We start from the raw sequence: 72,089 nt of genomic DNA, 5'->3' as shown, positions 1-72,089 counted from the left end.
CCTAGTGATCCATGACTTTCCATATTCCTATGATCCATGGGTTTAACCTCCATGGACTATCCATGGGTAATATTATTGGTTTAGCCCACTTACATAATCATGGATCTCTTAGCCCATACTATAAATACCATTGATTTACATAATCAATCCTTCCATATTTAATTAGTCTCTTTTGACCACAAAATTAATTCCAAATTAATTCTTGGACAATACTAATTAAATAACCATATTAATATATTATACTTATAATATATTAATAAATCGTAAATAACCTTATTCTCATAAAACCACACTATCAAATTACACTGGTGAAGGCAACCCAAAAGGACCATGCTACTATCGGGTCAAGTACATATCAGTTATAGTTATGGGCTTAGACACCAAATCTAACAGTCTCCCACTTGGATAAGTCTAATAACTATAGCTGCCTATGCACTTCAGGATCCGACTTAGCAATCGTAAGCTTCGAAAAGCCGCAGTCAACTCTGACCCAGTCAGTGACGCATCCTTTAGATAAGGGATCATATACTCCTCTGTTCTCAAGATATCAGCTGGACAAATACATGGAACAGTGTCATACTTATTGTCCAGCAGTTTGTTTCCTGATTTCTGATTTGTCTGACATAGAACATAACTGAACATATCAATTTAGTTCTGATCAGGCCCGACACATAAGTGAAAACAAAATCATCGAGGGGCCCAAGATATCGCTTTTAATCCTCTTAGGATAAAAGGGAATAGATAAACTTCGACTCATATGCTTGTACTAACTATTCATTGAATTATACACAACAGCACGTTTTATAACATCGAGTTACCGATGCGTTTTCTTACTATCAATGTACAACCAATTCATAGTCAACAACTCATATATCTAGGTTTGAAGATTTATATGATATTATCGTCTCACGATCACTCGTGATAAATTCTATGAAGTGATTCAAGTGAGCGCGAGTTGAATCCAATACTCAAATCTTACTTCAGAAGTACTCATGAATGGTGTAGCAAACCTGTTGCTATGCCTAACTCCTTAGAAAATCATACAAGCCATTTCATGACAGTCTTCTTTCATACCTACTTCCAAAGTATGATCGACTGTGGATAGTTTGTATAATCTTATTATTCAGGAAGTCAAAACATGCAAAGTGAAACACAAGAATAATACTAATCCTATATGGTCCCAAAACTTGTGGGCGTAAATAAAACACCTTTTATTTAATCACCATATTGATTACTCGTTATTCATTGTATAATGTTTCGAATGATGAACTTAATACTTGAATTAAAACAATAGTTATCCCATGCTCCTAGCATGCACACTATGTTTACCTATGGTCCTTACTTTGTGAAATAAATCAATTTGATTTCCAAATAACTCATTTCACAATTCCAAATCTTTAAGTGTAAGAATACCAAATTCTTACCACTATTAGAATGTGTTAGTTCTCAATTATTATGCAAATATTCCTTTAGAGATTGTTACGAGATAATTCCATGGAGGTGAAGTCTCAAATTCAAAGTACATTCATTTGAACATCGTTCTTTGCATAAAAGTTTCTAACTTTCTCAATATCCAACTCCCAATATGGAGACTTTTCCATAACTGCCATATGATTATCTATTCTTAACAGAATCCTATCTATTCAAAATTATATCAATATGGCCCATTCATTACTATACTTCCAACCATCCATAGGCAACCAATCCTTAGCGAACTTTAGATTGTCATTGACAGTTGTTTAACCACTTTAGTCGTATCTGGTTCTAATCGTTTTTCCCTCTTAATGCCCTAGGCATTTGGAAAATTAGAAAACGTGAATATTATAGCATATGCAATCGATCCTATATCTGAAGCATATGAGACACGATTCATAATGTCTTACATAAAGACGTGATACTTGACCAGTCTTTTCTATAATATTTCTATTTGCCAAATTCTCACAATTCGAACTATGAAGAGGGATGTCGTAATCATCATCGAATTTTGAGAACGCAATTAACATTTCCATATATAGAATTTCCTTAGAAAACGTGAATATTATAGCATATAGAATATTTTTAACATAACATTCATATATATCTTTGACAAAATTTGATTTAAATCTCACAATCTAAGCTTTTAGATTTGAAATGAAGCATCAGTTCCTCTCCTTTAATTATAGCAAAACAACTTTTCAAACCCTGCAACTTTGATAATTGAAACCTTTGTTTTCTATAATTAACATTGCTAACTTGCAACACTTACCATAATTAATTATGCCTCCACTAGCATAACAATTATTTTTTTTAGCTTTTATGCTCCCACTAGCCTTGACATGTATCCAAAATCAGTTGGACTTCTAGAAATCAATACTTATTGACTTTCTTACTAATGTTCAGATTTTTGATATGAGATGCTTCGATAAACCTTTATCCAAGCTCATACACCTTTTATTAGAAAGCTCATATGTGTGTCTAAACTATTTCAGAACTTACAACAATAAGTTCCGAATGTCCAAACTTTATTTGCCATTTCTCACAATTCGAACTATGAAGAGGGATGTCTTAATCATAAATGAATTTGAGAATGCAAATATTACAATTGCAAACTCTTAAAATGTACTTAGTGAAAGCATTTTCTCACAATCATTTTCATGAGTTGGAGAGAAACCTTATGAGACTTAGATTTTATGGTAGATGTGTTCCTATCCATATGAATTTGTCATAACCATAATCACAAGACAAGGTTAGTGACAAAATCTACCTCATATGGACTGAACTTACTCAATCTTAATATCTTGCTACTTGGCAGCACAAGGGCCTACCATGTCTTCCAAGTTGTTCAGCAGATCGCTCTTACTGATCAATGGACTTTCACTGACCAAGGTGCTTTACCCTATGCAACCAATTGAGAACTCATAGAACTCACATGCATAGTCAACCTCAACTGGAACGGGCACAGAAACAAGAATATATCAAAACGATAGGTTACAAACCTCAAGTCATGTGCTAGTGATTAACAATAGGTTTATTCTTGATTAGTTCTTGAAACTTGTCAAGATCTTTAAGACTCCCACTGACCTCTTGACATATAAGTTCCTCTCTGTCAAGAAACATTCTTGACAAACAGATATTCAAGAGTTAGTGCGATTTCTTATCAAGAATAACACTTCACACAATTGGTCTTAGATGAGCTTTGTCCTTACCAAGACATCACAACTTACCTATTTAAAATGTAAGAAACATTTAATCTACATTTGATTAGTGTTATAAACCTTCTTAAGAAATGTCACTCAAATCACAATCTCTAAGATTTGATTTTGGAACGAAGTATGATTCACCTTTATTGATTTAACCAATTCAACAATTTTCCGATTCCTCTTCTTAGTCATACGACTGCACTAAGATGTCCTTAGAGGATCAATTGTGATATGATTTTCATAATCATTAAGATGATCACAAAACACGATACTCAAGTACTCTCCCATCCTTTCAGATTAGAGAAACTTTTATCTTTGTGCCTAATTTGATTCTTCTTATTCGTCATGCTATACATTGAAACTTTTCCAATGATTCAGAACTATACTTAATCTTGTAAGCATAACCATATTTACTAAGCCTTAGTAAATCATGACGAATAGTCTTATCATTCTTTGTGGTGGACCTGGGCCAGTACACAACCATGTGAACCTGATCCCATAGTCCTTCTCTTGACTCTCATATACATGTGAACAAGGAATTAGTCTTAATTGACCAAAGATGAAAGTTGTCATTCATCATGCAATACCAGTTGCCTAATTCCAAGTTTCTATCCAACTGAAACTTAGGTGGTGAGAATCTTTCCTTATTTGGTAAATTTAGACACTACCACAAACGAAAGAATCAAATCCATATTGCTAAAATAGAAACATACACTCATCAATTTTCACAAATGCCATTGCAAGGAAATATAAATAAGATAAAAGGTCAAAATTTTATTTATTTATAAAAGGTGCGGAAAACTTTTCCTTAAAATGCAATTACAAGTGAAAACTATGCTATTACATATTTCTAAGCTATCTATCACAACTCCTAAGCAGCAGCTCAAAAATCCGATCCACGACCAGACTCAGCTTGTTGTTCCTTTAAGCTTCCTTCCTTTTCTTCGATCCTACAAAACATCAAAATGTAATTTTCATTACATCATGTATTAAGGATCTCCAAATTGGAACTTAATAGAGTTAGATAGTGGATTTACCTGAAGCAGAGTCAAACTTTTTGATTTAACCTTCTCTTAGGTCTTTCAGGTAGTCTGGGCAGCTTCGCAACCAATGTCCCTTCTCTTGGCAATAAAAGTAAACAGATTCTTTTGGAATGGTACACGAAACAATCTCAGACTTAGCCTTTCTCTCAACCACTTGGTCAACCGGGTTGACAATGGTCGACCCCTTTCCATTGGGAAGAGAAGACTTTTCTGGACTTTCAATGGTTTCCATTGTCAGTTTCCATGAAAGTTTGGGGAGTAGATCTTCCAATCAAGTTTGCTTTACTATTGCACCAAATCATTGCTGATTCAACCACAATTAGCAAATAGGTATGATCGATAAGGGTCATGTCGCGATCTGTCATATAGTTATCTTTAATGAACTCATTATATGACTCAGGAAGTGACTGAAGAACCCAGTCAACAGCCAACTTCCTCGAGACAACGACACCCAATACTCTCAGCCTGTCAATATGTGACTTCATCTCCAAGACGTGAGTACACATAGACCTTCCATCCTGATGTTTCATTGCAAGTAGGGCTTGAGTGACCTTGAACTGTTGAAGTCTTGAACTTGTGGGTTAGGGATAATAATTGGAGGAGGTGGAGGAAGTGAAGTATGATATTGTGGAATATCATCTTCATATGGAAAGCTTTTTCCAACAGATTCGAGAAGACCATAGTTGTCTGAACCAGACATCTACAAGGGAGAAATTCACGTTAGTTGACTTAAGTCATTAATATAACACCCAAACCGAAATATTAAGGCTAGGACCCAACACAATATTTTACAATTACGAAGAGGGATGTTGTAATCCAATTGTAAAATATTTGAAGGTAGTTAAATGACGATTTACCAATTTCGACCATGAAAAACAAAATGGATTATTAAGTATTAATTGGTTTGAAACTCCTAGATCTTTGAGATTCATTGAACGTTTCAATGGCATGTTTAAATCTCGAGTGTGCCCTTCAAGTTTGTGACTGGGATGTCGAGGATCACAAACAAGGAGTGAATAACCATGCAAATTGGCTTGGTACACCAAATGTTACTAATCACCTAATCAATGTGCTGGTTAACCACACACGCTCCATTGATATATGATTAACATCAAGCTACCCTTTTCCACGCACTGTCTCCCATATTAGTGTGTCGGTTAACCACACACGCTCCACTAACGACTTAACAGGGTACAAAGTGCAATTTCATGGATTAGCACCATTTTCAAATTTTCCTAAAGCAACTAAGATTGGGAATTTAATAAAAGTTTAATTACTTTATATTTTTATCATTATACTTTTAATGAGGGAGAATTAATGTCCTATCTTACCCGTTCGGCTAATGACCCTCCACCAGTCAAGGAAGCGGTGGGTGAGTATACCCCCCTTATAGACCGACTTCATGAATGAGGCCTACTAACAGTAAGACTGACTTCTCTTATACATATATATAAGTATTAAACTGTAATATTATAATAGTATAAGGGTAGAATTTTAACTTTTAAAACTCTATGATTTTATTTGGAATTAAAGTATTCAAAGGTGAGACTTTACAAATTCCAAAACTTGACGGCAAGTTCTGAACTATTCAAAAAAAAAATTTGGAATCCATGACATATGAGTTTAATATAGGTTTTAATGAAAAGACTCTTGAAAATCCATAACTTGAGGACAAGTTATGGAGTTCATAAAACTATTTATGGGAAAAGGACTCTTCAAATATATAACCTATGACTTTAATGATCTTTTTAAAAGAAAACTTTTCATTTTCCATAACTTGAGGACAAGTTATGGAGTACGTTAAAGGCCATAAAGATCATCAAATAAACTAACAAGCATGTCAAATAATGTCCATGAACTAGATTAAACTCATATGAACAACATAATACATATCAAACAAATTTCATGTAATTAGCATAATCATGTAAACAAATACAAAACATGAAACTTTGACAATTATCTTCTAAATTGGATAAGCATGATCATTACCACATCAAAACAGGTTTATAAGTCCAAAAAACAGTTTAGGGTAATGATCCTAGTCCAATTCCAGCCTTAAAAGTCAAAAAACTACACTCTGGAGCACCAACTCGTCGAGTGCAAGAACAAACTCGGCGAGTTGGTTGCATTTGTGCTTGGACTCGGCGAGTCCATCAGTGGACTGGACGAGTCCACTGTCTAGACAGCCAAAAAATCAATTTTTAAAGCATAAACAACAAGTAGCATCAAGTATAATTGAAAACAACCCTAGGCTTTGATACCACTGTTGGGTTTTGAGCACTAAAACACTTGCTAAGTGCACATGTAACCCTAAATTTTTTGGATCTATGTTTTCTTTAATTATACATGCATTTTCTTTTTCCAAAGCATTCACCCTAGCTAGCATACAATTGAAGCTATATATAATCAAAACATAGATAGGATGCTTACCTCTTGAGTAGGGTAGAGTTCTTGGCCTTTGGAAACTTGAGCACCTCAAGTGTGATGCCTCTAATGGTTGACAAACACCAATATGCAAGAGGAGGTTCTAAGAGAATAAGTTATTTTTCTTTATGGTTGGTGCAACCGATTTTGGTACATGGAGGGGCTATTTATAGTTGTGGCAAGTGCTAGGGTTATACTTTGCAAACCCTAGTGATCCATGACTTTCCACATTCCTATGATCCATGGGTTTAACCTCCATGGACTATCCATGAGTTATATTATTGGTTTAGCCCACTTACATAATCATGGATCTCTTAGCCCATACTATAAATACCATTGAATTACATAATCAATCCCTCCATATTTAATTAGTCTCTTTAGACCACAAAATTAATTCCAAATTAATTCTTGGACAATACTAATTAAATAACCATATTAATATATTATACTTATAATATATTAATAAATCGTAAATAACCTTATTCTCATAAAACCATCCTATCAAATTGCACTGGTGAAGGCAACCCAAAAGGACCATGCTACTATCGGGTCAACTACATACCAATTATAGTTATGGGCTTAGACACCAAATCCAACAATATCTTCCTGGTGTATTTTCAGTATGGTGGTTACGAGGCGATTTGAGACCGGATCCGGATCAAGATCGGGAGATGGGAGCCAGGATAGGCTAGCGTTGATAGAGGATCGCGTCAGGGAGATCATCCGTGAGGAGGTGGTTGTGATTGTCCGGGGTCATATTCCGGAGATGTTCGGGTCTATCAAGACTGCGATGATGGAGTACTTTGATGACAGATACGCATCCATTGCTGAGACGGCTGCTGTTGCAGCCTCCGCAGCCGTGGCGGCTGCAGGTGCGGGGGCAGGTTGGGATTTTCAGTATTGGGACTTCGATAACACAAAGCCCCCAACTTTCGATGGAGTACAGGACCCGATCATAGCCATGAGTTGGCTATCTGACCTTGATGGATGCTTTTTCATGTGCTCATGCCCTGCTGACCATAGGGTCAGGTGCGCTCTGAACTTGCTGAGGTCCGGAGCAAAGGATTTGTGGAGACTTGTTACAAGGTCGTATTTTAATGAGAAAAGAGTTGCAGACAGGGTACGGAGTCGGTGATGGAGATCACCCGGATGTTTACTAAGAAGGAGATGTTTTGCCTTGAGTTTGCTTCTGAGTAGGCCCAAATGACTCCTTATCTGAGCATGCTCAAGACGGACATCAGACAGTTCATCTCCACCCAACGGTGTGATACTTTGCTGGAGTTACAGGAGGCTGCTAAGCGGCGTGAGCTGGAGATTGAGCTTCAAAAAAGGGAGTTGAGGCAGGCCTTGGCGCAATCACAGCCTGCTCCGAAACGGTTTAGGGCCACTGACTCCAGGTAGGGGAGTCAGAGGGGTCGCACTTGTGGGAAGTGCGGCAAGGTGCATGATGGGGTTTGTCGATCTTCTTCCGGGTGCCACAAGTGTGGCAAGCAGGGCTACATTGCTAGGGATTGTAGACAGCAAACTCCAGCTCCTGGTGTTAGACTTGGTTACCATTATGAGCTGGTGGGCCATATGAAGGCCCAGTGTCCCCTACTAGCTGACATGCCGACGCAGGCTCCAGCGCCGGCTACCTTGAGCATTACTGACATGATTCAGGGTAGAGAAGAGCCCCCGAGGGCTCGGGGACGTGCGTTCCAGCTCTTTACCGAGAAGGCTAGGACAGCCGTAGATGTGGTGGCTGGTATGTTTCTATTCCTTATCTTATTGATTATGTTTATTGTATGCACATATGTTTGTACCTATGTTAGGTACATTTTTAGTGAACTCTTTGCCTGCTCTTGTATTGTTTGACTCCGGGTCGAGTCGGTCATTTGTCTCTCGATGGTTTAGTAGGGAGTTCGGTTCGCCTTTAGGAGAGCTAGAGTATCTGTTGCGAGTCTCCATCGCCAACATACATGGGATTACTGCTTCTTTAGTCTATCGGGGTTGCGTTCTGGAGATGTTTGGGGTATCCTTCCCGATTGACTTGATCCCGATCCCCATGCGTGATGTTTGTGTGATAGTAGGTATGGACTGGCTGAGTCGTTTAGGTGCCACGATCGACTACGAGGGTCTGCGTGTGGTAGTTCGAACCCCAAGTGGGGGAGAACTGGTTATCTATGGTGAGGGCACCAGGTTGGGTTCAAGGTTTTGCTCGGCAGCCAGGGCTCGACAGTATATTCATCACGGGTGTGCGGGTTATTTGGCGTATGTGGTAGATACGCAAGACAGGGATCAGGTCTCGGTTTCTGATGTTCAAGTTTTTAGAGATTTCGCTATGTGTTTCCAGATGAGTTACCCGGAGTGCCTCCAGAGAGGAAGGTCGAGTTCAGGATCGACCTTGTGCTAGGTGCGGCCCCTATTGCTAAGGTGTCGTACCCATTGGCACTGCCATAGATGCAGGAGCTGTCATCTCAGCTGCAGGAGCTCCTAGGCAAGCAGTTCATTCGTACGAGCACTTCTTCGTCGGGAGCATTAATTCTTTTTGTCAAGAAGAAGGATGGTTCACACCGGATGTGCATTGATTACCGGGAGTTGAACAAGTTGATGGTGAAGAACCGTTATCCACTTCCGCGGATTGATGATCTTTTCGATCAGTTACAGGGAGCATCTTGGTTCTCCAAGATAGACCTGAGGTCCGGGTACCATCAGGTCAAGGTAAGGGAGGAGGACGTGGAGAATACCATGCTTCGGACTCATTACAAGCATTAAGAGTTCGTGGTGATGCCGTTTGGGTTCACCAACGCGTTGGCAATATTCATGGACCTGATGAATCGTGTATGCAGGCCGATGCTTGATCGCTCAGTTATTGTGTTCATCGATGATATCTGGGCATATTTCAAGATCAGAGAGCAGCATGAGGAGCATCTCCGAGAGCTTCTGGGAGTTCTGAGGCGAGAACGGCTTTACGCTAAGTTCTCGAAATATGAGTTTTGGTTGCGGGAGGTTCAGTTCCTTGGACACCTTGTTAACCAGGAGGGGATTTTGGTCGATCCGGCCAAGATCGAGGCGGTGATGCAGTGGGAGGTTCCGAAATCTCCCTCGGATATCAGGGGTTTTCTAGGATTGGCAGGGTACTATCGAAGATTTATACATGATTTCTCCAAGATTGCAGTACCCCTCACTCGTCTGCGAGGAAGGGGTGGATTTCCGATGGGGCCCTGAGCAGCAGACAACATTGGAGACCCTCCGACAGCGACTTTGCTAGGCTCCAGTTTTGACACTCACTGAGGGAGTTGAGGATTTTGTAGTTTTCTGTGATGCGTCCGTCACTGGGTTGGGAGCAGTCCTCATGCAGAGAGGACGAGTGATAGCTTACGCTTTGCGGCAGCTGAAGCCGCATGAGATGAGATATCCCACTCATGATCTTGAGTTCGGAACGGTAGTATTCGCCCTCAAGATCTGGAGACATTACCTATATGGGGTCCGATGTATCATCTACATGGACCACAAGAGGTTGATACATATCATGGATCAGCCAATCCTGAACATGAGGCAGCACAGGTGGCTGAACGTAGTCAAGGATTACAAGTGCGAGATCATTTACCATTTTGGTATAGCGGACGTTGTGGCAGACGTCGTGGTATCATTGGACGACATTCAAGTCGATGATCGCCTGAACTATGTCGAGAGGCCGGTAGCTGTTTTGGAAAGAAAGATAAAGGTTCTGTGTAACAAGGAGATACCTTTGGTAAAGGTATAGTGGCATCATCGGAGAGGATCTGAATGGACCTGGGATCCGGAGGCGGAGATGAGAGAGCATTATCAAGATTTGTTCACTGCAGCAGGCTTCGAGGACGAAGGCTAGTTCAAGTGGGGGAGAGTTGTAACATCCCGATTCCCAGGTATGAAATTTTAAGGATTTTATGCATTTCTGTTTTAGAACTCGACGAGTTGGGAGGCTCCAACTCATCGTGTAGAGATCAAAATGGCAGCGCAATTTCATGGACCTACTCGATGAGTTGAGGAGCCTCAACTCATCGAGTTGGCGGCTAAATGAGAAACCCTAAATTTTAGAGTTTGCACCCTTTTTAAAGGCCTTAAGTCTCATTGTTGGCCTCCCTCATTGTCCCCTCAGTCCAGAGAAAACCCTAATCGTGCCTCTTTCCCCATATTGAGTATGTGTGAGCTTAAAAAGTATTCTTTGGTGCTTTTCTTGAAGGAGCTTGAAGTTGGTGGTGCAGAGTTGAAGGGAGAAGCTTTAGATCCGGGATTTTCAGTGTTGTTACAGCCACTTGGAGGTATAAAGTCGTTATCTTGATCATCTTTTTTTCTAGATCTCTTCTTTTGAAAGTTATGGCCATTATTACTTTATTTTGGGACCAATCTTGGATTTTAGCATGTTATGGAGCCATGGTTTCAGATCTGGACATCTTTTGGCCTTCATAGACTTAAAGTTGCCAACTTTATCAAGTCTTGGCCCTCCTTCACGCCCTAGGTCCCTTGATAAGCCTTATTTGAGTATTTTTGCCCTCTTAATGCCATGCATGGACGTAAAGCTACCAAATTTACATGGTATTTCAGTCCTAAGGGACCAGATCTATAGTTTGGGGCTTTGGTTTCGCTTAGAAGTGTGTGAATACATTAAGGCTAGGAAAACTCAACGAGTTGCTTTGCCAACTCGAAGAGTTGGTTCAGGTTTTCCCACTTTCTGGATGCTTAAGAACTCGACGAGTTGCTCTGGTAACTCGGCGAGTTGCCTTGAGCTTTTCACGATCTTCTAAGACATGAAGGAACTCGACGAGTCGGAAGATGAACTCGACGAGTTGGGTCAATGTGGGCTGTTGACCTTGATTGTTGACTTTGACTTTGACCATGGTTGACCAAATTTTACTTAAAGTGTATTTTTGGTAATTTGGGATCTTAATGAAATTAGTCACATGGTGGTTGTAGGCGGTTGAGTTCGGAGCTGTGATTCAAGAGTTGGATCTTGTTAGTCAGTGCTACTTGTGAGGTGAGTTTTCTTCACTATACTTGCGGGTCCAAGGCACCAATGCCGGCCCAGTGGATTGATATTCTGTCATGCATATGTTGTTATGATCTGTTAGATCGGTATCCTGGTAGACAGGATGTTGCTATGTTGTAGTGGTATGTTAGATCGGTGTCCTGGTAGATATGATAATGTTATGCTTAGTGATCTACTAGATCTGTTTGACTGTTTGTAGACTGCTATGTGATTATCTGATATATGTGCACATGTCCGAACAGTGGTTGAGTTATTCCATCCCGAGGATGATTGGACCCATAGTATGTTGGCATTCCAATTCGATGGTTGAGGGCCTAGGGTATTCCATCCCGAGGATGATTGGACCCATAGTATGTTGTCATTCCAAGCCGATGGTTGAGGGCCTGAGGTATTGTGACAACCCGAAACTTTTTCTGTTATTCCTTACCCAATTTTCGTTTATAAAATTTGGGTTTTTATTTATTTCCGTTCATGTTAACACTATTTTGGTCTAACGGAATATTCTAAGCTTAGTACAATCCAAGTTTGGGTCCAAAAATGAGTTTTTCCAAGTCAACGCATAGCATCCGGGCCAAACGACCCTTCGAGAGGGGTTCACGGCTGCAAACATAGCTTACGGCCGTAAACTCTGTTTACGACCTTAAACCCTATTTACGGCCGTAAACCCTCCACCCTACCCCTTGGTCGTAAACTCACCCCTATATAAGGGATGAATGGCCTTCATTTCTCACTTTTCACACTCCAGAAGCTTTCTCTCTCTACTCTCTCTCTCTCTCTTTCTCTCTCTACAAACTTCGAAATTGCTCTAAATCTTTAAGAAGTAAGTGTTTTTCCACCTTAAATGTTATTTCAAATCCATTTCTAGTGGTAAATCCATGTTCCTAGCTCATAAATCTCATCTTTTTCTAGATTTTCTCTCTCACCAAGAACACACACTAGTGTTTTTGGACTCTAACCACCCTTTCAAGCTTCCATTACGTAAGTACTCTACCCTTAGCTTGTTGGATACAAGAATCTCTTGCTGAACATCTAGAAATCGTGACGAAAAGAGTGATTACGGTGAAAGGCAATCTCCCTTGACCGTAAACTCTATTTATAGGGTGCAAAGTTGCCACAACACCCTCCTAAGCTTAGAAACGAGGCTTAGAACACTTCCAGAAGGCTAGAAAGGACCTTGAAACATCGAAAATCGCACTTTTCGCCAAGTGTTTACGGCCGTAAACACCTGGACCGTAAACCCAGGGACCGTAAACACCTGGACCGTAAACCCAGGGACCGTAAACACCTGGACCGTAAACTCCTGATTACGGCCGCAAACTCCCCTCTTCAAACAAATGTGATCCTAACACTTAGTTTTAAGTGTTTCCAAGTCCCTAAGGTGGTTTCCTTCCATAACAAATAGTGTTATGCCCTCACCTAATGTATATATGTACTTTTACATGCTAAATAGGATCCATTTGTGTCCGAGGCTTTATTTGACACTCAGCAATTCCTAGCTACTTACACTCGAATCCCACGTCAAAACAGTGAGTTCATACCCCTACGCTTTTCCGAGTTTTCATGTTTTCAGGGGGGGGGGAATACAAGCAAAAGTACAAGGAAACTTGTGCTCAAGTATATTATTTTGTTTAAAATAATTATATGTTCAGTATGCTTTTCAACACAAAAAACCGTTTTACCAAACGATTAAGAAATCAACTCGTAGAAACAGTTTTCAAAACTAAAGCAAGGAACTTGTAAATCTTGTCATAAAATGTGGTATTTTATAAAGGATTTATACAAAACCTAAACAGGATTTTCAGTATTATTACTTGTAAATTTGTTAGGCTAAGTTTTGAGACACGTCCTTGGTAACACTCCACTGGATACGAGAGTGTAGGACTAACCCTTGTAACCAGAATCTCTTGGAGGGAGAGCGTGACTATTGTGTATAGATTTATATGGGACTAACTATCCCGCACCTTCGCTGCCAGCTACAGCGGGACCATTAGGTTCAGGGGTGACAAAGTCATAAAAAGATATTGGCCCCGTTATGTGCCTTATCCAGTCTAAGTACGGTTATGACACTCACAACTTAGGTAGCGAAAATTTACTTTTGTAATAATGAAACAAGTGAACTAACCTCAAAGTAATAACCGATTTGATTACTAGAGGGCATTAGTAATACCCTTAGGATCTAGTTCACTACTTATTTATTAGTTTTATTTATGTAATAAGACTGATAGATCTCACTGAGAGTAAACAGGGTTTTTCAAGGAAACTACATCTAACGATACAAGTATGGTAGATACTTGTACACCTCATTCTAGATCAGATAACCAACTATCAAATCATAAGAAAATATAGGATTTTCTTGGGAAACACTTTTCAAAGGATCAAATAAATATTTCTTTCACCAGAACTAAACGCTTATGAACCCACCAGCTTTATGCTGATATTTTAAAACTGCTTGTATTCTCAGGGCAATAATAGACAGGTACTCTTGCCAACTTTTGGAAAACACGGAGCATTTTGGAGTCACGTCTTTTACTTTTGTTATATATTGTTATGTATAAAGCATGTTTTTGAACAATGTAAATATTTTTATTTTAATGTAATGGTTGTGTTTTACTTCGCTTACTATGATACAACTGTTGTGATACTACACATGACGTCCTCCGCCCCAGAACGTTTCCGCCATCCGTTTCGGGGTGTGACAGGTATTCCATCCTGAGGATGATTGGACCCATATGTGACAACAATCAAATTTTGGTCAAAAATAAATTGATCAATAATCATAATTAGGATGAACCAAGTGCTAGAGTTTGTAACAAGGTTTCCAAAAACATAAAGAACACTGAAATCCGAGTTATAACGAAGAAGTTATGACCAATCGAAAATCCGCATCAAAACCGGTAAAACACTGTTCAGTGTAAAAAGTGAATTTTCGATAAAAGGCTTTTTAGCCTTAACAATATAAATGAAACTTGTAGAATATGTTAAACCGAGAACGTTCATAAAAAGAACGTGAAAATCCGACTTCGTATGAGGAAGTTATGATTTTTCGAAGTTTCGGTTTATCAGTAGACAGCTAAAAATCGAAATATAAATCAATCGATATTTAACCGACATAACTTAAACGAGAATTGAAGGTCTCATTAAAAGTAGCACAACGGTAAAAAGACAGACGAAAACGGACGTCGGATGAAGAAGTTATGAATTTTTAACGGATTCCCGTCCTGGTCTGTTTAAAATAATAATATTAAAAATAAATTCAAAATCAGCCGACGAAGTCTAAACAAAAGTCGTAGAGTGTGATTTTACCTACGTGTGCATATAAAGAACGCCAAAAACGGAGCTCGTATGCGAAAGTTATGATTTTCGCAAGTTTTGGCACAAAAATAAAGAAAAATAAGAAAAATCGGGCAAATTCGCATGAGTCAGCTTCGGACACGTCACCTCGCATGCGAGGCCTCCTCTTGTTCGCTTCTCATTGGACCGTAGCCTCGCGTATCATCTCCTGATTGGTCCGAAGTCGTCACCTTCTTTCCCCATTGGACCGAACTTCGGTCCACTAAGAAGACGCCACCTGTCCGAAGTCACGTGTCTCGCACCGGGTCAGAAGCTCCACAGCCTTAAGCCTTCGTACGTGGCCTTCGCAGGAGCTGCCACATAGCTGCTGACTCACCTCCTTGCCTCGCCAGGTGTCCGAGCCCTCGCTAGCTGTCCCCCTTCGGCCGAACCCTCGCACCCCTATATAAAGGGTGCGAGCCTTCTCGGATGGAAGGGTTTTTCACCCCATTTTCACCCATTTTGCACCATTTCACCCCCTCGACTTTCTCACGACCCCCGAAGGCCCCGGTATCACTTCTAAAGCCCGAAGCAAGCCCCGGAGCCCCGGAATTCTCGAGAATTCATCCTCTCTCCTGTCGAAACTCTGCCCGGTTTGAGCCGGTTTTTCATCAAACAAACTCTTTTCCGGGAAACGAAACGCTGCCCGAATCACCGCTTATCAAAGTGAGTTCATACCCCTATAATTTACCTTTTCAATGGTTTTTAAATGCTTTTAGGGGGGGGGGGGGAATACAAGTTTAACACAATAATAAATTATGTTAATAACTGTGTGTGATAATAATCATACAGAGAGTTTCTGTATGCTTTTAAGAATTATCAAATACTTTCAAAATAACATGAAGTCAGGTTAAATCTTTAAAGTCATGTAAAACCTCTGTTAAAATTCTTTGAAAAATGTTTTATAAGCTATTTCAAAGTATAAATGCCAAAATCATGTTTATATATGTATAAATATATAAATAAGATTTGAAGGGCTTAGGACTAATGAATTATCCTATATCCTTTTCCTCGTTTGGATGTGGAATTAGGGTTGTGTTATTTGTCTGAAGGTCGTTTCCTTCTTAATTATATATATATTATACATATATGAGTCTAAAAGGCTACTCCTTTTAGTATCATTACCTTTGTATCAAGTTGAGCAAAGGTGATATTCCATAAGAATTCATGTTAATCAGATAGAACATATAAATTATAATAGGTATAATTTATGATTCAAAACTAAATATACAAGTATGATTCACGATTGTATACTTCCCAAGGAAATTACCAAAATTCATTCAACTATACCAAGATATGCATAATACCTTTAACATACGAACAACATATTAAAGAAGTAAAGATACATCATACCTAGTTTGCATTAACAAAGGTACTATACAGAGTACCAGAGTTAGCAAACACATGGTAATGCCGGGTTTGCATTAGCAAATGTACTATACAGAGTGCCCAAGTTAGCAAACATGAGGTAATAATACATCATGCCGAGTTTGCTTTAGCGAAGGTACTATACAGAGTACCCGACTTAGCAAACACGAGGTAATAAAACATAATTTCGGGTTTGCGTTAGCAATGGTACTAAATAGAGTACCAGAGTTAGCAAACACGAGGTAATAATTCATGATTTAAGTATACTAGAATACACTGTTTTACAAGAAACTAGGGTTTTGATTCAAGAATATATTGTCAATCATTATTTCAGAATGATTGGGTTTTCAAAACTAACATACATGTAACGTTTAATATGCTTTTTATGAGACTCTATATTCAGGTTGTTTAATTCATTTTAGACAACATAGGAAAGTCCTGACATTATAACCAAAATCTCCAGCCGGGGATCGAAACAAGTGCGTGTAGATCTATATCGGGATTGACAACCCCGCACTCAGGCTGCTAGCTACAGTTAGATGAGTGACAATTGTTATCACCAGTTTAAACGCCCACAAAGCGTTTGTTTCAGGCCATCAGTCATAGTATGGTTATAATAACTACTCATTAAAAAGATATTAACAATACGTTAAGTGTATAAACAAATAAACGAAAGTACACCTTCAAAGTACCAGTTTATAGAATACAAAATACAATGGTTTAATATAGTTTTCATTAACACCTGGTGGAGCCAGGCACACTCTCAAATACAAGTTTTCAGAAAGGAATACAAATACAAAACAGTAATACAAAGAGAACGGTTTATGGGATTAAACTACTTATCAAATGGAACTTAGTCATTCAATCTCTGTAAACTAGTATAACATAAAAGACCTTTAGTGGTTAATTCTATAATTCCTTAGTTATTACATCATAGTTATGCATAAGTAATATCCGACTGACAGTGAAATGTGTGACTTCCGCCTTACTTCATGTTCCTTGTTTGGTTGTGGGCTTAGGGCAGATGCACCCAATTGACTGTCCATTCGATATTGTGTTATGTATAATCAGTATAAACTTAGTAATTGCAGAGGGAAACTATTGAGGTTATCAATCTAGAACCTCAGGAAATATAGGATTTCCTGGAGAAACTAGTGAACTTATTCAAAGAACTTAGGGTATACTGAACAGAACTAAAATACTTATGAACTCACCAGCTTAAATGCTGATATACTCTTTCCAAATAACTTGTATTCACAGGAATCCAGTAGACAGGTACACTCCCGAAGCTTTTGAGAAGACTACCTAGTACCGTACCACGACTCTTGTCTTCTGTTGTACCTACTTTAGTGTTTGAATATGTAATGTTTAAACACTTATGTAAAACTTATACTTATTAATGCAATGGTTGTTTGTACTTTGATTACTATGTTACATGTGTTGTGATGCTTACCTAAAGTCCTCTGCCCCCTAACGTTTCCGCTGTTCTGGTTTGGGGGTGTGACAGATTGGTATCAGAGCAGTGTTTATAGTGAACTCAGTATATCAGTCATAAAAGATATACAACTATAAACCCATTGGGATAAAAACACTCTGACCAAGAGTTATACTTTAAAAATATATCAATATTTTATAAAAGTATAAGTACATGCAGAGTATATATACCTGAATGAGTATCGCAAGAAGAACAAAACTAAAGTATTTAGATGTTGGACATTGTAGTTAAACCTAGACAGTGACGTAATCATATCTGGGATCAATATAGCCTGATCAACTATATTCATCCGAAATATGACCAACATGTGTTTAGGGGAGTGATTGTAGTGTTGCAACTGGTCTAAAACTTACCTAAGCACCAGAAGAATTCTAGAACCAAAGACTAAAATACTATGGGAGTATTTTAGGATGCTATAACAAGGAAGCTGAAAACTTGTTAAGTTCTTGTATCTAGAAGTCCAAGAATCAAACTCATAACAAAAATAACATGGAGGTATGTTACATACCTCTGGGGAAATGTTAAAAAGATCTTTTATGATATGTCTATAATTACTAAGTGGATACGTTAAGGTTATATATAGCCAAGATTTTATAGACTTAGAATAGGATTTTCACTCTACTTCCTTTTCCTTGTTTGGATGTGGTTTTAGAGTAGGATTACTTATTCAAAGGTCTATTTGATCTAGATTATATATAATCGGTACACACCATGTGATTATAGAAGGACCAGAAAGAATCACCTTCGTAAAAATTCAAATTTTCTTATAGATTCTTTAGACATTCCATTTCTCATATACACCCGTTAGATAAACATAGTTACTCCAGCAATCAATAGAAGAGTCAAGGAGAATCCAACAGAATTCCATTAGGAGAATCCCAAGAAAGAAACATATGAGAAGTAAATAAACTATAGGAATCATGTAGTGCCCTTACCCTATTAAGGACACCAATGAGAGATTCACATGAACTTCCGAGATTCAAAATCTTCATTACGAAGTAATGGGGATCAGTGTCAGAATCGGAAGTAAGACAGCCCGTGAATTCAATATACCTACAGAGGAGAAGGACATCCTATAGATACCAGGAGAGACCAAATCATTACCACCCAGAATAGAACAGAGAACAAAGGAAAACCACACATGATCCATTCATAAGTCTATTTTATGTAGACACTGTTATGAATCATTTTCGAATATTTTCGAAAATTGGGAAACGATATCCACCAAACAAAGGTAACTTAGTTTGGATAATACTCGGTTCATAACCATTCTAGAAACTTATTCTTGTTCCTCACCAGGACTGCATCATAGGGATGCAGGTCGAATCATTAAGAACAATATAACAAATCGAAAGATTAATACATAGATACAAATGGTTAGAATACATCTAGAGACATGATAGTCGCTCATGAACTCATTTTTCTTATCATGTAACAGAATCATGCCTCCAAAGAAGTGTAACCACCCCACCAGCGAAACACCAATCCTTCAGATAGATGCGGCTACGTTTCAAGCTGCGGTTGTAGCAGCTGTCATGGCACACCTGAATGCTAACAATACGAATGTTAGTAGTAATGCTATCGGTAACTCCAATAGTGGTGATGGCCAAGTACAGCCACAAGCACCTACGTGTAGAACACCTCGAACCCTAAGCCTGATATCCTTAAACGAAAGTTCGAGAACACGAAAGGGAGTTGTTCAACTCAAGAACCTAACAGAGGGCAACGAACTGGGGCAGTCAATACCCCCATCAGCCCTGTTATTCTAGGACCTACCAAGCCGTACTTAGGAAACCTCCCACACTGCAGCAAGTGCAACTACCATCATCATGGAGTTTGCTGAGAGCTGCATTGCAATAGATGCAACTTGAAGGGGCATACCGCCCGCATCTGTAGAACTCCAGTTGAGTTCATCACTTCAATTACCGATGTTGGAACCATTCCCATATGTCACCTTTGTGGTGAAATAGGACATTACAAGAGGGATTGTCCAACAGAGAAGAACGACGGGGGAGCAGGAGGATTTTGATCCCAATACATGGGAAAGCATCAAAGAACCCTGCTATATTTTGGTACGCTTCCAAACCCCGATAATTATCTATAATTATGATTACTCTTCCGTTCAAATTAAATCATAACACTTATATAAAAATTTGAAACCCTAACAGGTAAGCTATGATGACTTAGTGTATACATAAGGGTCATTTATAATTAAGATTTGTAAACTTAGAGTGAGTAATCCCGCCTCATTTCCTGTTCCTTGTTTGGTTGTGGATTTAGGGCAGGGTTGCTCAGTCAAAAGTCTTACCAATCTTAATTATACATGACTTGTATACACCAAGAGATTATAGAGAGACCTAGTAAGGATTGTTTCATGAAAGTTCATAATTTCAAATTATCAGAACCCTCGTATTGGTAGTACCTGCCAATTTCGAATCAAAAAGGGGTTCGTAGTGATAATAACAGAATAAAACCAGAAGCGCTGAAAACTTAGGTACATAGGATATCATTCTAGTAATCATTCGTCCCAGAACGACTTAATATTTATTTCATCGAGAAAATTCCAACATCCTCATTCTACATGGTTTGGCTTGGCCCTTACCATGTGAAAATTCTTATGTTGTATTAGAGAACTTTTCCTTAATCAGCTGTAAGATGAAATTCTTCCAATCATTAACGCAAAACCCTTAGGTTGTCTCTCGTTTCAAAACTTCAGAAGTACCCATGCGAATAGTACCACGCCATTCTAGCCTACTCAGTAGACAAGAAACTTCAAACGAAAAGCACCGAAGTAGTCTTAGAAGTCAATAACTACCGAAATACCTCAATAGATCTCGTAGGAAAATCATTGTACCGCAGGTCAAGTTCAAGAATAGAGACTAAGAGATCATTAAGTTAATCTATCGTTGCTAAGTATATACACGAGAGTGGTATATAAGTTAGACTTAACAAGATTAAGGATGTGTGATTCCGCCCTATCTCCTGTTCCTTGTTTGGTTGTGGACCTGGGGCAGAGTCACCCATCCGAACGTTTTGTGAAATCTAAATTATATACGACTTGTATACACGAGGTGATGATGGATGAGCCAAGTATGAGTCTGATCATGAACTTCGGAGCAAAAGCCAACATCATGTATTCTACCAGGTGGAATTCAACATGAGACCACGACGATGGGTCGAGCTACTAAATGACTACGAATTTGAAATTCGTTATCATCTCGATAAAGCCAATATAGTAGCTGACACCCTAAGTCGAAAAGAGTATCCAGGTCATAGTGCCAATCTTGGACTATGATAACCCTTTCAAATCTCTCCACACAAAGTAAGGAGGCTCAACAGGAAGCCTTGAAACCTGAAAAGGTGGCAAGTAGAGAAGATAACTAGAACGTGTGAGTGCACGGTATGCCAATACCTGTTATCTCCACGGAGATAATAGAATCATCTCCCAGTTCAGGCCGTCACTCAAAAATCTCTAGGAACCAAAGTAGTCATGATTCTATGGGATCGGCTATGGTAAAGAATGGGATATCCATTTACCAATTAGTCGATTCCTTTATCACACTAGCATTCAAGTTGCTCCATTCGAAACCTTCTGTGGTCACAAGTGCAGATCCTATCTACACTGGACTAAAGTAGGTAATACGCAACTAGCTAGAGATCCAATTTCCACACAGCACCCTCGCTGATCTGGAATTCATCCGAGAAACTACCAAAAACAAAATACGAATCAGGAAGCGCCATAAAGCTTCCAGAGTTAACCAGAGAAGCTACGGCTTCGATAAAAGAAATCCCTTGGAATTCCAGGATTGATGACCTTGTCATAATGAAGGTCTCACTCAGGAAGAACAAGATGCGCTTGAGAAAGCGTGAAATACAAAACTCAAAGTACATAAGACCATTTGAGGTTATTACCAGAATCGGTCTTGTACTTTTAGACTTAAACTACCACCAAAAACTTAAAAACATTCATCCCATCTTTCACATATCTAATCTAAAGAGGTGTCTATCCGATAAAACACTTGTTATTTCACTTGATGAAATCAAGTTAAATAAAAGTCTACACTCTGTAGTAGAACCAATGAAAACCATGGACAGGGAAATCTAAAGAACCACGCTAGGTCTCATCCCGTTAGTGAAGGTTCGCTGGATTACAAACCAGGGACCTGAATTCACTTGGGATAGGAAAGATTAGACCTAGTCCATGAGTATCACTTTAGACTTAATTTCGGGACGAAATTCCCTCTAACAGGGGGATAATGTGACACCAGTCAAATTTTGGTCAAAAATAAATTGATCAATAATGATAATTGGGATGAACCAAGTGGTAGAGTTTGTAACAAGGTTTCGAAAAACATAAAGAACACTGAAATCCGAGTTATAACGAAGAAGTTATAACCAATCGAAAATCCGCGTCAAAACCGGTAAAACACTGTTCAGTGTAAAAAGTGAATTTTAGATAAAAGGCTTTTTAGCCTTACCAATCTAAATGAAACTTGTAGAATATGTTAAACCGAGAACGTTCATAAAAAAACGTGAAAATCTGACTTCGTATGAGGAAGTTATGATTTTTTGAAGTTTCGGTTTAGTAGTAGACAACTAAAAATTCGAGATATAAATCGATCGATATTTAGCCGACGCAACTTAAACGAGAATCGAAGGTCTCATCAAAAGTAGCACAACGGTAAAAAGACAGACGAAAACGGACGTCAGATGAAGAAGTTATGAATTTTTAACGGATTCCCGTCCCGGTCTGTTTAAAATAATAATATTAAAAATAAATTCAAAATCAGCCGACGAAGTCTAAATGAAAGTCGTAGAGTGTGATTTTACCTACGCGTGCATATAAAGAACGCCAAAAACGGAGCTCGTATACGAAAGTTATGATTTTCGCAAGTTTTGGCACAAAAATAAAGAAAAATAAGAAAAACCGGGCAAATTCGCATGAGTCAGCTTCGGACACGTCACCTCGCAAGCGAGACCTCCATGTGTTCGCTTCTCATTGGACCGCAACCTCGCGTGTCGTCTCCTGATTGGTCCGAAGTCGTCACCTTCTTTCCCCATTGGACCGAACTTCGGTCCACTTAGAAGAGGCCACTTGTCTGAAGTCACGTGTCTTGCACCGGGTCAGAAGCTCCACCGCCTTAAGCCTTCGCACGTGGCCTTCGCAGGATCTGCCACGTAGCTGCTGATTCACCTCCTCGCCTCGCCAGGTGTCCGAGCCCTCGCCAGCTGTCCCCCTTCGGCCGAACCCTTGCACCCCTATATAAAGGGTGCGAGCCTTCTCGGATGGAAGGGTTTTTCACCCCCTTTTTCACCCATTTTGCACCATTTCACCCCCTCGACTTTCTCACGACCCCTGAAGGCCCCGGTATCACGTCTAAAGCCCGAAGCAAGCCCTGGAATTCTCGAGAATTCATCCTCTCTCCTGTCGAAACTATGCCCGGTTTGAGCCGGTTTTTCGTCAAACAAACTCTTTTCCGGGAAATGAAACGCTGCCCGAATCACCGCTTATCAAAGTGAGTTCATACCCCTATAATTTACCTTTTCAATGGTTTTTAAATGCTTTTAAGGGGGGGGGGGGAATACAAGTTTAACACAATAATAAATTATGTTAATAACTGTGTGTGATAATAATCATACAGAAAGTTTCCGTATGCTTTTAAGAATTATCAAATACTTTCAAAATAACGTGAAGCCAGGTTAAATCTTTAAAGTCATGTAAAAACTCTGTTAAAATTCTTTGAAAAATGTTTTATAAGCTATTTCAAAGTATAAATGCCAAAATCATGTTTATATATGTATAAATATATAAATAAGATTTGAAGGGCTTGGGACTAATGAATTATCCTATATCCTTTTCCTCGTTTGGATGTGGAATTAGGGTTGTGTTATTTGTCCGAAGGTCGTTTCCTTCTTAATTATATATATATTATACATATATGAGTCTAAAAGGCTACTCCTTTTAGTATCATTACCTTTGTATCAGGTTGAGCAAATGTGATATTCCATAAGAATTCATGCTAATCAGATAGAACATATAAATTATAATAGGTATAATTTATGATTCAAAACTAAATATACAACTATGATTCACGACATTATACTTCCCAAGGAAATTACCAAAATTCATTCAACTATACCGAGATATGTATAATACCTTTAATATACGAACAACATATTAAAGAAGTAAAGATACATCATACCTAGTTTGCATTAACAAAGGTACTATACAGAGTACCAGAGTTAGCAAACACGTGGTAATGCCGGGTTTGCATTAGCAAAGGTACTATACAGAGTGCCCGAGTTAGCAAACACGAGGTAATAATACATCCTGCCGAGTTTGCATTAGCGAAGGTACTATACAGAGTACCCGAGTTAGCAAACACGAGGTAATAATACACAATTCCGGGTTTGCATTAGCAATGGTACTATACAGAGTACCAGAGTTAGCAAACACGAGGTAATAAAACATAATTCCGGGTTTGCATTAGCAATGGTACTAAACAGAGTACCAGAGTTAGCAAACACGAGGTAATAATTCATGATTTAAGTATACTAGAATACACTGTTTTACAAGAAACTAGGGTTTTGATTCAAGAATATACTGTCAATCATTATTTCAGAATGATTGGGTTTTCAAAACTAATATACATGTAACGTTTAATATGCTTTTTATGAGACTCTATATTCAGGTTGTTTAATTCATTTTAGACAACATAGGAAAGTCCTGACATTATAACCAGAATCTCCAGCCGGGGATCGAAACAAGTATGTGTAGATCTATATCGGGATTGACAACCCCGCACTCTGGCTGCTAGCTACAGTTAGATGAGTGACAATTGTTATCACCAGTTTAAACGCCCACAAAGCGTTTGTTTCAGGCCATCAGTCATAGTATAGTTATAATAACTACTCATTAAAAAGATATTAACAATACGTTAAGTGTATAAACAAATAAACGAAAGTACACCTTCAAAGTACCAGTTTATAGAATACAAAATACAATGGTTTAATACAGTTTTCATTAACACCTGGTGGAGCCAGGCACACTCTCAAATACAAGTTTTCAGAATGGAATACAAATACAAAACAGTAATACAAAGAGAACGGTTTATGGGATTAAACCACTTATCAAATGTAACTTAGTCATTCAATCTCTGTAAACTAGTATAACATAAAAGACCTTTAGTGGTTAATTCTATAATTCCTTAGTTATTACATCATAGTTATACTTAAGTAATATCCGATTGACAGTCAAATATGTGACTTCCGCCTTACTTCCTGTTCCTTGTTTGGTTGTGGGCTTAGGGCAGCTGCACCCAATTGACTATCCATTCGATATTGTGTTATGTATAATCAGTATAAACTAAGTAATTACAGAGGGAAACTATTGAGGTTATCAATCTAGCACCTTAGGAAATATAGGATTTCCTGGAGAAACTAGTGAACTTATTCAAAGAACTTAGGGTATACTTAACAGAACTAAAATACTTATGAACTCACCAGCTTAAATGCTGATCTACTCTTTCCAAATAACTTGTATTCTCAGGAATCCAGTAGACAAGTACACTCCCGAAGCTTTTGAGAAGACTACCTAGTACCGTACCATGACTCTTGTCTTCTGATGTACCTACTTTAGTGTTTGAATATGTAATGTTTAAACACTTATGTAAAACTTATACTTATTAATGCAATGGTTTTTTGTACTTTGATTACTATGTTACATGTGTTGTGATACTTACCTAAAGTCCTCCGCCCCTGAACGTTTCCGCCGTTCTGGTTTGGGGGTGTGACACCATAGTATGTTGGCATTCCAACCTGATGGTTGAGGGCCTGGGGAATTCCAACCCGATGGTTGATTGGGCCCATAGTATGTTGTTATTATGTGTGCGTTTTGTTATACTGGTATTTTTAGGGAAACTCACTAAGCTTGGGGCATACAGTTGTGGATTTTGTTTCAGGTACCTCGGATGACCGCAGAAAGGTGAAGGCTTGATCGTGCGCCTCCTCGTTTTTCATGTTGTGATTTCCGTGAAAACTCTGATATTGGATCATTTTGAAAACAATTTGTAAATAATGGATGGTTTTGGAATGTTTGAAAAGTTTAAATTTTTCATAAATTTTATAGATGTTACACTACATCACCTACATCTGTTCTACTGTCTACGGATGTTCCCGATGCATCTGATTCCTCCGAAGATCCTGCTCTCAATGTGTCACCTGAATTTACTGAACATCGCCACTCCACACGAGTAAGGAATGTTCCTTCTCACCTTCGTGATTATCAATGTTATAATATATTATTCTCTACTCATACACCGTCCTCTTACAAAGAGGCTTTCATGGATCCTCTTTGGCAACAAGCTATGAATGAGGAATTACAGGCTTTAGATCGGGCCCAAACATGGGACATTGTTCCTCTTCCTCCCAAGAATGATATAATTGATTCCAAATGGGTATTCAAATTCAAGACTAAATATGATGGATCTGGATAGGTACAAAGCTAGACTCGTTGCCAAAGGTTTTAATCAGGAATATGACATCGATTATGAAGAGACTATTGCACCCGTTGCTCACATTAGCCCTGTTCGAACTCTTCTTACTATTGTTGTTGTTCGAAAATGGAAACTCTTTTAGATGGATGTTAAGAATGCATTTCTTATTAAATATTTATCAAAAGAAGTCTATATGAAACCCCCTCCTGGGTACCACATCCTCTGCATAATGTTTGCAAGCTACATAAGGCTCTCTATGGTCTAAAACAAGCACCCAGAGCATGTTTGAAAAATTAAGTGTTACTGTTTGCTCGTTGGGATTTATGTTTAGTCCCTATGATTCATTTCTTTTAACCAAGATCACCGATGTGGTTACCATCATCTTTCTTTTATAGGTTGATGATATGATCATTATTGGGAGTGACTTACAGGGAATCATTCAACTCAAGGGATCTCTTCATCAACACTTTGAAATGAAAGAATTAGGCTTACTTCATTACTTTCTAGGGCTCGAAGTTCTTTCTCAGGACCAACGCATCTATTTGAGTCAAGCCAAATATGCATCTGACCTTCTTTCTCGAGCTGGCCATACTGATAGCAAGATTACCTCAACACTTCTTGAACCAAACCTCTATCTAATTCCCAGCGATGGTTCACCTTTACTTTAACCTACTTTACATTGCCAGTTAGTGGGATCCTTGTTCTACCTGGTTGTCACTCGTCTGAAGATTGCTTATGTGGTTCATGTTGTTAGTTAATTTATGTCATCTCTGTGCACCACTCACTATGTTTCCGTTCTAAGAATTCTTCGATACATAAAAGGGTTAATGTTTCGTGGCTTACATTTTTTAACATCATCATGCTTAGATCTTCGTAGGTACTCTGATGTTGATTGAGATGGAGATGTTACTGATCTTCGCTCTACAATGAGTTATTGTTTCTTCCTTGGTTCCTCCCTTATCTCCTAGCGCAGTAAGAAACAATCTCTGACATCTCGCTCCTCTACTGAATCTGAATATTGTGCTCTTGCTGACACCACCCAAGAACTCGTTTGGTTTCGATGGCTTCTATCTGATATGAGTGTCTCTCAATCATCCCCTAAGGTTCTTTGGTGCGAGAACCATAGTGCCATCCAGATAGATTATAATGATGTCTTTCATGAACGTACCAAACACATTGAGATTGATTGTCATTTTTTCACCAACACGTTGTTCGCAATAATGTTCGTCTTCTATCAATAACTACCACTGATCGGATAGCTGACATCTTCACCAAAGCTCTCATACCGGGTCGCTTTAATCTCCTACTCTCCATACTTAATTTGGTCTCCTATCAACCTCCTTGAGTTTGAAGGGGGTGTTAATGTATATTCATAATATATCTACTTTCCTTGTATATGTATTGTTATTATCATTTTCCTAAGTTAGCTTCAATGTTTAGTCTATATATTTTAGTATGTATCTCATTGTAATTCACACTAATCAATATACAATTCGATCTTTCATATCAAAAGCTTTCACAAATCAAATCCATAGAATTAGAGTATCAAATAATCTCTAAAAACATAAATCAGCAGGAGGATATGTACAATCATACCTTCTCCTTGCTCCGATCATCTTATGTACCTGAAAACCTTGAAATCAACAATTGTAAGCCAAAGCTTAGTGAGTTCCCCCAAAATACCCCACATAACAATATATATATATACAATGCATACACACTGGGCCTACAACATAAGACTGGCTTGCCCTTCCCGACCCTCATCTTATGATTGACTTGCTCCCGAGCCCATGATGTAAGACTCAATTACCCCTCCCCGTCCTCAGCTTTTGACTGGATTGCTTGTGGGTTTTTCGGCTTACATTAAAAAGCAATACCACCTCAACCCATCCACACTATGTTGACATATGAAAACATATAACAATAACCATCAATATAGGTAATAATACATATCTACCAATCTACTAGATCGCTATAGTATGCCAACGTCCTTCAGATACGGGCACATACTGCAGTACAATGTATAGTGAAAAAACTCACGTTGCAGTCTAGAAGATAACAGTAGCGATCACAAATTTGATAACCAACTCTACAGGTCTCCTATATAGCAAACAGGGACCAAATCTCAATCTACAGCCTAAAACCCTAAGTTTGTCCTAAAGTCATACTTAGTCAAAATGTCAACGGTCAAGTCAAATTCAACACTCCAAAGGTCATTCAGTCAGTCGCCATGTCGTGACCACCTATTGGTCACGTCGTGGTATAATGAAGACAAAATAATCGTGGATCATACCCTCGTCACCTCGTGACGACCAAAGCGTCATGTTGTGAGAAACACTCTCGACATATTAATGCCTTCAGCTCTTAATCCTTTAAGTCATGCAACCAAACCTTCCAGAACGCCATCTCCATCTCAGAATACCATAAAAATCATATCTTTTTAGACATGCATGTCTAACACACAAAATAGTTCAAATTGAAGGGAAAATGAGATCAAATCTCATGCATGAAACCCAAGGCTCACTAATATTCCACATCTCGACAAAGGGTATCAAAGGAGTCTTGAGAACCCATACAGTTGCCAACTTTATAAGATCCCAACACTTAAACTTCCATAAATGATTAGAAATGTGAACCAAACACTAGATCTAATAAGCTTAAGCTAAAAAGGTGGGAACTTGAGGACTTACAAGAGTAATAATGCAACTCAAGATGATGAGGGAGTGGCTAGCAAGCTGAAATGATGCACCAAATGCCTTCTCTTCTTCTTTAAGGCTTCGAATCACCAAAAATGGAGCTCGAAGATCAATAATGGAAGATTAGGGTATTTGGAGGGTGAAAGGAGGTGATAGAGGATGAGGGTGAGAAATCCCTAGCCCTCACTTCCCCTAAATAGGAGGACAATCCCCAAAATTAGGGTTTTGGCATGCAAGGGTTTCGACGTCGTGACCCACATGTGGTCAAGTTGTCACAACTAAATGGGATGCGAATTTCCTTGGGAACGGTCATGTAGTAACGCACAAGTTCTCACGTCGTGATCAATGTTTAAATCCTTATAATTTAATTAATAATTCGAAATCAATTCTTACCTGGAACTGCGTGTTACAATTCTCCCCCACTTGAGCTAGATTTCGTACTCGAAATCCTCAACTGCAAATAGATCAGGGTAGGTCTCTCACATATCTGAATTAGGCTATCATGTCTACTCGGCACCCTACCGATGTTGCCACTGAACCTTGACTAGGGGTACCACCTTGTTGTGCAAGGCCTTTGTGACACACAAGTACTCACGCCGTGACCAAGGTTTAAATCCTTAAGATTTATTTGATAACTCAAAAGCAATGCTTATCTGGAACTGGGTGTTACAATTCTCCCCCAATTGAACTAGATTTCGTATACAAATTCCTCTGTTGTAAATAGATTAGGGCAGTGCTCGTGCATATCCGACTCGAGATCTCACGTCCACTCGGAACCATTCTGCTGCTATCAGTGAACCTTGACTAGGGGTACGACCTCGTTGGGGAAGGTCTTCATCTTCCTATCTAGAATAGCCTTCGGCCTTTGAACATAATTCAGACAATCATCGATCTGAATGCCGTCAAATGGAACCACCACCGCATCATCAACCAAGCACTTCCAAAGCTGAGAAACATGGAAAGTCCTATGAATCTGAGTAAGCTCCTCATGCAAATCCAACCGGTAGGCCACCTTGTCACCCTGACCACTACTCGAAAAGGTGTGATAACTCATGGGGGCCCAACTTTCCTCTCTTCCTGAAGCATATAACACCCTTCCAGGGTGATAACTTCAGTAAAACCATGTCCCAAACCTGAAACTCCAACTCGGACTGTCGCCTATCAGCATAATTCTTATGTCGTCTCTGTGTTGTCTGTAACTTCTGTCTTATCTGTTGAATAAGCTCCATCGTCTTGAGGACCACATCAGTCCTCCCCATGACCCTATGGCCGAGTTTTTCCCCGCAAAATGGTGTATGACATTTCCTTCCTTATAGAAGATCATATGGAGGTGCACCAATGCTGGAATGATAACTATTGTTGGAAGGAAACTTAGATAGGGGAAGCTAGGAGTCCCAACTCCCACCAAAATCTTTGACAAAAACCCTTTGCATATTCTCAAGCCTCTGAATATTCTGCTCACTCTGAACATCTATCTGAGGGTGATAAGAAGTGCTGAAGTCAATTCTCGTACCCAACTCGTCATGAAATCTCTGCAAAAACCAATAAATGAATCTCACATCAAGATTGGATACGATGGGAACGATAATGCCATGGCGAGCAACTATCTTAAGCACATACATGTCAGTCAATTTCTCGGCTGAAGGACTCTCCCGAATGGCAAGAAAATGGGCACTCTTGGTCAGGCAATCCACAATAACACATATGGAATCAAATGCCTTGGATATCCTCGAAAACTTTGTGATGAAATCCATGGTAATCTACACCTATTTCGACATGGGAATCTCCAAAGGCTGCAACTTGTCGTGCGGTATCTGGTGTTCTGCCTTGACTATTGGGCAGGTCAAACATCTTTCCATATACCAAGCTATCTATCGCTTCATGCATGGCCACAAATAACCAAGTCTCAAGCCTCAGTACATTTTCATGGCTCCAAGATGTATCGAGAACCTGCACTTGTGCCCCTCCTCTAACCATGTTTGTCGGACCCCACCAAAAATCGAGACCCAAACCTGCCCACACTCGGTCATTAGACCTCGACTAGTAATGACAAATCTGCCAATCTGGCCCCCGACTGGTCATCCTCAAACATAATCCTCTCATAGGACCACTAGCCGCCTTGAGGCTCAAAGCGTTGGAAACTACATTGGCCTTCCATGGATGATAAAGAATCTCGATCGCAGTCATAATCCTTGACCACGTCAAGACACCTACGCTGCCTCATGTTCAGATTCAGCTGGTCGAAAAGATATGTAAGGCTCTTGTAATCTATGCAGATGGTACACCGGACCCCATAAAGATAGTTTCGCAAAACTTTGAGGGCAAATACCACATCCCCAAACTCCTAATTGTGTTTTGGATAACTAACCTCATGAGGCTTTAGTTTTCTAGAAGCATATGCGATGACCCTACCTCGCTGCATTAGTATCGCCCCACACCCGTGATCGACAAAATACCACAAAATCCTTAACACCCTCTGGAAGGGTCAATATCGGGGCTTCACATAACTTCTGCCTCAAAGTATCAAATGCATACTGCTGCTCAGGCCCCCCCAGCAGAAATCCACAATCTTCTTCGTCAAGAGAGATAGAGGAACAACAATCTTGGAGAAATCATGGATGAACATTTGATAGTAACTTGCCAACCCCAGAAAACTACTAATCTCTTATCTGGACTTCGGAACCTCCTACTTCATAACCACATCAATCTTGGATGGATCGACTAAAACTCTTTGTGATTGACGAGGTGTCCCAAGAACTGGACCTTTCGTAACCAAAAATCACACCTAGAGAACTTAATGTACAATCTCTCCTTCCTCAGCACTCCAAGTAACTCCCACAGATGCTCCTCATGTTGCTACCTGGTCTTGGAGTAGACCAAAATATCATCAATAAAAATAATAACTGACCGGTTCTAGACCGCTGTGTGTATACCCGATTCATCATATCCATAAATGTTGCAGGTGCATTGGTAAGCCCAAACGGTATCACCACGAACTCATAATGTCCATATCAAGTTCGCAATGTTGTCTTCTCTACATCATCCTCTCTAATCCTCATCTGGTGGTATCCCGATCTTAAATTACTCTTGTAAAACCAAGATGCCCTTGCAGTTGATCAAACAGATCATCAATCCTTGGGAGTGGATAACGATTCTTCATCATAAACTTATTCAGCTCTCAATAATCTATGTACATACGATGAGAACCATCCTTCTTATTCACAAATAAAATTGGTGCTCCATAGGTTGAACTGATCAGTCGGATAAACAACTTGCCTAACAACTCTTGAAGTTGAGAGGACAACTTCTGCATCTCAAGTGGTGCGAGGCGATACGACACCTTAGCAATCGAGTCCGTACCGGGGATCGGATTGATCCTAAAGTCAATTTGCCTTGGGGGAGGCACACCGGGCAACTCCTTCGTGAAAACATCTAGAAATTCCCTAACCACTGGCATATCCGCAACCGACTTCTTCCCCTCAACTCGAGTGTGAATCACATATGCGAGATACCCCGAACATCCATCAAAAAGTGTTAGGTCATAAATTGTGGTTTATACTTTTCTTTTCATAAGCTATTAGAGTTCTCGGTGTAGGACCGAAACCACCATGTTTTGGTGTTGTTTGGACCAAAATCACATTTGATTTTGGTTAGGCTTAATATTGTTTTGTTTGGGTTTTGGGCTTGGGCTTGGTTATTAGGTCTAGGTATAAATAGTGTTATTTAGGTCTTGTAAAGAGTGTTGGACGTTCTTGGGGGCTGCCACAAGCCAAGAACAAGATCTAGAGAGAAACAGAGAGAAAACAATGTGTAATCGGAATCTTGTGTACCGGACAATTAATCAATATATCGTGTACATTGAAGATTAATTATATTGTTCTTATTCATCTTATATCTTGCATTATACACTTTGATTGGGATTCTGCACCATCAAAGTGAATCCGATTGATACGTAGGAGAATTCGGGACTTACAAGTGGTATCAGAGCTTGGATCGGTATCAATCGAATCATTTCTAATGGTTTTTCTTGGAGTTTCTTGGTGTTTTTGATTTATATTTTATGAATTTTTGGCCAATGTTCTTCGTGTTCTTCATATTTTTGGAGTTTTGATCAATTTGGCATTAAATATTTGAATCCCGTGTTTTTGGCAAGTTTTGGGCATTTTAGGTCAAGATTTGCGAAATCTAGGCTGATAACCTCAGTCTCAGTCAAACCCTAGGCAGCCAGCAACAGATTTCGGACCTCAGCAGCGTTTACGGTCGGATTCGGACGTTCTTGGTCAGCAGCGAAGTCCTCGGCCTCGTTCTCGGTCCGAAGTTGCGAAGGTTTTCGGTGCGAAGATCTCGGACTCGCTGTTTTCGGTCTGCAGGTTTACATTCTTCGCTTCTCAGCCTCGCGATTTCGGTTTTGTTATAGGTCCGAGATTTCGGCCTCGCATCCTCGGCTGGAATTTCGGATTTTCACTATTTTGGCGTATTTTCGGTACAAAAGCCATATTTTCGATCCAATAACTTTGTTCTCGGATATAAAGCTTCGTGTTTGGTCAAAAAGCCACGTTTTTGAACAAATACTCTCGTTTTTGGTCTTGAAATTTCGTTTTCGATTTAAAAATTTTCGTTTTTAGTCAAAGTTATTCTTTTTGGACAAAATTTTTGAATTTCATCTTTGACTTTCAAGTTTGACTTTTGACTTTCAAGTTTGACTTTTGACTTTCAAGTTTGACTTTCAAATTTGACATTTGACTTTCAAGTTTTCACGTTTGACCTTCAAAATTGACTTTTAATTTTTACTTTTAGGTTTGACTTTCAAGTTTGGCGTTTTAAGTTTGACTTTCTAGTTTGACCTTTTAAGTTTGACTTTCAAGTTTGACTTTCAAGTTTGAATTTCGAGGTTTCAAGTCAAAGGGGATTTTTCTTGGCTTCGTAATCAGATCTATTTTTGGTAAATTATTCTTTTTGGTGAATAATGAGTTCTTCAACCACCAAGGTTAATGAAGCTTCATGTTCTCAGTCCTGTGAAGCTACAATTAAACTTTATGGTGATCAATATGATTTATTAATTAGGGAAATTGAGGACCTTAAATATGAAGGATACACTCTCAAAAAGGCTCAAAAACCCTTAAAACAACAATTAGAGACCCAAACCAAAGACCTGAAAAGATTAAGGAAGAATATAGTATTAAATGTGAACAATATAACTATGCTCAAGTAGAGATTGCCATCTTAACTGTCGAACTTGATGCACTAAAATCTAAATATAAAGATGTTGAATTTAACTTTAAGAAATTTGACGTGTCAAGTGAGGTAGTTGTGTCCATGATAGAAAAAAAATTAAAATTTAAAGACAATCAGAATAAGGTCTAGGGTAACACATTGTTCCACCTCCCTTCAATGACAACTATACCCCGCCCATTGAAACCAATGAGGTAGAGATACCTGCTCAGTTTGGCCCGCCCCCTGTACCAGCTTCAGTTAAGGCTGAACAATCCGGTCCAACTGAGAGTATTGAGGTGAGCGATACTAATTCTTCTACTTCATGTGAAGGTAAAGTAGTGGAAGATGAGAACAAGGAGAACATAAATAATTCTAGTTCTGTTAATTTTGTTGATTGTCAAACCAATGTCTCTTTGAACTCTGAATCTATTGCTTCTAATTCTGTTATTTCGAATAAACCTGTTGTTGGTAAATACAGGCCACCAAAACAAGCGAAACAGACTGCTTGCTGTAAGTGTGCTTGTGGGAACAATCATAGACAAGGCATGGGCACGCTACCAGGGACAGGCAGAAACAACCTCTACGTGAAGAAACAAACATGTTTCCACTATGGAACACCTAGACACATTGCTAGAAATTATCCAAATCGTGCATATGTTCCCTACTATGCACAAGGTTGGTAGAATATGGCAAGAGGGAGATCCTCCAGAAGAAACCCTTCGAGGTCACGTTCAAACAATGGTGACTGCAATGCTAAAAAGGGCAAGAATCAATCTCCCAAGGACAAGAAGGGAATTTCTGACAAGAAGCCAAATTCAAGAGATGGTTCATTTAGACCAAGATTGGTTAGTTCGAAGTCATCTCGGCGGTCGGTTTCCAGCTCTAAAACGAGTGCTGAGGCATCCGTCCGATCAAACAAGAAATGGGTTAAACCAGAGTACAGATGGGTACCAAAAGTTCACACTTCCAAATCATCTAACGATTCTAACATTTCTTCATCCTCTGTGTGTGATAAACAGGATATGTCATGGGAAAGAGTACCGTGTGTAGATAGTGATGGTCAACCCAACTTCAAAATGGATTGGGTACTAAAGACCAACTAATCCCGCACTCTGTGTCGGAGCAGCTATGGAGGAATATCATCAGACTTCGGTTTGTTGATAGTGGTTGTTCCAGGCACATGATAAGACATCTCTCATCTGTACGACATTCAGAATCTTCATTGAGAGCATGTGTCCTTTGCGGGAAGGAAGAAAAGAAAGGATCAAAAATGGGGATCGTATTTAATGGCGTGTTGAATTCTAAATATGTTAGCTTAATTCCGGAATTGAAACACAGTTGAGGCTGACCATGTTGATGCATCTGTGTGTTGTTCTCAGATCATCTGGATGCAACTTCAATTACTGAATTACTATTTGAGTTTTCTTCTCGATACTTTTAAGCTTTTCATAAAATGTTTCATTTTGAAGACAATTTTTTAAATTTGCTCATTTATTTTGTTTCCTTTCTTCCCCATGTACAAATTAAGGGGGAGAAATAAAAAAAAATACAAAAATACAAAAATATGTTTTCTTTCGTAAGTATTTTTGGGAAGTTATACTGAAGTTTAGCGCTAAAGGTCAATATGAAATGCATGTAATGCACTGAAACTAAATTGCTTAGACTCTGTGTTCAATGTTCTGGTAGGCATGAAGGATTCAAAAGGACTAAACACAGCTGACAATGAAAGGACTAGACAATGTTAACTCATCTGGACTTAGATAGTTTCATTTGGACTGACCATGCGACGCTTGGATAGATTGAGAAGTGAGATATACAAGGAAGCCTACAAGATACATTAAAGTTACTTATCATCTAGAACTGTGGCTCAACATTTCTTCAATGTACGGACTTATGACCTTAATTCTAGTGCTGATATGATGACTGGGGGGTTATGATAAAGTAGGTCGGTGTGAAATTGTTTTTCTTTCTTATCCTCTCTGCCAGTCATATGTTGCCCCCTTTGCGTGATCAGAAGATCCGACATGGGACGCAACATATGCACTCTATTTCTATACATATCTATCTATGCTTATCTCTATCTATATATGGCAGTCATATGTTGTCCCCTTTGCGTGATCGGAAGATCCGACCTGGGACACAACATATGCACCATTCTATCTCTCTAACCCTTTATCTATGTTAGCCATATGTTGTTCCCTCTACGTGATTGGAAGAGATCCAACCTGGGATACAACATATGCATCTCTATATCCATCTTCTCTCTCAAATAATTGAGCACTCACCTAAAGTAAAGAGCTCTTTGGAATTCCTTGATTGCTAAGGTATATCGTGAACTGGGGAACACGTTCTAGTGAGCTTAAAAATTGAATTGGTTCATGATTAAAGGTTGTCTGTAGATCTCGCTGTTGAATTTAAGTGGACAAAAATATCCTTGGTCGTCATCAACAAAATGGTCTATTTAGGAATAAGATCACAATGACTTGTCACTTATAATCTGTCCAACTTGTCAATATACTTTGTGTTTAAGTGGACCACAATATTGGTGATTGACCAGAGCTAAACATGCAGGTGTGTGCTGCTAAACGATATTGAATTACTTGACAACCTTGATCCTAAAATTTTATGTTTTGTACATTTATTTATTATTTTTTGTTTTTGTTAAATTTGTTCATATTTTTCTTCTATGCACAAATTTAGGGGGAGAATTAAAAAAATCAAACAAAAATCATAAAATTTAAAAAATCCAAAAATATTTTTATTTCTGTTTTTTATTTCTTTTTCAGAAAAATCAAAAATCCAAAAATATTTAATTTTTACTTTTGAGTGTATTTTTAATTTTATTTTTATTTATTATTTACTTTTATTGTGTGCTAAGTTTAATTTTACTTTTATTTTATCTCATAGTTTTGTTTATCTTAAAAAGCGAATTCAATAAGAAGAAGAGACTCGAGGACACTGTATCGAAATTTTCTGAGCAAGGAGAAGAAACTTGGAAAGGAGTTGATGGTTTTTACACTTAACTCTATTTTCACAAGGAATTGAAGGATTGAAACTGTACAAATTGTCAGTTAGGAAGTTTCTTTCAAAGAACTGTCGTATTTAAGGAATTAAAAATCTGAAACTATACAGATGTCATGGCACCAGGGCGATGCACCTCGCAAGACACGGTTATCGTTGAATGTCTCGCCAAGGGCCAAGTTAACTTGTTTAACTTGAAAAACTATATTGAGGTCTATGATCTAGGATATGCAGGGGCTAACATCAAACTAGCCATGAGTAGTTCTCCGATACTCAACAAATCGCAGTGCGTTCCTCCGTGTTCACACAGATACTGCGAGTAGTCTCCTTCTGAGCCAAGGTTGGGTCCTTGAACAACTGTGGTGAGAAGGGTCTTTATGATTCTGTGATCCACAGAGACTTTTTAGTCATGATTACTTTTCAAGGCGCAACAGTGATCGTTAAAGAATACTCATTCGAAAGAACAAGAAGTGAAGATTATTTTTCAACATTTAATTTTTCAACCCTAGAAGCAAGGTAAAGTTGTACTTGAAGTTATGTGACAGATTGCATTGAAGCCTCCTTAATCAATTTGCTGCTATCTATGAACCTGCTGAAGTGATCCGGAAGAATCGGTCTCTCTGTTATTTTCTCTAAAGTGTTTCAAAGCTGCAAGTGCTGATTTTCAAGAACCTTTACAAGAAGCCTCTACACCCAATGTGCGTTTAAAGTCAAATTCATAGAAGGAAGTCCAACTACTCAAGGTGAAGTCATTCATTCAAAAATTCATATGTTCATCTTGAAGTTGTGAAGAAATCGAAGATTAGAGCTGAAAGCCAAAGATCAAGGAAGACTGAAAAGAAAAGAAAGCATTAAACCAAGGGGGAGATTGTTAGGACTAAATTATGGTTTATTCTAAGTGAAAAGAAAGCTCTAAACCAAGGGGGATATTGTTAGGTCATAATCTATGGTTTATACTTTTCTTTTCATAAGCTATTAGAGTTCTCGGTCAAGGACCGAAAAAACCATGTTTTGGTGTTGTTTGGACCAAAATCACATGTAATTTTGGTTAGGCTTAATATTGTTTTGTTTGGGTTTTGGGCTTGGGCTTGGTTATTAGGTCTAGGTATAAATAGTGTTATTTAGGCCTTGTAAAGAGTGTTGGACGTTCTTGGGGGCTCCCACAAGCCAATAACAAGATCTAGAGAGAAACAGAGAAAACACAGTGTGTAATCGGAATCTTGTGTACCAGATGATTAATCAATATATCGTGTGCATTGAAGATTAATTATCTTGTTCTTATTCATATTATATCTTGAATTATGCACTTTGATTGGGATTTCGCACCATCAAAGTGAATCTGATTGATACGTAGGAGAATTTGGGACTTACAAGGAGAAACTGCCTTGCCCTGGCAGCCGAAAAAAAAGTCGAACCAACCCTGGTATCCTCACCATAAATGATTAGTTCTACCCCACTTGGGTTTCAAACTACCACCAACTGCCTCTCACAATCGATCACAACTCCAAACCTACTCAGCTAGTCTGTAACAACCCGTTTTTTTAAGTCAATAAAAGTCAAAACCCTTTAAATAAAATTTATGTTTTATTTATTCTATTAAGATATTAAGGGTTAAATATGATTTAAATTATATAAATGGTATTTTTATATTAGTATTCTAATGTTTGGGATAAAAGCATTTAGACCAAAACACAATTTAAAAGGCCAAAATATAAACCGAGAGCATGCGAAGGGTCCAACTCCTCAGACCGAATACTCCCTTTTCGGCCGAGATCCCCCCTTTCCGACTGAAATCGCTCTCGATATATATATTTATACTCGAAAACTTGCTCATTTTATCACATTTCAATCCCAAAATACACTCATTTTGCTGTCAAACATGATCCAAGAACCTTCAAACCTTGAAGAACAATCCTTTGAATCTTCATGTTTTTCACAAAGAACACCAAGAACAATCTTCAAATCTTCATCTGACCGAAAACACGTTCCCAACCGAAAACGAGTTCCTAACCGAAAACACTCTAAGACCAGGTTCTCGGTTGAGGTTTAGGACCGAAATCAGGAATTTCAGTGAAGGCCAGACCGAAAACCCACTTCAACACTTCAAATAATTCTCGGTAATTATTCCTTACATAAAATAAGCGTTGTCTAACACTTTAATTAATCATTTCACTAATTTAAATACGATTACATGTTTAAATAATATTAGGAAATCGTTAATTCCACGTACGCTAGTCCGAGGATCACCTCTACAGTTCCACTATCCAGATTAGGGGTGAAAACGAGTCGAGTCGAGCCCGAGCCTGACCAAGATTGACCACGGCTCGTTTAATTTTGAGGAAGATCGAGCTCGAGCTTGAGCTCGATTCCGGCCTTAAAATGAAGCTCGAGCTCGGCTCGTGAACAATTTAGTAGGCTCGCGAGCCTAAACGAGCCTATATATATATATATATATATATATATATATATATATATATATATATATATATATATATATATATATATATTTATATATATATAAGTACATATATATATATATATACATATATGTATACACACAAACACAAACACACACACACACACACACATATATATATATATATATATATATATATATATATATATATATATATATATATATATATATATATATATATATATATATATATATATATATATAGAGAGAGAGAGAGAGAGAGAGAGAGAGAGAGGCTCGTTTAAGCTCGTTTAGGCTCGCGAGCCCACTAATTGAAGCTCAGCTCGAGCTCGTTTAATAAACGAGCCTCATATTTAGGCTCGAGCTCGGCTCAGCCTCGTTTAACTCGATCTCGAGTCGAGCTTTTGACGAGTCAATCCCGAGTAGCTCACGAGTAGCTCGGCTCACTTAAACCCCTAATCCAGATTCAAACAAGCACTAGAGGTGAGTTCATACCCCTATGTTTTCACTATTTTCAATGTTTTTAGGGGGGGATACAAGTAAAACACAAGTACTATTGTGTTAATATCCAAATGATTTCAAAACCATTTGCAATTGATTTAACCAATTTATCACTACATTTTATAAAAATATATGATTATATATTTTTAACACTTTTGTAACACATCGAGAAAAAGGGTGATTATCACAAGTTTCAAACTACTACTCTCTACATACAGTTAAATTGCAGAAGCGTTTTCAGTACATTACGGAACATTACATTCAAACTATAATTGGTGTAGTTTGTGAACTACTACACTATTTTGCTAAGTACAATATACTGAACAAGAACATACTTTTAAATTATAATAGGTATAGTTTATGGAAAACTACTCCATTCCAATACTTCAAGGATTCACTACTAAATAATTATTGAAGTATAATTATTTACATTACAAAGTGGGGTGATACATACAGCTTTCAAGTACAATAGAACACTACAACACTATACGTAAACTAGTTAATACAGGGTTGTGAGGCACTTCTTCAATTGTACCCATCAGGGTACAGGTTCAAAATCCTATAAAGTATAACCATAGTCTCCTGGAGGGAGAGCGTGAGTTTGTGTATAGATCTATACATGATTGACAACCCCGCATCTAAACTGTTAGCTACAGTTAGGCCGGAAGGTCTGGGGTGACAAACATCATAACATTCTGACGCCTGAAGAATGTCGTAGAGGTCACTAGGTCATATCAAGTATGGTTATATGAAACTCACAACAGTATAAATAAAACATTTGTTTACGGGATTAACACTACTTCAATGGTTTTATTTTAATTAATAAAACTACAGTACACTTCTATACATTACAGCTGGTGGTATCCATGCATACATACAAAGGTTTTCATACAAACAGTACACTACTATACATTACAGTTGGTGTTATCCAGGCATATAGATAAAGGTTTTCCATACAAACAGTACACAACTATACATTTCTACTGGTGGTATCCAAGTTTTCATACAAAGGTTTCATAACAAACACTACTACGATACACTACTTTCCTAGTATAGAGTACTCTAGTACTACATACAGTTTAGGGAAAACATACATGATATGGTTTTATTCATTAATAAGACTACATATACAACTACAGAATACAGTAACAAACATACATTTTGGTCTTAAGGCCTAAGACTACTTTTCACTACTAAAGAAAATTTTGGATTTTCTGGAAGTATAGTATAACATTTTCAAAGAACAAAGACAAGCTTTCCATCTCAAAAATAAACTTATGAACTCACCAACTCAAATGTTGATACACTTTCAAAACCACTTGTATTCTTAGGGAACCGGTAGATAGGTACACCCACAAGTTTTTGAGAAGACGAAGCTTTATAGAGTCACATCTTTTATACTTTTGTTATACATTTTTGATGTCATACACACTATGTAATAAACAAATGTAAATACTATATTCTATCAAGGTAATGGTTGTATTTTTTTTATTACTATTATGCAATTGATGTGATACTGTACATGACGTCCTCTGCTCCCGAACGTTTCCGCCGTTCCGGTTTGGGGTGTGACATTGTCAATCCCCACAATCATGCAGATATCCCCTATAGGGATGGGAATAAGGTCAATCAGGTAAGGTACCCCAGAAATCTACAAAGTACAATGACAAACACACTCAAAGCAGAAACCTTGTGTTTGTTGGAGGATGTAAACTCGCAACGGACACTCCAACACTCCAAAGTCGAGAATGAAATCCTCACGGAAGGACTGAGATACAAAGGACCAACTCGCACCCGAGACGAAAAGCATAAGGGCAGGAAATGAATTCACTAAGAAGGTACCTATCAGAATCAAAAACATAAGCATACATAAATTTAACTTGAAAGAATAATATATGAATACATACCAGTAACGATGTCAGGCGGCTCCCTATCCTCCTCTACAATAAGCTGAAGCGTATAACCCCTCTCCCTCGGGCCCTCAGCCCTCCCCTGACGGCCATCCGTGATCCGAAGGATAGTTGGAACCGGTGCATGTACTGGTGTCGCAACGAGCAAGGGATAGTTGGCCTTCACATGGCCAGCCTGATCACAATGGTAACAAATCCTGGTGCTTGGTAGTGGATCTTGTTGACGAAAATCTCTCGCATAATGACCCTTCCTTCCACAATTGTGGCACCCTGTCGCTGATCAGCATGGTCCCTCGTGAATCTTCATGTACTTGCCACAAGTGCGACCCCTCTGGCATCCGGATCGTGAATTAGCGGGATTGGACCGCTTCGTTGCTGGCTGAGTCTAAACTGGGGTCTGCCTCTTCTATCTCGCTTGGGTCTCAATCTTAATCTCTATCTTCTGAGCGAAAGACTGCATCTCGTAGAGGGAATGATATTGTTGTGTCGATACAAACTCACATATCTCCATTTTGAGCATGCTCAAGTAGGGGGAGATCTGAAACTGCTCCGAAGCAACATACTCGGAGCAGAAAAGGGCTCTCTCAGTAAACATCTTGGTGATCTCTGTCACTGACTCTGTCCTTTGCATCAACGATAGGTACTCCTGGTCTAACCTCTCCCTCTCGAAAAATGGAACACACTTAGTGCATAACATATTCGCGAACTTCTCCCATGTCAATGCGGCCTTCTCTGCAGAAGAATAAACACTAGTCACTAGCTTCCACCAATCCTTCACCCCCAATTGTAGAAAGGCGAACTTGACCTTCTGGTCCTTCAGACATGAGCATGTGAAGAAGCAACCCTCCACATAATATATGCACCTCATGGAAACTATCAGATCCTTCAACCCGTCAAACTCTGAGGGCTTCGTGTTGCTGAAGTCCCGATATTGCATCATCCATATCCCCTGAAATCCTGCAGCAACAACAGTTGTAGTGACTGTGGCAGCTGCAGCCTCAGAAATGGCGGCATAACACTCATCAAATAGCTCAATCATGGCGGTCTTGACAGGCTCAAACATCTTCGGGATCGCCTCCCTAACTTCCATGGTTACCTGGGTAGTGATCATCTCATAAATCTCATCGTCAGTCAATCCTGGCCACTCCGGACCGTCAGCTCCTGATCGTGAACCTCTCGTGATCGCCACACTTAAACTAAACTGGAACGCATCAAAAAATCACATAATAATCCAACAGATGACTAATCAACCACTAAATCCTCTGAATTCGTGACTTCCCTGATACGCATTGGGGTCATGTGCTTTCAGTAGTACGAGCCCATACTACCTTACACACTTACCTGTATTTGTCTCGAAGGATCGCCGTGAATTTAACGACCACAAAGTCTAATAAACTAGGATACACATACATCCTATACCATACGTTACACCGATTTCTCACAACCACACCTACTCATGAAACTTCCACTGACCCTGCAACCGCCTTATGTATGCTAATCATACATAACACTGGATTTGATAGACAATCGGATAATTGATTCTACCCTAAGCCCACAACCGAACGAGGAACATGAAATAAGGATAAATCAAACATTTTTAGGCTATAAAATCTTAATTATGTACAACTATGATGCACACACTAAGCAATCACAATAATAATGTCAGTTCCATATAGCATATCAAGAAATCCCCTAGGCTATTAAACATCATAAATCAAGCAATTCTATCATGAAATTCTTGAAGATCCATAGCCTAAACTCACAATCATTTCTAATATATCCTCAGTACATATAAACAAGTGTGGGTATCTTGGGGAATAACTTTTCCTTGCTCCGTCTGAAATCACACAAGTGTTCATCTATTTCTCTCAAACCAGGGATCTGATACCAACTTGTAACATCCCAAAATCCACAGTAATTTTTTTTCACTTTTATAAAACATTTTCACAAAATCCATCAGATGATCAACCATTGTTTTCAAATTAAATCCATAGAATCAGAGTATCAAATAATCTCTCAAAACATAAATCAGTAGGAGGATATGTATAATCATACCTTCTCCTTGCCTCGAGCATTTGACATACCTGAAAACATTAGAATCAACACTTGTAAGCTAAACCCTAGTGAGTTCCCCCAAAATATCCCACATAACAATACATATGCAATGCATACACACTGGACCCACAACATAATATTGGATTGGCCCCGAGCCCACAATATAATACTAGATTGCCTTCTCGCCCCTTAGCTTATGGTTGGCAGACTCCCGATTCCACTACATAAGACTGGATTACCCCTCCCAGCCCTCGGCTTATGACTACATTGCTCTTGGGTTTGTTGGCTTATAGTACAAAGTAGTACCGCGTCAACCCAAGCAAACTATGTCGACATATGCAAATAGATAACAATAACCAATAATATAGGTAATCATACAAATCTACCAATCTACCATATCACTGCAGTATACCACCATCCTACACACAAGGACACATACTACAATACAAAGTATAGTGAGAAAACTCACCTTGCAGTCTAGAAGATAACAGTAATGATCACATATCCGATAACTACCTCAACAGGTCTCATATACAACAAGCAAGGACCAAATCTCAATCTAAGTCCAAAACCCTAAGTTTGTCCTAAAGTCAAACTTGGTCAAAAAGTCAAGGGTCATGTCAAAGTCAACACTCCAAAGGTTATTCAGCCAGTCGCCACGTCATGGCCACCCATTGGTCACATTGTGGTTTAATGAAGACAAAAGAATTGTGGATCATGCCATCGTCAAGTCGTGACGACCAAACCGTCACGTTGTGAGAAATGCTCTAGACATATTAATTCCTTAAGCTCTTAATCCTTTAAGCCATGCATGAAACCCAAACACAAACTAGGTTGAAATGAAGGGAAAATAAGATCAAATTTCACGCATCAAAACCCAAGGCTCACTAATATTCCAGATCTGGGACAAAGGGTATCAACGGAGTCTTAAGAGCTCATAAAGTTGCCAACTTTATAAGAAACCGACACTCAAACTTTATAGAAAGGAAGGAACTTGAAGACTTACAAGAGTCCTAAAGCAACTCAAGATGATGAGGGGGTGGCTAGGAAGCTAAAATGATGCACCAAATGCCTTCTCTTCTTCTTCAAGGCTTCAAATTACCAAAAATGAAGGTCAAAGAACAATTATGGAGGATTAGGGTTTTTGGAGGGTGAAGGGAGGTGATGGAGGCCGAGGGTGAGCAAACCCTAGCAATCACTTCCCTTAAACAGGGAGCAATCCTCAAAATTAGGGTTTTGACATGCAAGAGTAGTCACGTCGTTACCCACATGTGTTCATGTCATGACAATTAAATGGGATGCACGTTTCCTCAAGCACGGTCACGTCATGACACACAAGTGCTCACGTCGTGACCAAGGTTTAAATCCTTAACATTTAATTGATAACTCGAAAACAATGCATACTTGGAACTGGGTGTTAGAAGAAGGGGGTTTACGGCTGGTAGAAACAAAGGAGATGAGAACAAGCGTGGTTTGAACTTTTGGATTTTTCATTTCCCCCTTAACTATTAAAGGATGGAGAACGCGACTTTCACTAAAATTTTATAAAACGACATCCTTAAACGAAACAAGTTTTATGATAGGTTCCATTCATGTTTTTTACACTGATTTTGGTACACACAAAAATGCATGTCCTAAATCCTTCAAATCTTGTGAGAGATGACATTATTTTTAGGACACACACTTTTGTGAACCATAAATCACTGTGTGTCATGCTTCGCGTTTCATTAGTATATTCTAGTAGTGGTATCCATATTAAGTCGGTAAGAAACAATTCCATCGTACTCAAATCATAGAAGACATGCATAATTTCGTTCAACCATGTTGTGCCCTCCTTAGTACTAAGACCCTTACCATTTAATTCACTAATATTGTTTGGCTGGTTCCTCTTCCGTCTTCCCTATGAGCCTCGAAACAACATGTTTTCAACATAAAATGTGATCTTTCATCATCCCATTTTTCCATGTCTATCAGTAACCTAAATTCAAATTTTCTAACATTCCCTTCGAGACATGACACTTACCTTCCAGAAAAATGCTAAACATTACAATTTGCCGGTAATTCGTGGACACTAGTTTCAACGCATTTACAATGGAAAATTCGGTAACAAAAGACCGTTGAAAATTAATTTTTTAAGGCCTCCAATAACCTAAATGATTTTCACCCCACGGATATATTTTTTTTGTCAAAATCAACATCCGTAAACAGGTTTTTTTCTGAAGGATTACCGGTGGAATTGGTTGTCGTAAAATGATGTGTTGTTAGAGGGGATCTAAACGTTTCTTTAATGATATAAAGAGGTCTAACTGGATTTTTTTGGTGGGTAGATAGGAGATTAAAATTTAATTGCTTGAGTAGTTAAACTACGGTGATGGAATTGATAGATAATGGCAGAGTAGTGACTAGTAATTAGTTGGCTTTGTTCGACTATCTTTAATTCGAAAACTTCCTAGATTCTAGGGTATGGGAGTTGGGTATGGGATTAATACAATTTCGTCGTGAGGATATTGAAAGCTAAATAAAATAATAAATAGACAAGCCACTTTTATAGTGTTGCGTTGTGAGATTACTAAAATTCCCGGTTTGGAGAGTTTTTAGGGTTGGATTTGTTTTTCGTTTTTCTTCTGTTCAATAACACTTGGACGGATTGTTTTGCACGAGATTTTTTCAAACAAGGTTTTTAAGGGAGAAATGTCCTTGGTAGATTGGTTAGCCACATCATTTGCATATACGAGGTATATGCAATTTTTTTGGGAAACAGAATTTAGTTTTCAAACATATATATGTTTTATTGATGAAGATCGTGGAATCTTCTCAATTGGACACGGTAAACAGACACTGCGTTCAAGAACAAAACATTAGATGATATTGTGGTACATCAAAATTTTAATATTTATTAAGTTGTAAGTACTTCTTAATCTTGGTTATTTCCAAGATGTTAGTTTTAAATTTTCTCATGTTGAGTGGTTAATAAAACCACAATTGATTGCTTATGTTGCTTAACGTCTCATCACTATCTACATATTAAATATTTTCATAATGGAACACCATGTTTTCAACATAAAATGTGACCTTTCATCATCCCATTTTTCCATGTCTACCGGTAACATAAATTCAATTTTGCAAACATTCCCTTCGAGACATGACATGTGATAACTCAAATAAATATATATATATATCTAAGTTAATTAAGCTGTAATTTCAGTAATTAGATAAATTAATTAGGTGTTAATGAATTTGATTAAGAGAGATAATGAGTTTTAAACCCTCAAAACCGCCACCCTTAATGATGTAGTAAATTCGAGCATGTGAAAGGGTTTTAGTAGTTAAAATCTTAGCCATTATATAAAGATTGAAAAACCTTATGAAAACCCCACTGGAATTGCAATAAAAGGTTGAGAATCAAGGGAGAAATCGAGGTTATAAATTCTTGAAGATTTTCGGAGCTTTCTAACAAATTAAGGTATGATTCTTTGATTTTAGCCTGGTACAGTCCTTTAATTAGTGTTGTACGTCTGCATTAAGTGTTTTGGTTCCATCTAATGTCTCTGTTCGGGCCAATAGGAGATTGATTGATGAAGATTTTGAAGTATTTGAGTTTTGGAAAAAAGCTTAAATTCATATTCTTTCAAGAGTATTTCTGAAAAGTAATTTATGAATACATTTGGTAAGAAGTGGAGATGATTAATGCTGGTTTTACAAATTAATTTTACTAAAATTTTGAAGCTTCAAATTGTTTAAAAATGGCAGAAAAATAGTGTCGGGTAAAGAAAGAAATGAATTTCAGGTTTTGTTTTGGGTGGGTAGCAAAAACACTAGTCAACTGAGTACTTTTTATTTGTGAGAGATTCAAATTTACAGAAAGAGCCCCTCTGGTTTTGACCAAGTTTTCAAACAACGTTTTCATTCCTTTTATTTTGAATTAAAAACTGAAATTACATAAATGGTCCTTGAACTATTAACATTTTGACAATTCTAAATTCATTTAGAAATCGTCCGAATGACAAAAAATGGTCTATCAAGTTTTACTAAGCAGCTAGTTATTGTTATTATTAAAACCAAACATTTTTTTATTTCAACGTTTTAATTGTTTTAATATATGAGTGTTATATTTAAGAATGAAACTTTATTTATATGAAAATATTGATGCAACACAAGATAATACTTGTACTAAAACTATTACGTACGTTTTAACTAACGTAAATGATGATTATTTTGATCGGCCGAACGAGACACATGGATAATGGAACCAAAATGAACACGTAGGATGTTTTTCTAGGATTTATTGCCTTAGAAAACTTGTTGGTGGAATGTAGGTGTGTGTAGCGTGACAAGATTCGGTTAGGATTTGTCGTTTACGAGGTGAGTTTTTCGTGTTCTGTGGTTGCTCGCACATAAATGTTTATCATGCGTTTACTATGTGGTTTTTATTTATTTATTGACAGTATGTTTTATGATAAGTATGGTTGCGTAAAAATGTTATTTTGGATTTGTTATCTACTGGGTGTGTTTTCGGATGACATGTTTAGCGGGAACGGGTGGATGTTTATTCGCCGTGAGCATGACGGATGTGTGTGATCGGCGGGGATAGAAATTGAGAGTCATACTCATTTCCTTGGATATTTAAAATACTTGAGTAAAATGGATGATGAGTTGTCTCAAGGAGAAGGGAAATGAACTTTTGGTTCTTTCTCTGGATAATTAATCGTTCCCCTAAATTAGGTGATCGGGTGATATATTTGTTGTATTATTTATTGAAGATATATGATAAAACTATTTGTTTTTTTTAAGTGACGGACATGTATGTGCAACACGAACTCACTAGGCCCTAGGCTTACCCATTTAGAAACTTTAAATGTGTGCAACCCACGAAACTATTTAGCAAGTGGCAGTGAAAAATCCAAGGAGAAGGATTGATCCAGAAGACGGCAGAGGAATTCCGCAAAGACGTAACACCCGAAGTTGTTCAACTGAAGATTTTATTTTATTTTATTTTGCTTCCGCTGTACTTTAGTCTATAAGTAAGTTTAGAATTGATCTTGGGAGATGTTGGAACGATTATTTATTATATAATCTATATATGAAAATTGGGGTGTTACAAGTTGGTATCAGAGCCAGGTTTAAGTAGATTAAGTGTTTTCGTAAACACTTAAGCTTAGACAAAAGGAGCGAGAAGTAACCTAGCAACTAATTTAGACCATATCTTACTAGTAGGCATCATGTCCTCAAGGATATCAGGGAGGCGTACTAGGGTAACACTAGAGCAGGAAAGCATTCTAGTTGGAGCCGAAATTGTTACACTCGGAGAAATACTAGAGACTCTCGTAAACCCTGCTTCCAGTTGTTGGCGCGGTCAGGGTCGAGGTGGAGGTAGGGGTAGGGGAAGAGGTCTAGGAGTCATCGTAGCACTGGTATAAGCACAATTGGTGCAACTCAGATCTAAATCCAATCGCGGTCGTGGTCGGGGTCGAGATAGCGGACAAGGTCGTGCGACAAATATGGTTATCGAGAATAATTAATTAACAAGATTGCTCAGGATATGCAAGATACATTGTCGTAAGTAAATGTTCAGTACCAAGATGCACTATAGAATGTGAACGGTGATAACATGGCTGATGAAGAGGAAAGTTATAGATATTGTATGTCAGTTTCAATTCCTGACCTTAGTGTTGCATTACGATCAAGGATAGATGTAATCGACAAATGATGAGGTAATTGTTACAAGACGTTCATGACTTGTAACCCACGAACGTGTCACGGGGTCATTCATCCTATCGTATCATCAACATGGATAACGAAAAGATTTGATACTAGTAAGTGGGCGAATAAGGACAATGTGGTTTAAGTTGTGGCGATGTTTAAAAATGAGGCTTTATACTGATGGGGGAGGGTAAAAGTAGTTAGGGTGTCAGATACAACCAATAGGATGTCATGGGATGAGCTTGAAAGAATCTTTAAAGAGATGTTTTTCCTCGAACGACGATCAAGCAGTTGGAGGAAGAATTATTAAGACCGGAACAAGGAAATGTGATAGTGAGAGAGTACACCAATAAGGTTGAAAGAATTTAATAGCAGTTGCAAGATTCTTGATAAGGCTTTTATTTGACACAGTACATCACCGTGGGGTGCACCGATGTTGTCTGTCATGAAGAACGATGGGACGATATAAATATGCATAGATTACCAAGAGTCAAAGAAGGTGTAAGATCTTTACTGACTACAAGAGTGTCAATTTCATGTTTGACCAGATATGACTGAACATGAGGCAACAAGATGAGTGGGAATTCTAAGAGACTGTAATTGTGAGGTATTGTTCCTTATGCACTAAGTCATAGGTAAAGGAATGAATCAAGTAAGATTCAAAATGATAAGAATTGATGTAACTGTCAGTTTACTGGGTGGACCAAAGAAGAGTCAGAAAGAATCCATCGTAGAGGATAAGTGGAAAGTTTTTAGATTTGTTTAACTGGTGTATGATGACGAATTTAGTGGGGACATGGGTGTATGATAGTCGGGAACATAACGAGTGTGTTGTGACCGACGGGGATAGGATTTGAGATGTAACTCATTTCCTTGGATATTTAAATGCTTGAGCATAATGAATGTGTTGTGCCAAGTGGGAAGGGAAGTGGACCATTGGTTCTTTCTCTGGATATCTAAAATGTTCCCTTAAATTGTGTCATTCGGTGAAATATACTTGATGAAAGGTTGGTTAAGTTGTATGGTATGAAGTGTACCACTATGTTGGTATGATTTAAGGGAGAAACAAATGGTTAGACTCGATCTTGTCCAACAAAGTACTGGTAAAATTTAGTAAATTACTGATAACTAGATGATGCACAAGAACCACCAAAAGGTTAGGTGGTTAAACGTAGGAAGCCAAAAGTGCTTCAGGTGGAGATAAAGTAATATTGAACGGATTCTCATGGAAAGACATGGTGCGGTTTTGTAAAGGTAGGTTGAGTCTCTGACCTACTGGACCTTCTTAAGGATCGAGTCGGGGGGTGGCTTATTGATTGGAGATACCAAGGGATCGAATGCAACATTAGAAAGCGAATGTGATATGAAGACCAAATATCCATATTTGTTTACTTAATTTAAATTCCGAGGACGGAATTTTTCGAAGGGGGGAAGTTTGTGATAACTCAAATAAATAAATATATATATATATATATATATATATATATATATATATATATATATATATATATATATATATATATCTAAGTTAATTAAGCTGTAATTTCAGTAATTAGATAAATTAATTAGGTGTTAATGAATTTGATTAAGAGAGATAATGAGTTTTAAACCCTCAAAACCGCCACCCTTAATGATGTAGTAAATTCGAGCATGTGAAAGGGTTTTAGTAGTTAAAATCTTAGCCATTATCTAAAGATCGAAAAACCCTATGAAAACCCCACTGGAATTGCAATAAAAGGTTGAGAATCAAGGGAGAAATCGGGGTTATAAATTCTTGAAGATTTTCGGAGCTTTCTAGCAAATTAAGGTATGATTCTTTGATTTTAGCCTGGTACAGTCCTTTAATTAGTGTTGTACGTCTGCATTAAGTGTTTTGGTTCCATCTAATGTCTCTGTTCGGGCCAATAGGAGATTGATTGATGAAGATTTTGAAGTATTTGAGTTTTGGAAAAAAGCTTAAATTCATATTCTTTCAAGAGTATTTCTGAAAAGTAATTTATGAATACATTTGGTAAGAAGTGGAGATGATTAATGCTGGTTTTACAAATTAATTTTACTAAAATTTTGAAGCTTCAAATTGTTTAAAAATGGCAGAAAAATAGTGTTGGGTAAAGAAAGAAATGAATTTCAGGTTTTGTTTTGGGTGGGTAGCAAAAACACTAGTCAACTGAGTACTTTTTATTTGTGAGGGATTCAAATTTACAGAAAGAGCCCCTCTGGTTTTGACCAAGTTTTCAAACAACGTTTTCATTCCTTTTATTTTGAATTAAAAACTGAAACTACATAAATGGTCCTTGAACTATTAACATTTTGACAATTCTAAATTCATTTAGAAATCGTCTGAATGACAAAAAATGGTCTATCAAGTTTTACTAAGCAGCTAGTTATTGTTATTATTAAAACCAAACATTTTTTTTATTTCAACGTTTTAATTGTTTTAATATATGAGTGTTATATTTAAGAATGAAACTTTATTTATATGAAAATATTGATGCAACACAAGATAATACTTGTACTAAAACTATTACGTACGTTTTAACTAACGTAAATGATGATTATTTTGATCGGCTGAACGAGACACATGGATAATGGAACAAAAATGAACACGTAGGATGTTTTTCTAGGATTTATTGCCTTAGAAAACTTGTTGGTGGAATGTAGGTGCGTGTAGCGTGACAAGATTCGGTTAGGATTTGTCGTTTACGAGGTGAGTTTTTCGTGTTCTGTGGTTGCTCGCACATAAATGTTTATCATGCGTTTACTATGTGGTTTTTATTTATTTATTGACAGTATGTTTTATGATAAGTATGGTTGCGTAAAAATGTTATTTTGGATTTGTTATCTACTGGGTGTGTTTTCGGATGACATGTTTAGCGGGAACGGGTGGATGTTTATTCGCCGTGAGCATGACGGATGTGTGTGATCGGCGGGGATAGAAATTGAGAGTCATACTCATTTCCTTGGATATTTAAAATACTTGAGTAAAATGGATGATGAGTTGTCTCAAGGAGAAGGGAAATGAACTTTTGGTTCTTTCTCTGGATAATTAATCGTTCCCCTAAATTAGGTGATCGGGTGATATATTTGTTGTATGATTTATTGAAGATATATGATAAAACTATTTGTTTTTTTTAAGTGATGGACATGTATGTGCAACACGAACTCACTAGGCCCTAGGCTTACCCATTTAGAAACTTTAAATGTGTGCAACCCACGAAACTATTTAGCAAGTGGCAGTGAAAAATCCAAGGAGAAGGATTGATCCAGAAGACGGCAGAGGAATTCCGCAAAGACGTAACACCCGAAGTTGTTTAACCGAAGATTTTATTTTATTTTATTTTGCTTCCGCTGTACTTTAGTCTATAAGTAAGTTTAGAATTGATCTTGGGAGATGTTGGAACGGTTATTTATTATATAATCTATATATGAAAATTGGGGTGTTACATGACACTTACCTTGAAACAAGATTTAGTCGAAAAGTGCTAAAAATTACGATTTGTCGGTAAACCGTTGACACTAGTTTCAATAGGTTTTACACCGGAAAATTCAATAAGAAACGGCTGTTGAAAATTAACTTTCTCATGTCTCCACTAACCTAAATGGGTTTCTCCGTGCGGATATTTTGTTTTTTGTTTTGTTTTATTTTTTTGTTTTTTTTCCAAACAACATCCATAAAGTGGGTTTTCCAATGAATTATTGATGGGCTTGTTTGTCGTAAAATGATGCGTTGTAAGAGGGGATCTAAACGTTTCTTCAATGATATGAAGATGTCTAACTGGATTTTTTTTGTGGTTGGTAGATAACAAATTAAAACTTAATTGCTTGAGTATTTAAATTATAGTGATGGAATTGATAGATAATGACAAAGTAGTGTCTAGAAGTTAGTTGGCTTCGTTCAACTTCCTTTAATTCAAAACTTCATAGATTCTAGGGTATGGGAGTAGATACAATTTCCTCGTGAGGGTATGGAAGCTGAAGAAAATAATAAATGGACATGTCACTTTTATAGTGTTGCATTGTGAGATTACTGAAATTACCGGTTTTGGGTGTTTTTGGGGTTGCGTTTTTTTTCGTTTTTCTTCTGTTCAATAACAGTTGGACGAATTGTTTTGCACGGGATTTTTTTTAAACTAGGTTTTTGAGGGAGAAATGTCCTTGGTAGACTGGTAAGTCACATCATTTGCATATACGCGGTATATGCAATTTTTTCGGGAAACAGAATTTTTGTTTTGTAACATATATATGTTATATTGTTGATGTTGTAATCTTCTCAAATGGACACATTAACAGACGATGCGTTCTAGAACAAAACATTAGATGATATGGTGGTACATGAAAATTTTCATATTTATTAAGCTGTAATACTTCTTAATCATGGTTATTTTCTAGATGTAAGTTTTAAATTTTCTCAGGTTGACTAGTTAATAAAACCACAATTGATTCCTTATGTTGTTTAACGTCTCATAACTATCTACATGTTAAATATTTTCATAATAATATTTGTTGTATATTAAAACATTATATATTAGATGGAAGAGAAGCTGGATAAAATTGTGACAATATACTTTTCCAAAATCAATCGTTCGTAAAAATGAGAAAATCTGCTCCTCGTGATACATGAATAATATATTTGAAGGCTGACATTCATAGTCTTGGTTTCATTCGTCAATAAGAATAACTTAAGTAAATGAGATATGACAAAGTTGTGGAGAATAAAATAGTTTTGCTAAAAGCCTATATAAAATGAGAACGTGTTCATATTTTAAGTAGAACGTGGAAGTGGTGGGGTCAACAATGAAGAACTCATCGTAAGAGTATTCAGCAATGCCAATGAACATCTAGAAAACATTAGATGTTTGTTTATCCAGCCTTCCAACCTTATAAATACCTCTATCCTTACTCAAATCTCAACGCAACAAATACATTCATCTTCTTACTTTTAATTATTTGGAAATTAGTTAATAATGGCTGTCATCACCACTGAAGTTGAGATCTCTTCTTCCCTTCCGTCTACGAAACTTTTTAAAGTCTATGCAAATTTCGACACCCTCGCGCCAAAGGTCGACCCTAAAACATTCAAATCCATTAGCATTATCGAAGGTGACGGTGGTGTTGGAAGCATCAAGAGTATAATCTTCGGGGAGGGTTAGTATTTCGTAAATAACTTATATTATGTGTTTAGTATATATTATTCATGTACCGGAAAGATCTTGTATTATATATTAGTAGTTTTTTTTTTTCATATATGGTTCCATAATGTGTTTTGTAATGTATGTCTAGGTGTTCCTTATAAAAATTCAAAGAACAGAATCGATGACATCGACACAAGCAATCTAAGTGTTAGTTACACAATCTTTGAAGGTGATGCGTTGTTAGGCATTATTGACTCGGTGACTCACCATGTTAAGTTCGTACCATCTCCTAACGGTGGATCAGTATACAAGCATACAACTGTTTTTAATTGCAAACCTGATGCCCAGCTAAGTGAAGATATTCTTAATGGTTCCAAAGAAGCATATAAGAACACCTTCAAGGCAATTGAGGCCTATGCCATTGCTCATCCTGAAGTTTAGTAATATCTTTTTAGCAACCATGGTTTTCAATAAAAAATTGCTTTGATTATACATCGTTAAAGAAGCAAATGATTTCGTTCTTGTGTTTTTCACCAAAATAAATGGATACTTGTTTGCTTTCATTACTAGTTTTTTTTTTTTTTTTGAAACTACAAACTATGTATAAACCTACTCCTAAATATCACCTATTTCTCCTAAAAAACTTGAACCCATGACCTCTCATTTGAGAGGATCACTCCTTAACACTAGGCCAAATGCCTTTTTGCTACTTTCATTACTAGTGATGCCGTCATTGTAACTCATAATAATAATAAATTAAAAATTAAATGCTATAACAATTTATCTATTTAGGAATATTTTTTTTGTACTCAAACATTAAATGATGTATAAAATATTGATCGAATTCCATATGATGTAAACGAAAAAGATGCTTAATTTAATGTTTAAATTAACTGTGTAACAATGACTAAATGATATCCTTACTCACTCAAAACTAATTTGAAGTTAACATGAATTTTAATGAAAGAAAACATAAACCTTACATTTTTCTCCTTCTACGTTGCAATTCTAAAAGAGAAAAAATAAAATATACCATAAATTTTAAAATGATGCAAAAAGGCAAATGGTACATCGATGGCTTTAATTTTTGTGTGGTTGCTTTGAAAATTGAAAATTTTCACTAACAGGTAACCGTGTTATAGCAATGCTGAATACATTAAGAAGTTTAGAATCACTTAAGTAATAATGTTTCAAATAAATAGGAAAACGACATCATGTATCTTTATGCATTATTTTATGTATCCATATTAAATCGATAAGAAACAATTTCATCGTACTCAAATCATAGAAGACATTTATAATTTTGTTCAACCATGTTGTGCCCTCTTTCGTACTAAGACCCTTACCATTTAATTCACTCAGGTGGTTTTGCTTTTGCTGGTTCCTCTTCCCTCTTCCGTATTAGCCTCGGAACACCATGTTTTCAACATAAAATGTGACCTTTCATCATCCCATTTTTCCATATCTACCGATAAGCTAAATTCAATTTTGTTAACATTCCCATCAAGACATGACACTTACCTTGAACCAAGATTCAGTCGAAAAGTGCTAAAAATTACGATTTGTCGATAAATCATCGACACTAGTTTCAATAGGTCTTACACCGGAAAATTCGATAAGAAACGGTCGTTGAAAAATAACTTTCTCATGTCTCCAATAACCTAAATCGGTTTCTCCCCACATATATTTTCATTTTTGTATTTTGTTTTTTTTTTGTCAAAACAACATCCGTAAAATGGGTTTTTCAATGGATTATTGATGGACTTGTTTGTCGCAAAATGATGCGTTGTAAGAGGGGATATAAACGTTTCTTCAACGATATGAAGAGGTCTTACGGGATTTTTTTTGGTTGGTAGATAACAAATTAAAACTTAATTGCTTGAGTATTTAAAGTATAGTGATGGAATTGATAGATAATGACAAAGTAGTGTCTACAAGTTAGTTGGCTTCGTTCGACTTCATTTAATTCAAATAATTCATAGATTCTAGGGTATGGGAGTACATACAATTTCCTCGTGAGAGTATGGAAGCTGAAGAAAATAATAAATAGACAAGTCACTTTTATAGTGTTGCGTTGTGAGATTACTGAAATTCCCGTTTATTGGAGTTTTTAGGGTTGCATTTTTTTTCGTTTTTCTTCAGTTCAATAACTGTTGGACGAATTGTTTTGCACGGGATTTTTTTTTAAACTAGGTTTTTGAGGGAGAAATGTCCTTGGTAGACTGGTTAGTCACATCATTTGCATATACGCGGTATATGCAATTTTGTCGGGAAAAAGAATTTTTGTTTTCTAACATATATATGTTATATTGTTGATGATTGTGGAATCTTCTCTGACACATTAAACAGGCGATGCGTTCTAGAACAAAACATTAGATGATATGGTGGTACATGAAAATTTTAATATTGATTAAGCTGTATACTTCTTAATCTTGGTTATTTTCTAGATGTAAGTTTTAAATTTTCTCAGGTTGACTAGTTAATAAAACCACAATTGATTGCTTATGTTGTTTAACGTCTCATGACTATCTACATGTTAAATATTTTCATAATAATATTTGTTGGATATTAAAACATTATATATTAGATGGAAGAGAAGCTGGATAAAATTGTGACAATATACTTTTCCAAAATCAATCGTTCGTATAAATGAGAAAATCTGCTCCTCGTTATACATGAATAATATATTTTAAGGCTGACATGCATAGTCTTGGTTTCATACGTCAATAAGAATAACTTAAGTAAATGAGATATGACAAAGTTGTGGAGAATAAAATAGTTTTGCTAAAAGCCTATATAAAATGAGAACGTGTTCATATTTTAAGTAAAACGTGGAAGTGGTGGGGTCAACAATGAAGAACTCATGGAAAGAGTATTCAGCAATGCCAATGAACATCTAGAAAACATTAGATGTTTGTTTATCCAGCCTTCCAACCTTATAAATACCTCTATCCTTATTCAAATCTCAACGCAACAAATACATACATCTTCTTACTTTTCAATTTTTGGAAATTAGCTAATAATGGCTGTCATCACCACTGAAGTTGAGATCTCTTCTTCCCTTCCGTCTACGAAACTTTTTAAAGTCTATGCAGATTTCGACACCCTCGCGCCAAAGGTCGACCCTAAAACATTCAAACCCATTAGCATTATCGAAGGTGATGGTGGTGTTGGAAGCATCATGAGTATCATCTTCGGGGATGGTTAGTATTTCGTAAATAACTTATATTATGTGTTTAGTATATATTATTCATGTACCGGAAGGATCTTGTAATACATATTAGTAGGTTTTTTTTTAATATATGGTTCCATAATGTGTTTTGTAATGTATGTCTAGGTGTTCCTTATAAAAATTCGAAGAACAGAATCGATGTCATCGACACAAGCAATCTAAGTGTTAGTTACACAATCATTGAAGGTGATGCGTTGTTAGGCATTATTGACTCGGCGACTCATCATGTTAAGTTCGTACCATCTCCTAACGGTGGATCGGTATACAAGCATACAACTGTGTTTAATTGCAAACCCGATGCCCAGCTAAGTGAAGATATTCTTAACGGTTCCAAAGAAGCATTTAAGAACACCTTCAAGGCAATTGAGGCCTATGCCATTGCTCATCCCGAAGCTTACTAATATCTTTTTAGCAACCATGGTTTTCAATAAAAAAATTGCTTTGATTATACATCGCTAAAGATGCAAATGATTTCGTTCTTGTGTTTTTTACCAAAATAAATGGAGACTTGTTTGCTTTCATTACTAGTGATGCCATCATTGTAACTCATAATAATAATAAATTAAAAATTAAAAGCTATAACAATTTATCTATGCATGATTTTTTTTTTTTTTTTTTGTACTCAAACATTAAGTGATGTATAAAATAATGACCGAATTCGGTATGATTTAAACAAAAAAGATTCTTAATTTAATGTTTAAATTAACTGTGTAACAATGACTAAATGATATGCTTACTCACTCAAAACTAATGTGAAGTTAACATGAGTTTAAATGAAAGAAAAAATAAACCTTAAAGTTTTCTCCTCCTGCGTTGCAATTCTAAAAGAGAAAAAATAAAATATACCAAAATTTTAAAATGATACAAAAAGGCAGATGGTACATCCGTGGCTTTAATTTTTGTGAGGTTGCTTTGAAAATTGAAAATTTTCACTAACAGGTAACCGTGTTATAGCAATGTTGAATACATTAAGAAGTTTAGAATACTTAAGTCATAATGTTTCAAATAAATAGGAAAACGACATCATGTATCTTTATGCATTATGTTATGTATCCATATTAAGTCGATAAGAAACAATTTCATCGTACTCAAATCATAGAAGACATTTATAATTTTGTTCAACCATGTTGTGCCCTCCTTCGTACTTAAGACCCTTACCATTTAATTCACTCAGGTTTTGCTGGTTCCTCTTCCCACTTCACTATTAGCCTCGGAACACCATGTTTTCAACATAAAACATGACCTTTCATCATCCCATTTTTCCATGTCTACCGGTAACCTAAATTCAAATTTGCTAATATTCCCTTCGAGACATGACACTTACCTTGAACCAAGATTCAGTCGAAAAGTGCTAAAAATTACGATTTGTCGGTTAACCGTCGCCACTAGTTTCAATAGGTTTTACACCGGAAATTCGATAAGAAACGGCCGTTGAAAAATAACTTTCTCATGTCTCCAATAACCTAAATGGGTTTCTCCCCAAGGATATTTTGTTTTTTGGTTTTGGTTTTTGTTTTTTTTTTTTTTTTTTTTTTTTTTGTCAAAACAACTTCCGTAAAATGGGTTTTCCAACGGATTATTGATGGACTTGTTTGTCGTAAATTGATGCGTTGTAAGAGGGGATCTAAACGTTTCTTCAACGATATGAAGAGGTCTTACGGGATTTTTTCTGGTTGGTAGATAACAAATTAAAACATAATTTCTTGAGTATTTAAATTATAGTGATAGAATTGATAGATAATGACAAAGTAGTGTCTAGAAGTTAGTTGGCTTCGTTCGACTTCATTTAATTCAAAAACTTCTAGGGTATGAGAGTAGATACAATTTCCTCGTGAGGGTATGGAAGGTGAAGAACATAATAAAGAGACAAGTCACTTTTATAGTGTTGCGTTGTGAGATTACTGAAATTCCCGGTTTTGGGAGTTTTTTGGGTTGTGTTTTTTTTTCTTCTGTTCAATAACAGTTGGACGAATTGTTTTGTACGGGATTTTTTTAAAACTAGGTTTTTGAGGGAGACATGTCCTTGGTAGACTGGTTAGTCACATCATTTGCATATACGCGGTATATATATATTCTCCATTCATTCATTACAGGGGGATACAATATATACAGAGGAAGGAAATAAGAGATCCTATCTTCAAGGCTAAGAAAAAGAAACACAATAAAGGACTAAAATTACGTGAATAAGATAAGGAAAGAATCAATAATTGGAATAATCCAAAACTCCCCTCAAGTTGGAGCATGAAGGTTGCAAATGCCCAACTTGTTAAGTAGAGATTGAAGTTGTTTAGCTCCCAAAGCTTTGGTAAACAAATCCGCAACTTGAGACTTAGTGTCGATGTGTAACGGCTTCACTTCTTTCGACTCGACACGTTCACGGACAAAATAACAATCCATTTCAACGTGCTTGGTGCGCTCGTGAAATACCGGATTGTTTGCAATGTGTTTCACAGCCATGTTGTCACATAATAGTTGAGTAGGATCACTTTGTTCTAGACCTAACTCTTTTAGAAGTCATCGAAGCCAAATGACTTCACTAACCGTAGTTGCCATTGCTCGATATTCAGCTTCTGTGGAAGAGCGAGACACAACAGACTGCCTTTTCGATTTCCATGATATCAGGGCACCCCCCAGAAGTAATAAGTAACCGGTCCTGGATCTTCTCGTATCTGGACACCCAAGCCAATCTGAATCGGTATAGGCAATTAAATTTTCTTCACCCTCCTTTTGAAGGAGTATCCCCTGTGCCGGTGTAGCTTTTAAGTATCTCAACACCCTCATAGCAGCATTCATGTGACTTTCACGAGGATCCGTCACAAACTGGCTTAAAACGTTAACCGAGTAGGTAATATCGGGCCTGGTTGCTTGTAAGTATAGCAATCTTCCTACTAGTCTTCTATATTTATTTGCATCCACTCGCTTATCTTCATCATTCTTTTGGAGTTTAGCATTTTGCTCCATGGGAAAAGTGCTAGGCCGACACCCCATCATTCCACTATCCTCCAGGATATCAAGAATATACTTCCTTTGATTGAGCACTATTCCGTCTCGAGTACGAGTCACTTCGATACCTAAGAAGTATTTCAAGGGGCCTAGATCCTTAATGCTAAACTTCTCATTCAAGAATGTTTTAGTTTCTTTGATCTTTTTCACATCGTTTCCCACAATTATGACATCGTCTACATATATGAGTGCCGCCACGAATGCGTTTTCTATTTTAAAGATGAATAACGAGTGGTCCGCTTGAGACTGTCTACAACCGATCATATGTAACGATGAAGTAAATTTTTGATACCAATTCCTTGAAGCTTGCTTGAGACCGTAAAGGGATTTTCTGAGACGGCATACTTTGTTTTCCTTTCCTTTCTCGAAACCTTGTGGGATTTTCATATAGACCTCTTCGTGTAGTTCTCCGTGTAAGAAGGCATTGTTTACGTCAAGTTGATTGATAATCCAATTTTTTTTTACCGCCACTGCTAAAAGGGTCTGAACGGTGACGAGTTTGGCTACCGGGGCGAACGTGTCATGAAAGTCAATGCCTTCCATTTGAGTGAAACCCTTTGCTACTAGTCTCGCGTTGTGTCTTTCGATCTCGCCATTCGGTTTGTATTTTATTTTATATATCGATTTTGAATCAATCGCACGCTTCCCTTTCGGCAATTCTTCAAGTGTCCATGTACCGTTTTGTTCAAGGGATCGTATCTCCTTCTTCATGGCTTCTCTCCGATTCACATTTTTTACGGCTTGGTTGAAACTCTTTGGCTCATTATTGGTGCTGATTCCCGCTAGGAATGCTCTGTGAGAATGAGTGCAATTTTTGTAAGAAATAAAACTGGCTAAAGAATGTACCGTAGAGGAGTCTCGATTGGTGACGGGTGTTGCTTGGTCTATGGATGATGGCAAGTTAACAATGCAGTCATCGAGGTAGGCCGGTCGCGACCTGTTCCTTCTTTCTCTAGTGAGTGGAGGATTTTCAACATTAATTTCAACCGAATCTTCTTCATGCGTGTGTGAATTATTTGACTCCATGTGCATGCCACTTGAATTTACATTCACACTGTCAACGTTGTCTTGCATGGGGAAATCATCTTCATGCATATTTTGCGGAACATTAACTTCTTCATGGCCCACTGGTACACTTTGATCATCTTCTTTATTAGTGACGGTTTGTTCATCGGTAAAGGTTTTGTGATGCCATGTGGGTGCTTCAAATATATTGCCTTCTTCATTTTCAATTTGTATTTTTTCTTTGCCATGGGGAAACATATTCTCAACAAATTTTACGTCTCTTGACACCACCATTTTCTTGTTCTTTATATCAAAAATCTTATATCCCTTCGTGCCATGCGGGTAGCCCAAGAAAATTCCCGGTCTCCCCCTTTCCTCGAACTTATCTCCTCTCGTTTCTGTGTTGCGATAATATGCAAGACAACCAAAAACTTTCATGTGGTCATAACTTGGTTTTTGGTGGTAGACAATTTCGTATGGGGTTTTGTTGTCGATCGTCTTGGAAGGGAGACGATTTATGATGTAAGTCGCCGTTAAGATGCACTCGCCCCAAAAGGTAGAAGGTAACTTTGCTTCAAATCGTAGAGCTCTTGCTGTCTCGAGTAGATGTCGATGTTTTCGCTCAACAACCCCATTTTGTTGAGGGTTATGGGGACAAGTGGTTTCGAGAAGAATTCCTTGTTCCGTGTAGAAGTTCACCATGCGATTCGAGGTGAACTCCCCCCCCCCCCCCCCCCCCCCCCCATTATCACACCGGACCCATTTTACACATTTATTAAATTGAGTATTGATCATTTTAAAGAAACCAATCAAGCAATCACTTGCATCATATTTATGTCGTAAAAGAAAAACCTATACTGATCGACTAAAATCATCAACAACCGTAAGAAAATAATTAGCATGCGTAAGTGAAGGCGTTCAATATTTTCCCCATATATCGCAATGTAAAAGTTCAAAACACTTTGTTGATTTGATAGAACTAGTAGAAAAGGGCAATCTAGTAAACTTTGCCCTTGCATAAGAGTCACAAACCATATTGTTCGAGCTTAAAGAAAAAAAATCAAAATGTTAAAGTTTGTTATGTGAGGCATGTCCCAAGCGTTTGTGCCATACTTCACCTGTTGTTGCTAAGGCTTCTCTTTTATTTTCTTTGACTTTCATCCCATATAGACCTCGTTGGCAACTACCCGTCCCAATCAATCTCCTCAAACTCAAGTCCTGCATAACAAAAAAATCTGGGAAGAATGTTATGGCGCATTTAAGTCCTTTTGTTAACCGGCTAACAAATAACAGGTTACACGTGAAGTCTGGAACATATAAAATATCTCGGATTTCACTCCCGTTAGGTAAAGTACAAGTTCCTTTTCCTTTTACAGGAATAGAGTCGCCATTTGGTATTGTCACAGGTAATTCATGTGATGGTTCAACATTGTTGTGAAGGGAATCAAGAATGTGGGTTATGTGCTCGGTACAACCTGAGTCTACAACCCAATCGTTACCTTCATCAAAATTACCTGCCATGTTGGCTGCCGGTTGAGTAACATCAATATTCTGAGAATTTTTCGTTGTGAGCAGATTGACAAATTGCCTATACTGTTTGCTGCTTAGTCCAGCTATAGTAATCTTTTCATCACCATGCTTATCATTCATTGAGTCCCGTTCTGTTTCAACAAAAGTTGCTTTCGCTTTTCCTTTTTCTGGTTTCCCTTTGTCGGGCCACCATTCCGGGTACCCGATCAGCTTGAAAAAACCGTCGCGAGTGTGTCTATTTTTCCCGCAAAAATCACAATGTTCAACTTTATCGTTTCCTCCTCTTTATCCATTTCTTGGACCCATTTTTCTCTGTGACCAAACATCAGCATCATGCTTTATGTGAGCTTGAAACACAGCTGTTTCACTATTGGTCCTTTTTCCGGTTGAGATTGCCGGTTGCTGCTCGTCTTCTGCCACAAGGTGGTATGCCTCACCTAAAGTAGGAATAGGCTTCATTGCTAATATTTGGGTTCTGATCGTGGATGACTCACTGTCGAGTACTGTCGAGTCCAAGTAAGAACTCGTATAATCTCTCCTTGTCTCTTAGTTCAGTGAGTCTTTTACTGATCCCACATTTGCAACCTGCACAAGAACATTTGGGTATATTAAAAACTGAACTTATCTCATCCTAAAGTGCCCTTAGCTTGGTGTAATATGCAGAAACAGAAGCCCCGTCTTGCGTAGTTGTTGTGAGAAGTTGTTTTAGTTCATACGCCCTAGGTGGGCTTTCCTTCCCGAAGAGTTCACGAAGGTCGTTCCAGATTTCTTCGGCAGTGCTAGCGTATTTGACACTAGATCTGACCTCCCTTTCCATGGCTGTAGTCAGCCACCCTTTAATCATGGCATCGCATCGAAGCCACCCCATGTGATTAGCGTGTGTCTTCTCTGGTTTCTGAAGGGTTCCGTCAACGAACCCTATTTTATTTTTCGCAAACAGAAAATTCTCCATTTCTTGAACCCAATCAACATAGTTGTTGTCGTTTAATGTTTCATTCACATGCATTTGCCTCGGATAGTTTGACGGGTGAAGGTAGTAAGGAGAGCCATGGTCGGATGTTTCGTTGTTAGTCTTGTTTGATGAGCCGCTGCCATTGTCGTCTTCCCCAGCCATGTTGAATGGAGATTGTTATTTTAGGGTTTTGTTCAAGCGGTACGTAACCCGCTCTGATACCATATAAAATTTTGGAAGTCAATTATATTCTCTATTCATTCATTACAGGGGAATACAATATATACAAAGGAAGGAAATAAGAGATCCTATCTTCAAGGCTAAGAAAAAGAAACACAATAAAGGACTAAAATTACGTGAAGAGGATAAGGAAAGAATCAATAATTGGAATAATCCAAAATTCGGGAAACAGAACTTTTGTTTTCTAACATATTTATGTTATATTGTTGATGATGGTGGAATCTTCTCAACTGGACACATTAAACAGACAATGCGTTCTAGAACAAAACATTAGATGATATAGTAGTACATGAAAATTTTAATATTTATTAAGCTGTAGTACTTCTTAATCTTGGTTATTTTCTAGATGTACGTTTTAAATTTTCTCAGGTTGACCAGTTAATAAAACCACAATTGATTGCTTATATTGTTTAACGTCTCATGACTATCTACATGTTAAATATTTTCATAATAATATTTGTTTGATATTAAAACATTATATATTAGATGGAAGAGAAGCTCGATAAAATTGTGACAATATACTTTTCCAAAATCAATCGTTCGTATAAATGAGAAAATCTGCTCCTCGTTATACATGAATAATATATTTGAAGGCTGACATTCATAGTCTTGGTTTCATACGTCAATAAGAATAACTTAAGTAAATGAGATATGAGAAAGTTGTGGAGAATAAAATAGTTTTGCTAAAAGCCTATATAAAATGAGAACGTGTTCATATTTTAAGTAAAACGTGGAAGTGGTGGGGTCAACAATGAAGAACTCATGGAAAGAGTATTCAGCAATGCCAATGAACATCTAGAAAACATTAGATGTTTGTTAATCCAGCCTTCCAACCTTATAAATACCTCTATCCTTACTCAAATCTCAACGCAACAAATACATTCATCTTCTTACTTTTCATTTTTTTGGAATTAGTTAATAATGGCTGTCATCACCACTAACTGAAGTTGAGATCTCTTCTTCCCTTCCGTCTACGAAACTTTTTAAAGTCTATGCAGATTTCGACACCCTCGCGCCAAAGGTCGACCCTAAAACATTCAAATCCATTAGCATTATCGAAGGTGATGGTGGTGTTGGAAGCATCAAGAGTATGATCTTCGGGGATGGTTAGTATTTCGTAAATAACTTATATTATGTGTTTAGTATATATTATTCATGTACCGGAAGGATATTGTAATACATATTAGTAGGTTTTTTTTTTTCATATATGTTTCCATAATATGTTTTGTAATGTATGTCTAGGTGTTCCTTATAAAAATTCAAAGAACAGAATCGATGCCATCGACACAAGCAATCTAAGTGTTAGTTACACAGTCTTTGAAGGTGATGCGTTGTTAGGCATTATTGACTCGGCGACTCATCATGTTAAGTTCGTACCATCTCCTAACGGTGGATCGGTATACAAGCATACAACTGTGTTTAATTGCAAACCTGATGCCCACCTAAGTGAAGATATTCTTAATGGTTCCAAAGAAGCATATAAGAACACCTTCAAGGAAATTGAGGCCTATGCCATTGCTCATCCTGAAGCTTACTAATATCTTTTTAGCAACCATGGTTTTCAATAAAAAATTGCTTTGATTATACATCGCCAAAGATGCAAATGATTTCGTTCTTGTGTTTTTCACCAAAATAAATGGATACTTGGTTGCTTTCATTACTATTGATGCCATTATTGTAACTCATAATAATAACAAATTAAAAATTAAAAGCTATGACAATTTATCTATATAGGATTTTTTTTTGTACTCAAACATTAAGTGATGTATAAAATAATGACCGAATTCGGTATGATTTAAACAAAAAAGATTCTTAATTTAATGTTTAAATTAACTGTGTAACAATGACTAAATGATATGCTTGCTCACTCAAAACTAATGTGAATTTAACATGAGTTTTAATGAAAGAAAAAATAAACCTTAAAGTTTTGTCCTCCTACGTTGCAATTCTAAAAGAGAAAAAATAAAATATACCATAAATTTTAAAATGATGCAAAAAGGCAGATGGTACATCGGTGGCTTTAATTTTTGTGACGTTGCTTTGAAATTTGAGAATTTTCACTAACATGTAACCGTGTTATAGCAATGCTGAATACATTAAGAAGTTTAGAATAACTTAAGTCATAATGTTTCAAATAAATAGGATAACGACATCATGTATCTTTATGCATTATGTTATGTATCCATATTAAGTCGATAAGAAACAATTTCATCGTAGTCAAATCATAGAAGACATTTATAATTTTGCTCAACCATGTTGTGCCCTCCTTCGTACTAAGACCCTTACCATTTAATTCACTCAGGTTTTGTTGGTTCCTCTTCCCTCTTCACTATTAGCCTCGGTGCACCATGTTTTCAACATAAAATGTGACCTTTCATCATTGCATATTTCCATGTCTACCGGTAACCTAAATTCAATTTTGCTAACATTCCCTTCGAGACATGACACTTACCTTGAACCAAGTTTTAGTTGAAAAGTGATAAAAGTTATGATTTGTCGGTGAACCGTCGACACTAGTTTCAATAGGTTTTACACCGGAAAATTCGATAAGAAACGGCCGTTGAAAAATAATTTTCTCAAGTCTCCAATAACCTAAATGGGTTTCTCCCCACAAATATTTTGTTTTTTGTTTTTTTGTTTGTTTGTTTGTTTTTTGTTTTTTTTTTTTCAAAACAACATCCGTAAAATGGGTTTTCCAATGGATTATTGATGGACTTGTTTGTCGTAAAATGATGCGTTGTAAGAGGCGATCTAGACGTTTCTTCAACGATATGAAGAGGTCTTACGAGATTTTGTTTGGTTGGTAGATAACAAATTAAAACTAAATTGCTTAAGTATTTAAATCATAGTGATGGAATTGATAGATAATGAAAAAGTAGTGTCTAGAAGTTAGTTGGCTTCGTTCGACTTCATTTAATTCAAAAACTTCATAGCTTCTAGGGTATGGGAGTAGATACATTTTCCTCGTGAGGGTTTGGAAGCTGAAGAAAATAATGAATAGACAAGTCACTTTTATAGTGTTGCGTTGTGAGATTACTGAAATTCCCGGTTTTGGGAGTTTTTAGGGTTGCGTTTTTTTTTCGTTTTTCTTCTGTTCAATAACAGTTGGACGAATTGTTTTGCTCGGGATTTTTTTAAACTAGGTTTTTGGGGGAGAAATGTCCTTGGTAGACAGGTTAGTCACATCATTTGCATATACGCGGTATATGCAATTTTGGTCGGGAAACAGAATTTTTGTTTGGTAACATATATATGTTATATTGTTGATGATGGTGGAATCTTCTCAACTAGACAAATTAAACAGACGATGTGTTCTAGAATGATATGGTGGTACATGAAAATTTTAATATTTATTAAGCTGTAGTACTTCTTAATCTTCGTTATTTTCTAGATGTAAGTATTAAATTTTCTCAGGTTGACTAGTTAATAAAACCACAATTGATTGATTATGTTGTTTAACGTGTCATGACTATCTACATGTTAAATATTTTCATAATAATATTTGTTGGATATTAAAACATTATATATTAGATGTAAGAGAAGCTGGATAAAATTGTGACAATATACTTTTCTAAAATCAATCGTTCGTATAAATGAGAAAATCTGCTCCTCGTGATACATGAATAATATATTTGAAGGCTGACATTCATAGTCTTGGTTTCATACGTCAATAAGAATAACTTAAGTAAATGAGATATGACAAAGTTGTGGAGAATAAAATAGTTCTGCTAAAAGCATAAATAAAATGAGAATGTGTTCAGATTTTAAGTAAGGGTTAATGTCATAAAAACCCTCAAGTTTTCAAGGTTTTGTCGGTTTTGCCCAAAGTTCAATTTTATGTCGGTTTTTACCCTAACATTTTCGAAAAAATGTTCGGTTTTTTACCCTTTTATAGGTGATAACAGGTTTTCCAGGTTACCATTATATTAAATTCGCAAAAAAAAACCCTTAAGTTTACCATTCTTTTGCGTTTTTACCCTTAAGTTTATAATTTTTGTTACACTTTTACCCTAAGTATTTTTTTTCATAATATACGTATTCATGCAGAAAAATCGTATTTATGTACGAAAAAATGTTTAATTAAATATTGTATTTTTTTAATGTTATATATATATATATATATATATATATATATATATATATATATATGTATGTGTGTGTGTGTTTGCATGGTTATATCATTTAAAAAGATAAATAATATTTTTAGAATTATGAATACGTGTTTTATAAATATAGTTTTTAGAAGTATAAATACATATTTTTACATTTTTATATATTAATATGTATCTATACTTCTAAAAATATATTTATACTTCAAAAAAAAACATATATCAAAATACATATTACACTTATAAAAATATACGTATATACTTATATAAACATGTTTATGATTGAACAAGTTTTTTTTATTGATATGTATATTTTTAAATACATAAAAATACGTATTTGTAGTTCTAAAAACAAATTAATTTGTTTTTTTACATCTTAAATGGTTTATCCAAGAAAAAAACCTATACACACACACACACACACACACACACATATATATATATATATATATATATATATATATATATATATATATATATATATATATAAAGAAATAACATTAAAAACTGTAAATACAATATTTAATTAAATTTTTTTCGTATATAAATATGATTTTTCTGCATGAATACGTATAATATGAAAAAAAATACATAGGGTAAAAGTGAAAAAAAAATTATAAACTTAAGGGTAAAACGTAAAAAAAATTGTAAACTTAAGGGTTTTTTGCGAAGTTAATATGATGGTAACCTGTTATCACCGGTAAAACGGTAAAACCGGACATTTTTTGGAAAATGTTAGGGTATAAACGAACATAAAATTCAACTTTGGGCAAAACCGACAAAACCCTGAAAACTTGAGAGTTTTTATGGCATTAGCCTTTTAAGTAAAATGTGGAAGTGGTGGGGCAATAATGAAGAACTCATGGGAAGAGTATTCAGCAATGCCAATGAACATCTAGAAAACATTAGATGTTTGTTTATCCAGCCTTCCAACCTTATAAATACCTCTATCCTTACTCAAATCTCAACGCAACAAATACATTCATCTTCTTACTTTTCATTTTTTGGAAATTAGTTAATAATGGTTGTCATCACCACTGAAGTTGAGATCTCTTCTTCCCTTCCGTCTACGAAACTTTTTAAAGTCTATGCAGATTTCGACACCCTCGCGCCAAAGGTCGACCCGAAAACATTCAAATCCATTAGCACTATCGAAGGTGATGGTGGTGTTGGAAGCATCAAGAGTATAATTGTCACACCCCCAAACCAAGGATGGCGGAAACGTCCGGGGGTGGCGGACTTCATTTATAGTATCATAACAACGAGTATAATAGTGATCAAAGCAATACAACCAATCATAAATATAATCGGAAAAGAATTACATCATAGTATATGTTTACATGTTCAAAATCAATTACATGATGATGAAAAAATGAACTGTTTGACGATTTAACGTCCCATCCTCAAAATGCTGTTGATTTCCTGTTTCACTGATTTCTTGAGAATACAAGTAGTTTTGGAAAGGTGTCAATAATTAAGTTGGTGAGTTCGTAAGATTTTTATTTGAGGAAGAAATCGTTTTTCCTTTGTAAAAGAGAATGAGTGTGATTCCAGAAAATCCAATATTTTCTTTATGAGATGTGAAATGGAAGTTTCTATGTTAGGAAATAATGTACTCTAGAAGATCCATAGTTTTCTGCACTTATGAAAATATGCACAAGTTTAGGTTGTCATAAATACGATTTAGTAATAGAACACCGCGTAAATCTTATGTTTTGCGAATACCCTAAGTGAGTTATTATAACCATGCTATGACCTAGTTGGCCTGAAACGACGTTCTTCAGGCGAGGGAACTGATATGACATTTGTCACCCGTAGACCTCGAGGTCCTACTGCAGCTAACAGCGAGGTGTGGGGTGTCAATCCCAATATAGATCTATATACAACTATCACGCTCTCCCTCTAAGAGACTCTGGTTACAACTACAAGACTTTTGATTTCGTTACCTTGGAAGTAACGTGAAGCGAATGTCTCACAAAGTTATTCATTAACAGATTTACGTGAGGTGATCCGAAAACTCTTTTATGTAAAAATAAAACCTTTCGTAGGAAGTTTGCTCGTATAACATAAACATTCTTTGTCATGGTTTATCAAATTGTTTGTAATGTAAATGAACATAAACTATGCCTATTATAGTTTATCAAACGTTTGTAATGTATAGTTTTCTTGTAAAAGTAGTGTTTGTTATGTAATGAATCATAAACTATACCTATTATAGTTTATCACATAGTAGTAGTAGTAGTGAACATAAACTATATTTACAATAGTTTATCAAAATGTTTGTATGCAATGAATATAAACTTTGTTTATTATAATTAATTACCATACTTGTGGAGGTAAAAATCCATTTGTTTTCTGATGTATGTCTATTTACCAAGACAAAATGACATATAATATAACACATATATGCACATAATGATACACACCTTGCTCAACAAGATACAAGGTGTGAGTGAAATTGTTAACCATTTTCTAGTTTTAACCTTTTCGTTCCTGTTCTTAGAAAAATCACAGAAAAATCATTTGAAGTCGAAATCAGAATCCGTAAATACTGGGAGTTTTGATTATGTTTCTAGTTTGTTCCTAATTTTTATTATGATTTTTTAAAGACATTTAACTTGTGTAAAAATGTCCCTATTCACAGACTGGTCCGGATTTGTTCTTGAAACGATAGGCTGTTTTGAAAAAATCACCATAAATTGTAGAAAAATCGTATTGGGATGTGCAAGTAGTAATTTTAAAGGTATGAACCTGAACTATTTGAACCTAATATAGTTTTGAAAACTAAAATGTTTAAGTTGACCAAAACCGTCCGTGAATGGAGTTAAACTTTTCTGATGAAAGTTGTTGGATGAGTTTAGTTGTGTTCTTGGTGTTTTAACTTGTATTCCCCCCTTAAAACTTAAGAAAAACGTGAAAAGATAGGGGTATGAACTCACCTTGAGTGATTTTCAGTAGATGGATGATGAAGAAAAGGAGTGTTTAACTCAAGAACACTTAGAAGATGCTT

At 37.0% G+C, this 72,089-nt stretch overlaps 2 protein-coding genes and 1 pseudogene across 2 annotated transcripts; all 3 read left to right on the top strand.

Moving 5' to 3' along the window:
- Window positions 1–54,763: 54,763 nt before the first annotated feature.
- Window positions 54,764–55,571, top strand: LOC145120322 (root allergen protein-like). The gene is made up of 2 exons (XM_079056153.1): window positions 54,764–55,021; window positions 55,157–55,571. Exons 1-2 carry the CDS (start codon window positions 54,841–54,843, stop codon window positions 55,447–55,449), a joined length of 474 nt encoding a protein of 157 aa, XP_078912279.1. The 5' UTR covers window positions 54,764–54,840; the 3' UTR covers window positions 55,450–55,571.
- A 2,385-nt stretch (window positions 55,572–57,956) lies between these two features.
- On the top strand, window positions 57,957–58,764 carry LOC145120397 (root allergen protein-like). The gene is made up of 2 exons (XM_079056225.1): window positions 57,957–58,211; window positions 58,346–58,764. Exons 1-2 carry the CDS (start codon window positions 58,031–58,033, stop codon window positions 58,639–58,641), a joined length of 477 nt encoding a protein of 158 aa, XP_078912351.1. The 5' UTR covers window positions 57,957–58,030; the 3' UTR covers window positions 58,642–58,764.
- Window positions 58,765–64,897: 6,133 nt separating this feature from the next.
- On the top strand, window positions 64,898–66,508 carry LOC145122523 (root allergen protein pseudogene; annotated as a pseudogene).
- The last annotated feature ends 5,581 nt before the right edge of the window (window positions 66,509–72,089 follow it).

Source organism: Lactuca virosa, chromosome 6 (assembly GCF_052849685.1).
Source record: "Lactuca virosa cultivar CGN04683 chromosome 6, Lactuca_virosa_CGN04683_v6, whole genome shotgun sequence".
In the NCBI taxonomy this organism is placed as follows: domain Eukaryota; kingdom Viridiplantae; phylum Streptophyta; class Magnoliopsida; order Asterales; family Asteraceae; genus Lactuca; species Lactuca virosa.
The sequence above is the reverse complement of the archived record's forward strand: the minus strand, read 5'-3'. Positions and strand labels throughout refer to the sequence as shown.

Excerpts from the sequence above, each read along its gene's own strand:
- LOC145120322 (XM_079056153.1), top strand. The coding sequence starts at position 54,841 with ATGGCTGTCATCACCACTGAAGTTGAGATCTCTTCTTCCCTTCCGTCT. Across the intron at positions 55,022-55,156 it reads GAGTATAATCTTCGGGGAGG|GTGTTCCTTATAAAAATTCA; the intron begins GTTAGTATTTCG and ends ATGTATGTCTAG.
- LOC145120397 (XM_079056225.1), top strand. The coding sequence starts at position 58,031 with ATGGCTGTCATCACCACTGAAGTTGAGATCTCTTCTTCCCTTCCGTCT. Across the intron at positions 58,212-58,345 it reads GAGTATCATCTTCGGGGATG|GTGTTCCTTATAAAAATTCG; the intron begins GTTAGTATTTCG and ends ATGTATGTCTAG.